The sequence below is a fragment of the Mobula birostris genome, chromosome 8 (genome assembly GCF_030028105.1).
Source record: "Mobula birostris isolate sMobBir1 chromosome 8, sMobBir1.hap1, whole genome shotgun sequence".
Lineage (NCBI taxonomy): Eukaryota > Metazoa > Chordata > Chondrichthyes > Myliobatiformes > Myliobatidae > Mobula > Mobula birostris.
In genome coordinates, this window is record NC_092377.1 from 137,709,677 (window position 1) to 137,781,765 (window position 72,089).

At 44.1% G+C, this 72,089-nt stretch overlaps 1 protein-coding gene across 1 annotated transcript; it reads right to left on the minus strand.

Moving 5' to 3' along the window:
• Window positions 1–826: 826 nt before the first annotated feature.
• Window positions 827–59,928, minus strand: LOC140201776 (SH2 domain-containing protein 6-like). Its single transcript, XM_072266423.1, has 15 exons — window positions 59,903–59,928; window positions 52,058–52,101; window positions 47,151–47,188; window positions 42,606–42,708; window positions 25,838–25,899; window positions 25,710–25,752; window positions 22,055–22,127; window positions 21,734–21,764; window positions 15,503–15,533; window positions 14,909–14,990; window positions 13,723–13,757; window positions 11,738–11,787; window positions 6,610–6,693; window positions 4,864–5,019; window positions 827–1,142 (listed from the first exon to the last, which is right to left on the minus strand). Coding segments are annotated over exons 1-15 (951 nt in total). The 5' UTR covers window positions 59,905–59,928; the 3' UTR covers window positions 827–1,025.
• Window positions 59,929–72,089: the final 12,161 nt, after the last annotated feature.

A 72,089-nucleotide genomic window follows, 5' to 3' on the forward strand; every position in this document is an offset into this window, starting at 1 on the left:
GCTCATGAAGGTGGTTAAAAGCATTCCCTTCCATTAGAGTTCTCAAAGGGGTGTTGGATACTTGAGAAAGAATGATTAGCATGGTATCGGGGAAGGAGAGGGAAAGTAGAACTGCTGTTCTCAGAGCAAATGCAGACCCAGTGGCCGGACTGGCCACCTCTGTTGAGTTCTCAATCGACGTAATCTCTTACTAACTCTTCCTTCAGTTAGTCCTGACGAAAAGTCTCAGCCTGAAATGTCGACTGTACCTCTTCCTAGAGATGCTGCGTTCACCAGCAACTTTGATGTGTGGTGCTTGAATTTCCAGCATCTGCAGAATTCCTCTTGTTTCTGTTGAGTTCTGATCTGTGATTCCAAATGTTCTCTGAGGAGTAATGTCAGAATAAATGGGATAAAGGATATCAATTGGCTGGTCAGTGATGGTGCCAGCTCATTGGGATGGTGGCAATAGAGTATGGGTTGACTGACTTCTATTTGGTTTGCAGATAAAAAGTTATCCCATTGGCTTCAGGTATCCTCTGCCTCACCATATTGTTTATGAGATCATTAATTAATTCCAATCTCACTGTCCTCAGTTCCTAAACATTGCCATTCTCTGCACGCAACAGTCCTACCTCATGCCTACCCCCGGTACCTCTTGCCCTGATAAGCACCCTCCTCAAGAACAATAAGGGCATGACAACTGTCCTTAACATCACCAGGTTATGGGCAGCATGCCAGTTATACTTCCTAGTGGGGTACCTTTGGGCTCTGACAGTCTTGGTTAGCGTTCATTGGTGTAAGGTTCACACGTGAAGAATTGACATGGAATGATGAATGGAGACCTTTTTTTATTTAAAAGAAGAGATTGTTGTACAAAAATATTAATTTGGCTTGTGGAAATTTTTTTCCAAATGGTTATGGGTATCGGCAGTCCCGAGTCTGATGACTGGAAGGCAGACAGACCATTCCTTGTTCCTGAAGGACCCAGATACCAACGTTGACGTGTCGTTTCAGAGCAGGTTGGAACATCTGTTGGTTGACGCTCATGGTCGGACAGAGTAAAGCAATAGGGTGGCATCTTTAGTCTGGTTCTGCTCATTAATCAGGATCAGTGATTTCTGCTGATAATACTCAATCAGTTCTGGAAGGTTGTTAAAGATCTAAAAGCAAAAAAAAAAAGAGTGAGTTAGAATAGGAAAGCTGGTAAGACTTCCTAGGAAAGACCCTGGCCTCGAGATGCAACATCTAAAGCATACCGAGGAGACTCTAACCAGATGGTTTTGCTACTTTCAGAGGTGTCCTCCCTTCGTGACTACTTGTAGAAAGGAGGATTGGGAAGGAGACTGAAACCAAGAGATGAGTGGTGGGAATGACTGAGATGGGGAGAATTTCATCAACAGGGAGCAGGATTGAAGAGGTGAGAAGATCAGGAGAGGGGTGATGGTGCGAGGCAAAAAGAGGCCATGAAGTGTCCTTGGCAGGTAAGGTTAAAGAGGATCCTAAGTTATACATACAGGAGCAAGAGGGTAGCTCGAGAAAGAGTAGATTCCTTAGGGATACAGATCTATGTGTGGAGCCAGACAATGTGGGAGATGTCCTAGATGATTATTTCTCATTTGTATCCACAAGGAGAAAGAAGTAAAGGATAGTGAGTTCAGGGAGAGATGCATTATTAGTCTGGACAATGTCAGTATTAAAAAGATGGAAGTGATATATGTCTTGGAATGTATAAGGGTGGTCGAATCCCCAGAGCCAAGTAAGATTGATCCTAAAGTGGTATGGAAAACAAGGAAGTGGAAAGCTCCAGTCCTGATGAAGACCAGCCATAGGTAAGGCACCAGAAGATGGAGGAGAGTGAATATCGTTGCTTTATTTAAGAAGGGTATAGTTGTAATGCAGTTTGATAAAAGGAGGGCAGGAGATGTCCATATGGACGTTCGTAAGGCTTTAAACATGGTCCTGCTTGGTAGGCTGGTCTAGAATGTTAAAATACATAGATCTAAATTTGGCTTTGCATTAGGAGACATAAAGTGGGAGTGGAGGAAGTCAAAGTTCAAAGTAAATTTATTATCAAAGTCCATATATCACCATATACAATCCTGAGGTTTGTTTGCTTGTGGGCATCCTCAGTAGATCCAAGAACCGTAGCAGAATCAATGAAGGACCACACCCAGCAGAGTGGATAAACAAACAATGTGCAAAAGACAAAACAGTGAAAATACAAAAGGGAAAAAAGAGATAATGATAAATGAATAGGCAATAAATATCAAGAACATGAGATGGCAAGTCCTTGAAAAGGAGTCCATAGGTTGTGGGAACATTTCAATGATGGGGCAAGCAAAGTTGAATGAAATTATTCCCACTGTTTCAAGAACCTAATGGCTGAGGGGTAATAACTGTTCCTGAACCTGGAGGGGTGAGTCCTGAGGCTCCTGTAGAAGAGAGCATGACCTCGGTGGTGGGGGTCCCTGATGATGGATGCTGCTTTCCTGCAACAGCACTCCATGTAGATGTGCTCAATGGTGGGGAGGGCTTTACCCATGACGGACTCAGCTGTATCCACTACTTTTTGTAGGATCTTCCGCTCAAAGGCTTTAGTACTTCTATACCAAGTGGCAATGCAACCAATCAGTATACTCTTCACCACACATATATAGAAGTTTGTCAAAATTTTAGATGTTGTGCCGAATCGTCATTAACTTCTGAAGATCCGAAGACACTGCTGTGCTTTTTCTGTAATTGCACTTACGTTAGGGCCCAGGACAGTTCCCCCGAAACGATAGCAATGAGGAATTTAAAGTTGCTGACCCTCTCCACCTCTGACTGCCGAATGAAGACCTCTGGTTTCATCCTCCTGAAGTTGATAATTATCTCCTTGGTCTCGCTGACATTGAGTGAGAGGTTGTTGTTCTGGCACCATTCCGCCAGATTTTCAATCCCCCTTCTATATGCCGATTTGTCATCACCTTTGATTCAGCCAACGACCGTGGTGTCGTCAGCAAATATAAATATGGCATTGGAGCTCTGCTTAGCCACACAGTGGTAAGTGCAAAGCGAGCAGAGCAGGGAGCTAAACACACTGCCTCGTGGTGCACCAGTGCTGTTGGAGACTGTGGAGATGTCTTTGCCAATCTGAACTGACAGGGTTCTGCAAGTGAGGAAACGGAGGATCCAATTGCACAGGGAGGTATTCAGGCCAATGTCTTGAGCCAGTAGTGTACCACAGGGGTCAGTGCTGTGGTACAACCTTGTTGCTTGTGAATTCAACTTACATGTTAATATAGAAGTTATGATGAGCAAATCTGTAAATTACAGGAAAGTCAGTGATTTATGGCAAGGAAGGCTGTCTAATTCTACAGTGGATGTAGGTCAGAAGGAAAGCTGGGCAGATTTGATGCATTTTGGGAAATTAAGTAGAGGTAGGACATATACAGTGATTGGTAGGACACTAGGGAATCTGGATGAGCAGAAGGAGCTTGTAGTATTAAGTTCATGATTCTGTGAAAGGAACAACACAGGTAGATAGGGTGGTGGTAGGCTGATAGCCGTATTCTGAGGTCAGGACATAGAATATAAATTTGGGACTTCATGTTGCATCTATAGATAATTCCTGTCTAGGCCGCATTGGGACATTGGGCGCGTTACAGGGTGCCACACACTGTAGGAAGGAACGCGACTGTGCAGAGGCGATTCCACCAAGATGCTGCCTGGATATTAGGACTTTAAATATGGGAAGGGACAGGATAGACTGGACTTGCTTTTCCTGGACTGAAGGAAGCTAAAGTCTGATCTGATCATTGTATATAAGATTGTAAGAGGCATAGATAGGGTAGATACTCAGAGTCCATTGGTAGGGGTATCAAAATCAAGCGGGCATAGGGTTAAAATGAGAGGAAGAAGATTTAAATGGGACCTGAGGGATAGGTTTTGTTATACAGAGAGTAGAACGTGCTGCCAGAGGAGGTGGTGGAACCAGATACAATCACTATGTTTGGGATGCATTTAGACATTCACTCAAATAGGGAAGGCAGAGAAAGATGGTCCTAATAGGGGGAAATGGGACTGGTATAGATGAACAAAATGGCTGACATGGACATGCGGACCGAGGGGCCTGTTTCTGTGCTGTACAACTAGACTATATAACTGGAATATCTCGGCACCTGAATGATTCTAGACCACAAGAAAGGCAACAGTCTCCCCAGCATATTTTCCAGTCCATAGCCATGCCTTATTGTTTCATGAAACCAGGCATGCTGATCATTTCAACAGGAATTCTGCAGATGCTGGAAATTCAAGCAACACACATCAAAGTTGCTGGTGAACGCAGCAATCCTGACGAAGGGTCTCGGCCTGAAACATCGACTGCACCTCTTCCTACAGATGCTGCCTGGCCTGCTGCGTTCACCAGCAACTTTGATGTGTGATGCTGATCATTTCAGCCAGTTTGCTAGAACTCAGTTATTGTTTGCAGATTAAAGGTTGCAATGCGCGTTGCCGCTGCAGCAAGGTCACCACGAGAGGGACGGGCAGAATCCATGTTGTAATTCAAGGTCACTTTTCATACTGACGATGAACTCATGGGCAAACCTACAGAGGCGGACATCAAGAGAGTCCCATTACATTGAGCAAAGGCCGGTCGTGGCTAGATCGGTTCATGATATAAAAAGAATGAGCTACCAGTGGAAGAGATAGGTACAATAACAGCATTTTAAAGACACTTAGGTAGATATATGGATAGGAGAGGGAATGGGCCAACCATGGTGAAATGGGACCAACTCAAGCAGACAACCTGAGTTGGCATGGACAATCTGGGCAACCTGGCATACAACTTTCCATGCATATTAAGATGAGGAACAGCCTTGGTGTTCATCTTCTACTCACTTTCTCTCCTGCCTTTGCCTTGCCAAGAATATAGTGACTTCTGAATTCATTAGAGCGAATGGGAATGTTGAAAACTTTTCTCTGGTACAACACTGCCAAAGTGTAGGGTTGGTTTCTGTTCCCCCTTGAACTGGGTCGCACTAGGAATGCACCATCCTTAGGTTTACAAAAAAATATGCGTTATTCATTACAAGATACACTCTTCTTTCATCAGCTGATTTCCACTGACTCAATTCCCTTTTGGTTAAAAAGAGCAAGGATGTAATGCTGAAGCTTTGTAAGGCATTGGTGAGACTGCACTTGGAGTATTGGGAGCAGATCTGGCCCCTTATCTAAGAAAAGGTGAGCTGGCATTGGAGAGAAGGAGGTTTGTGAGAATGTGCTTGGGAATGAAAGGATTAACATACGGGGAGCATTTGATGGATCTGGACCTGCACTTACTGGAGTTTGGAAGAATGGGGGGTGGTAGTGGAATCTCATTGAAACCTATCAAATATTGAATGGCCTAGAAACAGTGGACGTGGAGAGGATGTCACCTATGGTGGGGGAATCTAGGACCAGAGGCTACAGTTTCTTCTAAACTCCAGGATGTCCCTTTAGAACAGAGATGAGGAATTTCTTTAGCCTGAGTGTGGTAAATCTGTGGAATTCATTGCTGCAGATGGCCATGGAGGCCAAGTCATTGGGTATACTGAAGGCAGAGGGTGATTAGTAAGGACATCAAAGGTTATGAGAAGAAGGCAGGAGAATGAGGTTGAGAGGGATAATAAATCAGCCATGATTGGTGGAGAAACTCATTGGCTGAATGAATTAATTCTACTCCTATGTCTTATGGGCTTATGGAAAGTGCAAAAACCCACCAAACTTGAAAGAAGTATGCAAGATGATATGTCAGTACTGGAAAAGTGTACACGTTATGTAGTGGTTGTGAGAAGAAAGGCTATAGTTGCTCCCTCACCATTGTTGGATCTAAATCCTGGAACTCAATACCCAAACAAGAGAAAACCTGCAGATGCTGGAAATCTCAGCAACACACACAGAATGCTGGAGGAACTCAGCAGGCCAGGCAGCATCTATGGAAAAAAGTACAGTCGACGTTTTCGGGCCGAAACGTTGACTGTAATCAATACCCAACAACATTTTTGGAGCAATTTTCCCAATAATGACTGCTGCCTTTTGAGAAGGTGATTCACAGGCCAGTAAATATTGGCATTCCGTATATTGTGAATACATAATAAATATTTTATGGGTATATTGTCCTGAAGGTGATTTCAAGTGCTATTGTGATTCTACTATTCAAACCCCTCTGGTGAAACAAGAGAAAAGACAAAATGGCCTCAGAAGGCATGGTGAAAAGCTGCCAGAGTGTGTGTGTTTCTGCTGTGTTTGCTTGCTAAAGGACCATTGAGCTTAAGGAAGCAGAAGGAAGAATAAAGAGGAATACCAGAAAAATCTGCATGTGCACAACTATATTGCCAAGCAACATTAGGGTCAGAGTCAGTAACAAAATCTGGAGTCAAAGTGAGAAAGTCTGAGAGAAACAAACCAACATGAGAGCCAGTGAAGCCATTTTTTTTACAATACATGTTGAAAGAAGATTGACAGTATTGAAAATCCTGTTGTACAATTCATCAGAGCTCAAAAATATTTCCTGTCTTCACCAAGCGAGCTCAGCCAGCCAAGTGCAATTTTTGGAAGTGGAATGTCTTGAGCAGAAATGGGAGGTGAAGGAAATCTGACACCTACCTTGCCGTTTTCAAACAATGCAGCTTCTGCTGTCTTTCGATCACACTTGCTTGCAAACCAGGGTTTAGCTTGTAAACAGGCATTCTGTGGAGTATGATAAAAAGATATTTTTTTTATTTATTGCATCTGGTGGCGTAGCGGCATCAGCGTCGGACTTCGGGACAAAAGGTCCCAAGTTCGAATCCAGCCGGCTCCCCTACACGCTTTCCATCTGTGCTGGGTTACAGGCTGGTGATCTCTTTGGAAGCTCACCCGGCAGAAGGCAATGCCAAACCTTGCCTCGTACACAGATCCCCACTACGTCAGAGAGAGGCGTGGAGGGAAATTGTCCGCTAACCGGAGAAACTCCGGATGCGACGTGCCTTTCCTTTCCTATTGTATGATATTAGATTTTCTGTATCCACCCGACAAGCACAGTGAAAGAAAAGTAGTCACGGTGCAAGGGAGCGGAAGATCCGCCATCACTTCCTTAATGGCCCTGCTGCATCCTTGCTTTGTGAGGAAGAATTAAATCTAACCATCTTAATGAATCACATGAGCTGCAGTGCACAGCTCCTAACCAATACATGCATCAGGGATTCGGAAGATGGCACTGCTGATGGGGTTACCACTCAATATCTTAAACTGGAAAAGTTCAGATGGAGGGTAGTACTTTGAGGAATTTTGCTTCTAGAACCATGGGAAAGAAGAATGTAGACTATCTAATCACTGACCTGGTCTCTACAATGGTAAGATCTCAATAACTTGAAAGCAGCAGCTTTTTAATCTTACTTACAAGAATTGAATTGACTTCATTTCTTTATTTCTTACATCCTTCACATACATGAGGGGTAAAAATCTTTATGTTACGTCTCCATCTAACTGTGCAACGTGCAATCATAGTAATTCATAATAATTTATAATAAACAGAACAGCCAATGTAATATGAAGTACACTCAAATCAGCGTGAGTTAATCATTCTGATGGCCTGGTGGAAGAAGCTGTCCTGGAATCTATTGGTCCTGGCTTTTATGCTGTGGTATCGTTTCCCAGATGGTAGCAGCTGGAATAGATTGTGGTTGGAGTGACTCGGGTCCCCAATGATCCTACGGGCCCTTTTTTCACACCTGTCCTTGTAAATATCCTGAATCACGGGAAGTTCACAACTACAGATGCGCTGGGCTATCCCCACCACTCTCTGCAGAGTCCTGCGATTTAGGGAGGTACAGTTCCCATACCAGGCAGTGATGCAGCCAGTCAGGATGCTCTCAATTGTACCCCTGTAGAAAGTTCTTAGGATTTGGGGGCCCATACCAAACTTCCTCAGCCTTCTGAAGTGAAAGAGACACTGTTGTGCCTTTTTCACCACACAGCTGGTGTGCACAGACCACGTGAGGTCCTCGGGGATGTGGATGCTAAGGAACTTGAAGCTGTTCACCCTCTCAACCCCAGATCCATTGATGTCAATAGGGGTTAGCCTGTCTCCATTCCTCCTGTAGTCCACAACCAGCTCCTTTGTTTTTGCCACATTGAGGGAGAGGTTGTTTTCTTGGCACCACTGTGTCAGAGAGATGACTTCTTCCCTGTAGGCCACCTCGTTATTGTTTGAGATAAGGCCAATCAATGTAGTGTCATCAGCAAATTTAATTAGCAGGTTAGAGCTTCCCTCTGCTTTGATAGCCTTTGCCCTCCACTCTGTCCTGTCCCACCTGGAAAATGCCAGGCTGATGTTTATAGACCTTCGTAGCCCAGAAATTGGTGGGGAGGCTGTCCTGGCTGGACCTCAACACTTTCCTCTGCAGCTGGATCCTGGACTTCTTAACAGAAAGGCCACAGTCAGTCCATGTGGGCAGCAACGTCTCTAGTCTGTGAGCAGCCTCATCAACAACAATGATGAGTCAGAGTGCAGAGAGGAAGTGGAGCGGCTGGTGGACTGGTGTGAGAAGAACAACCTAAGCCTGTACATGGAGAACACCAAGGAACTTATTTGTGAGCTTCAGGAAAGTGCAGGCAAATCATCCTCCTCTGCATATACACGGCTCCTCCATAGAGAGAGTTGAGTGCACCAAATTCCTGGGAGTTCACATCACAGATGACCTCACCTGGTCCCTTAATATCACCTGCCTAAACAAGAAAGCACAGCAGCACCTCCACTTCCTAATGAAATTGAGGAAGGTGAGGCTCCCTCTACCTCATCTTAACTGCATTTTACTGGAGCACCATTGGGAGCATCCTGAAAAGTTGCATCTCCATCTGGTATGGGAGCAGTTGGGCATCAGACCATTTGTCCCTACAAAGGACCGTGAGAATGGCTGAGGAGATCATACAGACTCTGTACCATCCATCCACCAGGGACATTTATCAGCAGTGCTGCATACACAGGGCTCTTAGTATTATTGAGGATCCATCCACCCATTCACGTTCCTCTTTGACTTTCTATAATCACGATGCATAAAAACAAGAACAGTCAGGGTGGAAACAGTTTCTCCCCACAGGCCATTAGGCGTCTGAACTCCCTGTCGCATTGCATTCAAAGTGTCACTGGTTAATCTGTTCTGTACCTTACAATACTTTATTTAAGCACTTTAGTTTGCTTATTTATGTGTAATCCATCTGTAGATTTTATCCTTACTTTCGTAAGTTATTATGTGTTAAGTGTATTATCTGTACTGTAGTGCTTTACACCCTGCTTTGGAGAAATATTTCATATGATGGTATACATGTACAGTGGCATGCAAAAGTTTGGGTACCCCGGTCAAAATTTCTGTTACTGTGAATAGCTAAGCGAGTAAAAGATGAACTGATTTCCAAAAGGCATACAGTTAAAGATGACACATTTCTTTAATATTTTAAGCAAAAAAATTTTTTTATTTCCATCTTTTACGTTTTCAAAATAACAAAAAAGGAAAAGGGCCCGAAGCAAAAGTTCTATTCAAAAAGTTCAAAGGAATATCTAAACAAGCCTGATGCATTTTGGAAACAAGTCCTGTGGACCGATAAAGTTAAACTAGAACTTTTTGGCCGCAATGAGCAAAGGTATGTTTGGAGAAAAAAGGGTGCAGAATTTCATGAAAAGAACACCTCTCCAACTGTTAAGCACGGGGGTGGATCGATCATGCTTTGGGCTTGTGTTGCAGCCGGTGGCATGAGGAACTGGAAGAATGAATTCAATTAAATACCAGCAAATTCTGGAAGCAAACATCACACCGTCTGTAAAAAAGCCAAAGATGAAAAGAGAATTGCTTCTACAACAGGATAATGAACTTAAACAAAAACTCAAAATCCACAATGGACGACCTCAAGAGATGCAAGCTGAAGGTTTTGCCATGACCCTCACAGTCCCCCAACCTAAACATCATCGAGAATCTGTGGATAGACCTCAAAAGAGCAGTGCATGCAAGACGGCCCAAGAATCTCACAGAACTAGAAGCCTTTTGCAAGGAAGAATGGGCGAAAATCCCCCAAACAAGAATTGAAAGACCCTTAGCTGGCTACAAAAAGCGTTTACAAGCTGTGATACTTGCCAAAGGGGGTGTTACTAAGTACTGACTATGCAGGGTGCCCAAACTTTTGCTTCGGGCCCTTTTCCTTTTTTATTATTTTGAAACTGTAAAAGATGGAAATAAAAAAGTTTTCTTGCTTAAAATATTAAAGAAATGTGTCATCTTTAACTTTACGCCTTTTGGAAATCAGGTCATCTTTTACTCACTTAGTTATTCACAGAAACAGAAATTTTGACCAGGGGTGCCCAAACTTCTGCATGCCACTGTATATAGTTAAATGGAAGTAAACTTGACTTGACTTAATATTTTCAATGACATATTCAGGAAATGTGGTGTGTTCAGGTAAAGAAATGCAATATTCCCAAAGAAATCAAACATTGACTAAATTAGTAAGCTTATCCACAGTGTCTTATTATCTCATGTGCCTGTCCTCTTCCAGGCTTTTCACTCCTCTGGATGTGACTAACCCAATGCTTTCCAGCCACAGTCCCAGCTTCCACTCTATATAAACAAGTTTTTCTGCTGATATTCTAAATCATATCAAGGTATCACCAATTACCCTTGCCATTAGCTCTGTATATTTCTCATCCCTCTGTATATGTCATAGTCATAGTCATAGTCATACTTTATTGATCCCGAGGGAAATTGGCTTTCGTTACAGTTGCACCATAAATAATTAAATAGCAATAAAACCATAAATAATTAAATAGTAATATGCAAATTATGCCATGAAATGTCCAGGACCAGCCTATTGGCTCAGGGTGTCTGACCCTCCAAAGGAGGAGTTGCAAAGTTTGATGGCCACAGGCAGGAATGACTTCCTATGACGCTCTGTGCTGCATCTCGGTGGAATGAGTCTCTGGCTGAATGTACTCCTGTGCCCAACCAGTCCACTATGTAGTGGATGGGAGACATTGTCCAAGATGGCATGCAACTTAGACAGCATCCTCTTTTCAGACACCACCATCAGAGAGTCCAGTTCCATCCCCACAACATCACTGGCCTTACGAATGAGTTTGTTGATTCTGTTGGTGTCTGCTACCCTCAGCCTGCTGTCCCAGCACACAACAGCAAACATGATAGCACTGGCCATGACAGATTCGTAGAATATCCTCAGCATCGTCTGGCAGATGTTAAAGGACCTCAGTCTCCTCAGGAAATAGAGACGGCTCTGACCCTTCTTGTAGACAGCCTCAGTGTCCTTTGACCAGTCCAGTTTATTGTCAATTCGTATCCCCAGGTATTTGTAATCCTCCACCATATTATCCCACTATCTTTCTAAAAACTTTTCTCTCTCTCCCACTTTCTCCCACTCTCTCTCACTCCCTCTTCCTCTCTCCCTCTCTCTCTCCCCCTCTCTTTCCCTCCCTCTCTCTCTCTCTCTCTCTCTCTCTCTCCCTCTCCCTCCCACTCTCCCTCTCTCTCTCCCAGTCTCTCTCCCTCACATTCCCTCACCACCTCCCACTCTCTCTCCCTCTCTTGCCCTCTCCCTCCCTCTCCCACTGTTCCCCCTCTCTCTCCCCTGAACTGCACTGCAGCACACACAAGCCAAAATGTCTCAATTCTTCCTGACAATTTGTGATCAGGGCCTTACAACCGGACCGCAGAGAAGTAAATGACCGGGGGTCCACTGGACCAACACCCACCTCTCCACCAGAACCCTGCGAAGAAGATGCCATGCTGCCACTCGCGTTCCCTGGCAATAGAAGACACAACAGATGAAGAAGTATGACATGACAAATCTGCTGAAGTTTCTGTTCTAGGATGTTCACCACTTTTGACCCTCTATTCTTGTTCATCATTTCTTTATCCTCTATCAACCAGTTAGTGAAGTTAATAACAATTGGAAGAACTATGGAACCATCAAATACATGGTGGTAGCATGACGGTTAACGTGATACTATTACAGCTCGTGGCGTTCCGGAGTTCAAAGTTCAATTTCGTTGACGACAGTATTTTTCCCATTTAAGTTATTTTCCTGTCTGTGTTTGTGGGGGAGAGAGAGAGAAGTGGGGGAGTAAGGAGAGAAGTTTATTTAGAATTATTGCTGAAATTTGAAATAATTATATGGCGTTCTTCCCTGAGAGGTAACCACAGGAGATAGCAAACCTTCAACAAATGAACACATTTTGCAGTGAAATTCAAATAAGTTCCTTTGTCTATTTCTACTTATGTTGATTTGCCATCTTGCTAATTAGCCACCTTTTCTATATAATAGCTGTCACAGCATTACTGATGAAAATCTAACTACCTTCAGGATATATATATATATGTGTGTGTATATATATATATATATATATATATATAAAAGATGTATATGCAATATAAATGAATATTCTGTTTAGATTTATGAATGTTCTGTTTGGATTTGGGCCCATCTCTAAGGTATCTCATTATATAGATGCAAATATCCCAAAATCCAAAAATGTATGAAGTTCAAAACATTTTGCATCCGAGGTACTCAACCTGTAGTATCACTTCCAGTGAGACAGCAGTACGGTCACAGCAGCTTCTCCAGGTCCAACCAAGGGTATAATTGTTTGTCCTTTATGTTTTTTTGTGCAATCACAAGACACTGCTGGGTACTAAGAACATGAGCTACTGCAGTCTACACCAGCAAGCTGCTGGAGAGTGATGAAGCTAGACTTATTCCATACCACATTGTCTCCTGGACTTGGTACATACTGTTGTTGTGCAGAGGCAGTGCGTGGTCCAACAAACACTGCAAGTCATTGTCTTAGGCATTTTTATTGTGATCACAAGACTCTGTTGGACATTGATGATGGAGAGTACTGCGAGTTCGGTTCACCTGTTCATTGGAAAGACCGATGGTGGGGCAGTTGCATTTCCTCGGCTGTGGTACAGACCAGGCCTCCTTGCCGCAGTGGTGTCTGTTGCAGCCGTCCAGGAGAGGAGATGCTTGGACGCAGTGTAGGAGAGAGCAAAGTCCTCTGTGTGCACTGTGGAATCTGTACTGGGTTTGGGGCTGCCCTCCAGTGTTTGTTGGGCACATGGCCAAGTGGTTAAGGCATTCGTCTAGTGATCTGAAGGTCGCTAGTTCGAGCTTCAGCTGTGGCAGCGTGTTTGTGTCCTCGAGCAAGGCACTTAATCACACATTGCTCTAGTGTCTGTGCGAGGAGTGGCGCCCCACACAGACTTCCAATCTGCGCCTTGTAAGGCATGAAAAGCCCGATGCAGGCCTCTCATGGTCTGAGTCGACATTCCCTCCCTCCCCTCCAGCGTTCGCTCAGGGGAAGTCAAGCTGGCTCAGGACAACATTCCATCAACGTCAATCTACAGGCTACGTCACTCAGGGACTTTGGCTGTATTATTACTTTTTTGCGACTGCATGTTTTTCTGCTATTGTAACTATATGTGCTACTTGTGCTGTGTGCTGTTGGCACTGTGTTTTGCACTTTGGCCCCGGAGCAATCCTGTTTCATTTGGCTATACTCATGTGTATGGTTGACTGACAATTAAACTTGAATGTAACAGGCAGAAGGGGCTTTCAGTGTCTGAGTTAAACTCAAGTTTGCTAGTGAGAGGAAAAAGGCAAGTACATCCTTTCACAGCCAGTGCTCATTGTCTGCTCCTACACCTGTTTTTCAGATAGCTATCTAATGTCACTTACCCATGTAGCTTTCCTGCATTCTTGGGAAGGATCCACTGCAAATTAAAGCAGACGGCATTAGGGTTAACTGAGAACAATAAGTGCAGTAAGATGATGCACCACAAAAAAAAAGTGTTGGAACTACCCAGAAATCATGCAACATCTGTGGAAAGAGATGACATTTCAGGTCAAAACCCGTCAACTGCTGAAGTGAGAAAACAAGCCAGTTTTCATTGTGGAGAAGTGAGGTGGGTAGGTACATTAGTTTATTATTGTCATTACAGTAGAAAACTTTGTTTTGCATGACATTCTTACAGGTCATTTCATCACAACTGTGCGTTGAGGTGGTATAAGGGAAAACAGCAACAGTGTCTCCTGTTCTTGAATGACAACACAGTCATGATGTTCTGCAGAAGATGCAGGAATGGACAAGGATTGTCTATATTTGTTTACTGAGATACATTGTGGAATAGGCCCTTCTGACCCCTGAAATTGCCCCGCCCAGCGACCCCTGATTTAATCCTAGCCTAATCAGGGAACAATTTACAATGATCATTTAACGTATCAGCCGGTATGTCTTTGGACTGAAGGAGGAAATCGGAGCACCCAGAGAAAACCCACACAGTTACGGGGAGAGCGTACAAGCTCCTTACAGGCAGTGGCGACAATTGAATCTAGTTCGCTGGTACTGCAAAATGTTGTGCTAGCCACTACTCTGCCCTGCCACTCCTATTCAATCTCTCACAGCAGCAACCTGGGCACAATGGGATAAGAATGCAATGAAAAGCCCCCGTTTCCATCAATAGATCTCCAATAATGCACACCGCTACTTGTCCCCTGATCAATACTATCATAGAGCACTACAGCACAGAAAAGGCCATTCAGCCCATCTAGTGCGTGTCAAATTGCCTAGTCCCATTGACCAGCAGCAGGACTATAGCCTTAGACATCCCTCCCATCCATATACTTATGCAAGCTTCTCTGTAATGTTGGAATCGAACCCACATCCACCACTTAATTCCATCTGGGCATCTGGGCCAAGATACTAGATGAACTGCTAATGACTAATGGATCCATCAACTGGTCTGTAAACCTCCATCAGTCCCCACGTTGCCATGGCTGCTTCAACAACAGGTTTGCTTTCCCAACTAGTGAGATAAATAGAGAACAGATTTCTCCAGAATCAAGCCAGGATGCAGTCACTCACCTCTGAACGAATGGAGTTGGCACAAGTAGACCAAATCTAGTTTGACCCTGTGAAATTCCCATTGTAGGTGTCCTTCGAACTTCTGTATACAAAGAATGTAATGTCTTGTACAGTAAGAGACTTGTATTTATAGGATAGACTTAACAAGATCAGACTTCTCTCTTATACTGTTGAGAGGATCACTGACATGACACTGCACACACAGCTCAACACTCCCATTACAGCAGGGGAAAGGAAAGCGCTTTTTGATTGAACTATTACTTAGGCTTCCCACAGATCTTGAGATTGTCACATTGGAAATTTTTGTTACGCATTGAGTATTGTGCATTTAGATACACAAGCTAGCTTGTGGTATTCCTAGGCACAAAGGTTATGGTAACTGTTATTGTTTGCTAGTGAATATTCTATAATCGTTGAATGAATTTTGGGAGTTAGATGCTTTAAAATTAATTTGATCTACCCTGCACATCTTTAACAGACAGTACTCTGATGACAAGAATTAAAACATATAAAAAGTGTTAGCAATTGATCGGTTGTAGATGGAAAGAATATGGTGTTGTGAGATTGGGAATAAAAGAGAAATGCAATATATACCTTCTGAAGGTAAGGCAAGTTTCCCGGGAATCTGGAAAAAAAAACTTACATTCTAAGTTTTGCTTTTAAAAAGGTAACTATGATTTAATTTAAAAATTATCCCTCCTTTTTTTTGTTTTGCATTTATACTTTATTGTCGCCAAACAATTGATACTAGAACGTACAATCATCACAGCGATATTTGATTTTGCACTTCCCACTCCCTGGATTACAAATCGATAGTAAATATTAAAAATTTAAATTATAAATCATAAATAGAAAATAGAAAAATGGAAAGTAAGGTAGTGCAAAAAAAAACGAGAGGCAGGTCCGGATATTTGGAGGGTACGGCCCAGATCCGGGTCAGGATCCGTTCAGCAGTCTTATCACAGTTGGAAAGAAGCTGTTCCCAAATCTGGCCGTACGAGTCTTCAAGCTCCTGAGCCTTCTCCTGGAGGGAAGAGGGACGAAAAGTGTGTTGGCTGGGTGGTTCCTGTCCTTTTGCATTTAAATCCTTTACTTCCAGCTTCTTTCGGTAAGACTTACAGTTTTTTTTATGTGTAAAAATATTATAGCTCAGGTAGTAGGCAATATACATTCTTTTTATAAATACAGCTCTGTGGTGATAAAAGTTCTTTTCTATATATCGTAAGGTTGGCTTGCAGTTGGGTAGTGAGAGGGTGGGGTGGTAACTAATTTTATACGATTCTACTATGGGTGCTTTTCCTTAACTGTTATGAACTGTACATTTGATATGTTTGCTTTGCGCTGTATAAACCTCTTTTTTTTTACTGTTTTTTGTTGTTGCATTGTAGAAACTTATAAAAAAATTAACTAATTATTTTTAAAAATCTATGTTTGCAGCAAGAAGATTGATTTATTATTATTCACATTAAAAGTACGTACCCCAGCAAACAATAGCAGTGACTACGGTCAGGAGCAATCTTGTTAGTATTGTCCCAACCAGTCTTATCCTGATACGTTGTGATTGAATGGAAAATTCCCAGATTCCTTTCTTGATATGAGTGGAGTCAGGCAAGGCAGCAAATCTATTTCTTCACATTCTTTAGTTAGGTCAGGAATAAAACTACAGCTGTCTGCTACACTTTGTACTAAGACAGTTATGGTCATATATCCCACAGACACTCAGTGTTCAGGGCTCAGAAATGAGGATGAACCATGTATAAGGTAAAGGCACCTGTGGATTCAAGCACCAGGGAACTTAAAGGGAATAAAACTGGAAAGTTGAAATTTTCTCATATGATTTTTAAAAAACTATTTAACACTCTTTTAACACAGGAAGTGTGAAATAGGTAAGTAAGAAAATGTTGCTAGACTTTGGGAAGAATTCAATTGAAAGCAAAAAACCTGCAGATGCTGGAAACCTGAGCAACACACACAAAATGCTGGAGGAACTCAGCAGGCCAGGCAGCATCTAGGAAAAGAGTACAGTCGACATTTCAGGCCAAAACCCTTCGGCAGAGCTCTTTAGAACGTTTTTACACTCAGCTAATCAGGCAACGTCTGTGGAAAGAGGAAGTTTCAGGATGAAAAACCTTTGTTGGAAGTAAGAAAAAGAGGAATTAGTTTGAAGGTACTAGCAGGTGGTAAAGAGCTGATCTTCCCCGGGGAGACCTCCCCTGTGTGCAGTTTTGAACTGCAGACCTAAAGGTGCATATTCAGATTGCCATTCTCAGAAAGGGGAATTGAATAAAATCAGTTTATATTTACAGGAGGTTAGAAGACTGAGAGATAATCTCACAAATTCTGAATCTAGATACCCAAGAGACTGCAGATATCAGAATCTGGAGCAAGAAGTGACCTGCTGGAGGAGCCCAGCAACCTGTCCTGATGCAGGGTTTCGGCCCAAAACACCAACTATTTCTCTCCTCTCACAGACGCTGCTCGACCTGCTGAGTTCCTCCAGCAGATTGGAGGCGCCATGGTAGCTAGCGGTTAGCGCGGCTCGTCGGAGATCGGAGCTCATTTCCGAAGCCGCCTGTAAGGAGAGTGTAAGCCTACGTCCTTCCCATGAACGTGTGGGTTTCCTCCACATGCCCAGTTTCCTCCCACATTCCAGTGACATTCCAGTTGATAGGTCATTGTAAATTGTCCTGTGATTAGTCTAGGGTCAAATAGGTGGGTTGCTGGGCTCGTTTGGCCGGAAAGGCCTGCACTCTAAAATAAAAAGGTATTTTGTTGCTCTGAGAAGGATTGATCGGGTCTGTGCTGAGAGGCTGACTGACTCATGACACTGGAAACCCAGTGGCTGTTTCGGAATAAGGGAACACCCATTAGGACTGAATGAGGAGGATTTCTTTCCAGTCAGAGAGTTGTGAGGCTTTGAAACTTTTGAACTCCCGTGAGAGTGGATTCGCATTCACTGAGTGTATAGGATGTATAAGACATTGAGAGGCGTTGATCGTGTGGATAGCCAGAGGCTTTTTCCCAGGGCTCAAATAGCTAGCGTGAGGGGACATAGTTTTAAGGTGCTTGGAAGTAGGTACAAGGGGGATGTCAGAGGTAAGTTTTGCACACAGAGAGTGGTGGGTGCGTGGAATGCACTGCCAGTGGTGGCGGTGGTGGAAGCAGGTACAATAGGGTCTTTTAAGAGACTCTTAGATAGGGACATGGAGCTTAGAAAAATAGAGGGCTATGCAGCAGGGAAGTTCTAGGCAGTTTCTAGAGTAGGTTATGTGGTCGGTACAACATTGTGGGCCGAAGGGCCTGTAATGTGCCGTAGATGTCTATGTTCTATGGTCTATAAGTGTGTTCGGGGAGAAGTGAAGAAAATGAAGGAGTGAGGACACTGTGGCAGTGGATCAGTCAAGATACGAAATAGAGGAGTATGTTTATGCGGAAGAGTGACATACTCTTGCTTTTATTCTGGTCTTTACCATCTGCAGGCTTGGACTGAATACAGCACACGGCATAGAAATGATATATAGGAATTCTGAAGGAAAAGCAGGGAATGCTGTAGCTACAGAACCAGATCCACTGGATCTAACAGGGAGATGTTGTGAATACTTTGGGAAGACCCTCTATTGTTTTACCTAGTGTATCGTAAGACAATAAGGCCACAAGATATAGGAGCGGATTTAGGCCATTTGGCCATCGAGTCTGCTCCACCATTTCATCATGGCTGATCGATCTTCTATCTCAGCCCCAATCTCCTGCCTTCTCCCCGTATCCCTTCGTGCCTTGACTAAACAAGAATTTATCAACCTCTTTCTTAACTATTTCCAATGACTTCTGATTCACCACTCTCTGGCTAAAGAAGTTCTTCCTCATGGCCATTCTAAAAGGACTCCCCTCTATTCTGAGGCTGTGTCCTCTGGTCTTAGACTCTCCCACCATAGGAAACATCCTCTCCACAACCACTCTTTCAAGACATTTCAACATTTGATAGGTTTCAATGAGGTCACCCCTCGTTCTTCTGAATTCCGGTGAGTACAGGCCCAGAGCCATGAAGTGCTCTTCATATGACAAGCCTTTCAATCCCAGAATCATTTTTGTAAACCTCCTTTGAACCCTCTCAAGTGCCAGCCCGTCCTTTCTTAGATAAGGAGCCGAAATCTGCTCACAATACTCCAAATGAGGCCTCACCAGTGCCTTATAAAGTTTCAACATTACATCCTTGCTTTTATATTCTAGTCTTGTTGAAATGAATGCTAACATTGCATTTGCCTTCCTCACCGCTGATTCAAACTGCAAATTAACCTTTAGGGAATCCTGCACAAGGACTCCCAAGTCCCTTTTCACCTCAGACTTTTGAATTTTCTCTCATTTAGAAAATAATCCAGGCTTTTATTTCTCCTACCTAAATGCATGACCATACACTTCCCAACACTGTATTCCATCTGCCACTTTGTTGCCCATTCTCTGTCTAAGTCCTTCTGCAGCTTCTCTACTTACTCAAAACTACCTGCCCCTCCATTTATCTTTGTATCATCTGCAAATTTGGCCACAAAGCCATCAACTCTGTCATCCAAATCATTGACATATAACTAAAAAGAATCAGCCCCATCAGAGACCCATGTGGAACACCACTAGTCATCGGCAGCCAACCAGAAAAGGCTCCCTTTAATCCCATTCTTTGTCTCCTGCCAATCAGCCACTGCTTTATCCATACTAGAATCTTTCCTGTAATACCATGGTTTCACAATTTGTTAAGCAGCCTCATGTGTGGCACCTTGTCAAAGGCCTTCTGAAAATCCAAGTACACAACAACAACAACAACCTTTGTCTATCCTGCTTGTTATTTCTTGAAAGAATTCCAAAGATTTGTCAGCCAAGATTTTCCCTTAAGGAAACCCATGCAAACTATGGCATATTTTATCATGTGCCCCCAAGTACCCCAAAACCACATCCTTAATAATTAACTCTTACACCTTCCCAACCACTGAGGTCAGACTAACTGGCCTATAATTTCCTTTCTTCTGCCTGTCTCTTTTCTTGAAGAGTGGAGTGACATTTGCAATTTTCCACCCATTACGACCTCTCCAGTATCATTTTCCAGTGGTCTGATATATACTCTTGCCTCTCTTTTACACTTCATATATCTGAAGAAACTTTCAGTATCCTCTTTAATATTATTGGCTCACCTACCTTCATACTCCATCTTTTCCTTGTCTTTATGACTTTTTTAGTTGCCTTCTGTTAGTTTTGAAAAGCTTCACAGTCCTCTGACTTCCCACTAATTTTTGCCCTATTACATGTCTTCTCTGAGGCTGAACCTCTCATCACAGCGCTAAGCAGTATTGCACCCATATTGTACTGTCTCAGTACTTTTATATTTGTGTGCTGTAGCACTTACTTTTTATTCGCAGTTATTTTGTAAATAACATTATTCTTTGCATTTCTGGTCAGATGCTAACTGCATTTCATTGGCTTTGTATCTGCACTCGGCACAATGACAATAAAGTTGAATCTAATCCAATCTAATTTCTCTCACTTTGGCATTGGCTTTGACTTCTCTTGTCAGCCACAGTTGTGTAATCCTGCCTTTAGAATACTTCTTCATCTTTGTACAGTATATATCAAAAGCTTTCTGAATTGCTCCCAGAAATTCCAGCCATTGCTGCTAGTGTTCCTCCCCATTAATTTTGTCCTGTCTCATTCCTCTGTGATTCCCCTTACTCCACCAGCATCAAGTTATCCTCTTTTCCTTTTAGATCTTCTTTGCAGTTTTCCAATTTTTCTAGCTGGTATGGAAGATACAGTATGTGTCATAAATGGCATGTGCATCGTCGTGGACATAACCTGTTCCATCACAGGCACAGACCTTCCCCACTTTTAGCAGCATCTGCAAGAGCTGCTACCTCAAGGAGACAGGTGCTCTCCTCTTGCTTTTACCTTCAGGCTGGAGGTGCCTAATGGTGTGGCCTGAGCCCCACACCACCAGGTTCAGTACCAGCTACATGTGCACAGCCATCGGATTGTTGAACTGACCTGCAAAACCTTAACCTCGCCTCAGCAGTGGAACACTAGGAACCACCTCTTGCACTACTCATCTCTGACTGCTTCCTTTTTTTTTGCAGTCTTTTATTTCTCTCTTGTATAATTCAGTATAATTTATGTATAAAGGGTTGTCTATACCTACACACACGTGATGCTGCTGCAAGCATGTCTTTTATTGTAGTTGTATCTCACCATCCTTATGCACATGGTAATGCTGGACCATTTCCCCAGCAACGGAAAAGAGACTAGAAGCAGCTGAATTATGGTTCTACAGGAGAATGTTAAAAATACCATGGACCACACACACATCAAATGAAGAAGCTCTCAGAAGAGCCCAAGCAGTCCGATCACTCATACCGACAATAAGAGAAAGACAACTCAGATTCCTAGGACACATCATGCGGAAAGATGAACTAGAGAAACTCATACTCTCTGGAAAGATTGAGGGGAGCAAACCTAGGGGAAAACCTTGGCTTATGTACACCAAAAGCATAGCCAGGTGGCTGCACATCGAGGAAATGGAAGTCATGAAAAAAACGAAGGATAGATATATATGGAAAACCATGGTCACCAAAGTCTGCATCAGATATGGTACCTAGACAGACAGAGTAAATTTGACTTGACCTTATCCATCAGCAAGGTAACTGCTGTTTCCAATGTTAACATCAAAATTTCAACAAAAGTCTTAATTCATCACTTAGATGCAACTTTACTCTTGAGGTCATGGGCTGTCGTTACATTTCGCTGTAACCTGAGCTACGTTCTTCATTCAGTTGTTTTTTGCATACTCACTGATTTTCCGACAGGAACGGCAGGAGTTCCCCTGAAAGATAATACAGTTTTATTAATTCACGACCTAATGCTCTAGGAGAAACACAATCCTTGGAAAGCAAAGGGAGAGGGACAGAGGGATACTTCAATCCAATATGATCACAAGAATCCTGAGAAAATGTCCAGGGTCATGCTAAAGAAGAGAGTGCAGGAAGGCATAGGGTGTGGGGGGGGGAGGGAGGGTTGTGGCAAATGTGGTGAGAGAGGACCTCACAGAACTGCCATTGGACAGAGGAGTAAAGGCAGGCATGTCTTGAACCAAAGGAGATTAGCTTCACTTACACTGGAGGTAAAATTCCTCCCCGTGGAGGAGTTGTCAGTGATCTGGGACCATATATAGGTTTACTTCCTTTCCCTGCGAGAAAGAAAGAAGAGCTGAAATGTAGACTATGTGAAGGACAAAACAGAGTTTTTCAGTCAGCACAGACAGGAAGAGTTGTTACTCTGCCACTCACTAATATAGTGCATTGAATTTACCAATCCACCTGATTTTTCTTCCCACTGGTGCTGTACCTTTCTGCTTCCCCAAAACCCTTTAACATTAGAGTTCCAAAGTCTAGGTAGGAGACATTGGTGGAGATTTACCGTAGGGGCTGGGGCCTGCCTTGTCATTCCACTTTAGCCTCCAATATTGGCCACTGCCTTTCTATTTAACCACAGGAGTGGCAGCATCACAATCGAACCCAACTCTCACCAAGAAATAGGTGGACCCAGTGAGCATGGTGGCAGGAAAGACCACTCAAAGATAAGATGAAGGAACATGTGCTTGGAGGCAGAGGATGTGAGCGGGGGTGCTATGTGAGTGCTTTCCATCTGCATTTGCCAAAGAGAAGCACATGTAGGATGGTGAGATCGGTGCTAATATGCTAGAGCTTTTTGAGATAAAGGAGGAGGCAGTGTTGGGTTTCCTAAAGTACCCAGGGCCAGGTTATTGAGAGAGGCAAGAGATGAGGTTGCTGAGGCATTGATCATATCTTCTCTAGTCACAGGCAAAATCCCAGAGGACTAGTGAGCAGCTAATGTTGTTCTGTTGTTCAAGAAAGGGAATAGAGATAATTATAAGATTATTAGGCCATTCGGCCATTGAGTCTGTTCCAACATTCCATCGTGGCTGATTTATTATCCCACTTGGCCGTGTTCTCCTGCCTTCTCCCCTTAACCTTTGACACCCTGATTAATCAAAAACTTACTAACCTCCGCTTTAAGTATACTCAAATCCTGGAAACTATAGACCAGCGAATCTTATGTCAGTGCTGGGGAAGCTACTGGGGAGGGGGGTTTGCGGGGTTAGGATTTATGAATATTTGGAAAGCCATATCCTAATTAGAGGCAGTCAGCATGGCTTTGTGAGGGGCATAGTACCTTGATTGAGTCTTTCAAGGAGGTGATGAACATAATTGATGAAGGTAGAAGTCTGGATGTTATCAACATGTATTTCAAGTGAGGCATTTGTCAAGGTCCTTCATGGTAGGCTCATCCAAAAAGTTAAGGTGCATGTTATCTATATTAACTTGGCTATTTGGATTCAGAATTGGCTTAGCCATTGAAAGTAGAAGGTCGTGGGACTTATTCTGGTTGGAGGTCTGCGACTGGTGTTGTTCCACAGTGATCGGTGCTGGGACCTCTGCTGTTAGATATTAAAATGACCTGGATGAAAATGTAGATAAGCGTGTTGATAAAAATGCAGATGGCACAAACATTGGTGGGGTAGAGTGGAATATAGATGAGCTGCAGATATGAGAGGAGAACTGGCAGATGAAGTTTAAATCTGGCCAAGAATGAGGTGTTGCATTTTGGGTGATCAAATGTAAAAGGGCCAGTACACTGTTAATGGCAGGACCCTTAATGCTGCTGCTGTACAGAGGGACCTTGGAGTTCAGGTCCAGAACTCCCTGTACATGCCTGCACAGGTTGACTGAGTGGTAAAGAAGGCATGCAACATACTCATCTTTATTAGTTGAGGAACTGAGTTCAAGCGTCAGGAAGTTGTGTTGCAGCTTTACAAAACTCTGAATAGGCCACATCTGGAGTACAGGTATTGCATTAAATTCTCGTCACTCCATTAGGAGGATGTGGGGGCGTTGTAAAGGATGTAGGAGCGATTTACCAGGATGCTGCCTGGATAAGATGGTGCTATAAGCGATTGGTTGGACAAACCTCATTTGTTTTCTCAGGAGCTGTGGAGGCTAAAGGAAGACCTGATGAGGTTAATAAGATTATAAAAGGCATAAACAATACAGCCAGTATTGTTTTCTCCAGGGTGAAAATGTCTAACACTAGATAGCATGAACTTAAGTGAGAGGTGTGAGCTCAATGGAGATGTGAGGGGCAAGTCTTTCTGAACAGAGTGGTGGGTGCCTGGAATGCACTGCCAGGGATAGAGGTGGAGGCCAATGTAAAAGAGGCATTTAGGAGTCTCTGAGTAGAATGTGCAGAGAATGGAGGAAACCTGTAGATGCTGGAAATTCAAGCACCACACACAAGAAGTGCTGGTGAACACAGCAGGCCAGGCAGCATCTATAGGAAGAGGTACAGTCGATGTTTCGGGCCAAGACCCTTCGTCCTGAATCTTCCTACAGATGCTGCCTGGCCTGCTGCATTCACCAACATTTTTTGTGTGTATCACAGGGTAAAGGGCCAGTTTTTGCGCTGTGCTGTTCTATGTCCTACAGTGATTAGAAATAGCTTTAATCATTCAGTCCCTGCTCAAATTCCATAGTGGAAAATATGGCACCTGGGAACAATTCTGGATTCAGGAGTCAACAGAAAGTCTAAGAGACAGGACTAGTACAGAGAGGCTCCAAAGCAAGGACGAGAAGACGGGTCTGAGAGTGATAGTTAAGATAAAGCAGAGGGCAGGGCTGAGGCTGCCAGAGGAGGCTTGGAGGAAGCCAGTGGGGACAATGTTAATCAAGGAGGTAGAGGGGCCATTGCATAGAGGAGTCAGAACATGAGCAGATGGGACGGTCGATGGAGTTGGACCTGAGCCTTGGGGTGAGGTCACAGGATGCTGAGAGGCTGGGGAAGTGCCTTACAGGGTTTCAAGGTGATGGAGTGGAGGGGATGGGGAGGCAACAATCTAGAACTTATGTCTCACCTCGCCTGGAGTATGCTACAGTTGGAAAGGGTCATTCTGGCTCACCTGCGATCATCACTCCTGGGGCGACCTAGCCTAGTTTTGCCCTTGATGCTCCAAATGGAAAACTGCATGGGGAATTACATCATTCTATGCATGATCACATCGCTTGTACCACGGGTGTGTCACCCCACAAGTGTCCGATTGTAGTCCCATTTTGCCCCAGCTAAAATCCATTGCAGTCACATTATGAAGTGGAAGTTCTAAGCACTTATTCTAATGTAAATTCACACATGCACATTTTCCTTCCTGTGCTCTTCCCCCACCCCGATTGTCTCCTGTCTGGGGTCAGTCGCACGAACCTCAGAGCCTTAGTCCCAACCGGAAAGCGCTTGGTCCCTTGGGAGATACTGTATGCAACCAACTATTTTTATAGAGTGCATCAATGATTGTTATTCCAATCTTTGACATTAATAAGACGATCAACAGTCAGCAGGATGTGAAATTTCTAATGGAGAACGGGTTGAAAGTGAGAACAGATAAAAAAGAGATGGGTGAATGGCAGGAATATTATGGGAGGGGGAGAGATAGAGAGCGTGGCAGATGCAGGCTTGATTGCAACATTTAAGAGACATTTGGATAGGTACGTGGATGAGAGGGGTATGAAGGGGTCTGGTCCAGGTGCAGGTCAATGGGACTAAGCAGAATAACAGCTGGGAATGGACTAGATGGGCTGAAGGGCCTGTTTCTGTGCTATCATGCTGTATGACTCTAAAGAGGAGACAATTTGAAAGGGTGATGTGACTTGAAGCCCAGTTGTGTAAGAAAACGGCGTGCACAAGTGGAATGAAATGGACTTACCTTCTATGTTGTCAAACTCCAGATACTCAGCACTGTCAGCGTCCTGTGCAAAAGCAGAGCGCACTGTAACCGATAAGCTCAAACGCACCGCTCGGCCATCACGTCAAACTACAGGAAATATTGTGTACCTCTGTGGGAATGGGCATCGGAGGCCGGGTTTGGCTTGGTGGAGGAGGCACTGGTGTGGAACCTTGAAAGACGTCGTTCATCACAGGATCAGAGAACAGAGAATGTTAGATGTACTGGTTGTAATTCCCTGAGCAGGTACTGTACATACTGGGAAAACTAGATACATCCCTCATCCCCGCAGCAAACTCCGGCCTTTGGGCACCACCTTCATCCTTCTCTTTGGCAACAGGCGGATGCTGAACCAGGCTGTCCAGAGACCGTGTGTCATATTTGGCCCCAGGATGAGCTTACCCATGCTTTAACTAAGATACTGTTCTTATTTCAGCAACCTTGCAGAATCTGATTTATTATCACTGACTTAGATGGCGTCCAATTTGTTGTTTTGCTGCACCATAAGAGCAGAATGAGGCCATCTGGTCCATCGAGTCTTCTCCTCCATTCCATCATGGCTGATTTATTTTCCCTCTCAGCCCCTCTCCCCGTAACCTTTGACATCCTGACTAGTCAAGAACCTAAAACCTCCGCTTTAAATATACCCAGCAACTTGGCCTCCACAGCCGTCTGTGGCAATGAAATCCAACCCTCTGGCTAAAGAAATTCCTCCTCACCTCCGCTCAAAGGGGATGTCCCTCTGTTCTGAGGCTGTGTCCTCTGGTCTTAGACTCCCCCACTATAGGAAACATCCTCTCCACGTCCACTCTATCTAGGCCTTTCAATATTCAGTACCTTCCGATGAGATCCTCCCTCATTCTTCTAAACTCCAGTGAATATAGAGCCAGCAAACGCTCCTCACATGTTAACCCTTTCATTCGCATGAACCTCCTCCAGACGCTCTCCAATGCCAGCACATCTTTTCTTAGAAATGGGGCCCAAAGCTGCTCACAGTGCCGCAAGTGCAACCTGACCAAGGCCTTATAAGGCCCCAGCTTTACATCCTTACACCAGGACCGTGTGAAAACATAAAATTGTTAGAAATTAAAGAAATAAATAGTGCAAAAAATAGGAATAACAAGGTAGTGTTCATATGTTTATGAACATTTCACTAATCTGATGGTGGGTGGGAAGAAGCTGTTGTTAGGTCCTGTCCCATCTCAGAATTCGTTCTACCAATGTACCCACCACTTATATCAGACAACACACATCAAAGTTGCTGGTGAACGCAGCAGGCCAGGCAGCATCTCTAGGAAGCGGTGCAGTCGATGTTTCAGGCCGAGACCCTTAGTCCTGACGAAGCATCCTCTTCCTAGAGATGCTGCCTGGCCTGCTGAGTTCACCAGCAACTTTGATGTGTGTTGCTTGAATTTCCAGCATCTGCAGAATTCCTGTTGTTTACTTATATCAGACTACTGGCCTGTAGTTTCCTGCTTGTTTTTCCTACTTTTCTTACCACATTAACCACTCTTCAAAACGTCACCTGTGGCCAGAGATGGAGGAAAAATCTCTGCAAGGGTCTCTGCAATTTTTTCTCTAGCTTCTCACAAGGTCTGAGAATGCACCAGGTCAGGCCAGAATCAGAATCAGGTTTACTATCACCGGCATGTGACATGAAATTTGTTAACTTTGCAGCAGCAGCTCAGTGCAATACATAATATAGCAGAGATTTTAAAAAATAATAAATAAAATAAATAAAGATAATAATAAATAAACAAGTAAATCAATTATGTATATTGAATAGATTTTTAAAAATGTGCAAAAACAGAAATACTGTATATTAAAAAAACAGTGAGATAGTATCCAAAGATTCAATGTCCATTTAGGAAATGGATGGCAAAGGGGAAGAAGCTGTTCCTGAATCGCTGAGTGTGTGCCTTCAGGCTTCTGTACCTCTTACTGATGGTAACAGTGAGAAAAGGGCATGCCCTGGGGCTGTGAGTCCTTAATAATGGACACTGCCTTTCTGAGACATCACTGCCTGAAGATGTCCTGGGTACTTTGGAGGCTAGTACCCAAGATGGAGCTGACTAGATTCACAACCTTCTGCAGCTTCTTTTGGTCCTGTGCAGTAGCCCCTCCATACCAGACAGTGATGCAGTCTGTCAGAATGCTCTCCACAGTACAACTATAGAAGTTTTTGAGTGTATTTGTTGACATGCCAAATCTCTTCGAACTCCTAATGAAGTATAGCTGCTGTCTTGCCTTCTTTATAACTACATAGATATGTTGGGACCAGGTTAGATCCTCAGAGACCTTGACACCCAGGAACTTGAAACTGCTCACTCTCTCCACTTCTGATCCCTCTCTGAGGATTAGTATGCGTTCCTTCATCTTACCCTTCCTGAAGTCCATAATCAGCTCTTTCATCTTACTGACGTTGAGTGCCAGGTTGTTGCTATGGCACCACTCCACTAGTTGGCATATCTCACTCCTGTATGCTCCCTCGTCACCGTCTGAGATTCTACCGACAATGGTTGTATCGTCAGCAAATTTATAGATGGTATTTGAGCTATGCCTAGCCACACAGTCATGTGTATACAGAGAGTAGAGCAGTGGGCTAAGCACACACCCCTGAGATGCACCAGTGTTAATTGTCAACAACGAGGATATGTTATCACCAATCCACACAGATTGTGGTCTTCCGGTTAGGAAGTCGAGGATCCAATTGCAGAGGGAGGTACAGAGGCCCAGGTTCTGCAACTTCTCAATCAGGATTGTGGGAATGATGGTATTAAATGCTGAGCTATAGTCAATGAACAGCATCCTGACGTAGGTGTTTTTGTTGTCCGGGTGGTCTAAAGCTGTCTGGAGAGCCATTGAGATTGTGTCTGCCGTTGATCTATTGTGCCAATAGGCAAATTGCAATGGGTCCAGGTCCTTGCTGAGGCAGGAGTTCAGTCTAGTCACGACCAACCTCTCAAAGAGTTTCATCACTGTTGACGTGAGTGCTACCAGGCGTTAGTCATTAAGTCAGCTCACTTTATTATTCTTAGGTACTGGTATAATTGTTGCCTTTTTGAAGCAAGTGAGAACTTCCACCCATTGTAGTGAGAGGTTGAAAATGTCCTTGAATACTCCTGCTAGTTGGTTGGCACAGCTTTTCAGAGCCTTACCAGGTACTCCATTGGGACCTTCCACCTTGCGAGGGTTCACTCTCTTTAAAGACAGCCTAACGTCAGCCTCTGAGACGGAGATCACAGGGTCATCAGGTGCAGCAGGGATCTTCACAGCTGTAGTTGCTTTCTGTCTTTCAAAGCATGCATAGAAAGCATTGAGCTCATCTGGTAGTGAAGCATCACTGCCATTCATGCTATTGGGTTTTACTTTGTACAGGTAATGTCTTGCAGACCCTGCCAGAGTTACCGTGCATCCAATGTCTCCTCCAACCTCGTTCAAAATTGTCTCTTCACTCTTGAAATAGCCCTCCGCAAATCATACCTAGTTTTCTGATACAGGCTTGGATCGCCAGACTTGAATGCCGCAGATCTAGTCTTCAGCAGACAACATACCTCTTGGTTCCTCCACGGCTTTTGGTTTGGGAATGTACAGTAAGTCTTTGTAGGCACACACTCATCTACACAGGTTTTAATGAAGTCAGTAACAACTACAGCATACTCATCCAGGTTTGAAGATGAATCCCTGAATACAGTTCAGTCCACCGATTCAAAGCAATCCTGTAGGCACTCCTGTGCTTCCCTTGTCCATACCTTCTTGGTCCTCACCGGTGGTGCTGCAGTCTTCAGTCTCTGCCTCTACTCAGGGAGTAGAAGTACAGCCAGGTGATCAGAGCATGGGGATCTATCCACCTTAATGCATTTTAAGCCTCCATTATCTCCTCCCTGCTATTCTGTATGTGGTCCAAGACAACGCCACTCATTTCCTTAACTTCCATCATTTTCTTCACAGTAAAAACTTAAGAAAAACTTTAGAAATCACATAGATTTCCTTTGTTACACATGCATAGACATGCTGGTCTTTAAGGAGATCTAATCTTTCCCTAGATACTTTTATATACCTATCGAATCTCTTGGCATTTTGCTTGCCAACTTCTTCTCATATCTTCTTTTTGTTCTCCTAATTCCTTTCTTTAGTGCATTCCTACATTTCTTGCAGGCAACAGAGATTCACTAGTTCCCAACAGCTTATACACAACAGCTTATGCCTTCCCTCTTTTTCTAAACAAGAGCCTCAATGTCTCTTTAGTCAGCCAGGGTTCCCGAAACCTACCAGCCTTGCCTTCGACCTAATAGGAAGGTGCAGGCCCTGAAATCCTGACATCATACTTTTAAAGTCCTCACACGTGGCAGACTCCTTTTCCTGCAAACAATCTCACCCAATCGACCACACTGCTTGATCCCTCCTAACATCCCCAAAACTTGCTCTGCCCCAGTTCAAGGCCTTAAACAGAGAACCAGTGATACCCTCCTCCATAACTCTTTTAAAACTAATAGGATATGGTCACTAGACCCAAAGTTCTCAATGACAGACACCTCCACTACTTACCCTACCTCATTCCTCAGGAGGTGCTCCAGTGTTGCACCCTCTCTGGTAGGTCCCTCTATATATCGATCAAGGAAGCTTTCTTGGACATATTTTCACTATGGCTAGTCCAGTCAATATTAGGGAAAAAGGTCTGGTGTTTTCCTGACCTACATGACAAATAAACTCTTCTCAGGCTTCCAGCTGGGTACAGGTATCGATTATAACCAACATTTCATAGAAACATAGAAACATAGAAAATAGGTGCAGGAGTAGGCCATTCAGCCCTTCGAGCCTGCACCGCCATTTATTATGATCATGGCTGATCATCCAACTCAGAACTCTTCCCTCCATACCCCCTGATCCCCGTAGCCACAAAGGCCATATCTAACTCCCTCTTAAAAATAGCCAATGAACTGGCCTCAACTGTTTCCTGTGGCAGAGAATTCCACAGATTCACCACTCTCTGTGTGAAGAAGTTTTTCCTAATCTCGGTCCTAAAAGGCTTCCCCTTTATCCTCAAACTGTGACCCCTCGTTCTGGACTTCCCCAACATCGGGAACAATCTTCCTGCATCTAGCCTGTCCAATCCCTTTAGGATTTTATACGTTTCAATCAGATCCCCCCTCAATCTTCTAAATTCCAATGAGTACAAGCCCAGTTCATCCAGTCTTTCTTCATATGAAAGTCCTGCCATCCCAGGAATCAATCTGGTGAACCTTCTTTGTACTCCCTCTATGGCAAGGATGTCTTTCCTCAGATTAGCAGACCAAAACTGCACACAATACTCCAGGTGTTGTCTCACCAAGGCCTTGTACAACTGCAATAGTACCTCCCTGCTCCTGTACTCGAATTCTCTCGCTATAAATGCCAGCATACCATTTGCCTTTTTCACCGCCTGCTGTACCTGCATGCCCACTTTCAATGACTGGTGTATAATGACACCCAGGTCTCGTTGCACCTCCCCTTTTCCTAATCGGCCACCATTCAGATAATAATCTGTTTTCCTATTTTTGCCACCAAAGTGGATAACTTCACATTTATCCACATTAAATTGCATCTGCCATGAATTTGCCCACTCACCCAACCTATCCAAGTCACTCTGCATCCTCTTAGCATCCTCCTCACAGCTAACACTGCCGCCCAGCTTCGTGTCATCCGCAAACTTGGAGATGCTGCATTTAATTCCCTCATCCAAGTCATTAATATATATTGTAAACAACTGGGGTCCCAGCACTGAGCCTTGCGGTACCCCACTAGTCACTGCCTGCCATTCTGAAAAGGTCCCGTTTATTCCCACTCTTTGCTTCCTGTCTGCTAACCAATTCTCTATCCACATCAATACCTTACCCCCAATACTGTGTGCTTTAAGTTTGCACACTAATCTCCTGTGTGGGACCTTGTCAAAAGCCTTTTGAAAATCCAAATATACCACATCCACTGGTTCTCCCCTATCCACTCTACTAGTTACATCCTCAAAAAATTCCATGAGATTCGTCAGACATGATTTTCCTTTCACAAATCCATGCTGACTTTGTCCGATGATTTCACCGCTTTCCAAATGTGCTGTTATCACATCTTTGATAACTGACTCCAGCAGTTTCCCCACCACTGACGTTAGGCTAACCGGTCTATAATTCCCCGGTTTCTCTCTCCCTCCTTTTTTAAAAAGTGGGGTTACATTAGCCTCCCTCCAATCCTCAGGAACTAGTCCAGAATCTAACGAGTTTTGAAAAATTATCACTAATGCATCCACTATTTCTTGGGCTACTTCCTTAAGCAGACCATCTGGCCCTGGGGATTTATTTGCCTTTAATCCCTTCGATTTACCTAACACCACTTCCCTACTAACATGTATTTCCCTCAGTTCCTCCATCTCACTGGACCCTCTGTCCCCTACTATTTCTGGAAGATTATTTATGTCCTCCTTAGTGAAGACAGAACCAAAGTAATTATTCAATTGGTCTGCCATGTCCTTGGTCTCCATAATCAATTCACCTGTTTCTGTCTGTAGGGGACCTACATTTGTCTTTACCAGTCTTTTCCTTTTTACATATCTATAAAAGCTTTTACAGTCAGTTTTTATGTTCCCTGCCAGTTTTCTTTCATAATCTTTTTTCCCCTTCCTAATTAAGCCCTTTGTCCTCCTCTGCTGAACTCTGAATTTCTCCCAGTCCTCAGGTGAGCCACTTTTTCTGGCTAATTTGTATGCTTCTTCTTTGGAATTGATACTATCCCTAATTTCTCTTGTCAGCCACGGGTGCACTACCTTCCTTGATTTATTCTTTTGCCAAACTGGGATGAACAATTGTTGTAGTTCATCCATGCAACCTTTAAATGCTTGCCATTGCATATCCACCGTCAATCCTTTAAGTGTCATTTGCCAGTCTATCTCAGCTAATTCACGTCTCATACCTTCAAAGTTACCCCTCTTTAAGTTCAGAACCTTTGTTTCTGAATTAACTATGTCACTCTCCATCTTAATGAGGAATTCCACCATATTATGGTCACTCTTACCCAAGGGGCCTCTCACGACAAGATTGCTAATTAACCCTTCCTCATTGCTCAAAACCCAGTCTAGAATAGCCTGCTCTCTAGTTGGTTCCTCGACATGTTGGTTCAAAAAACCATCCCGCATACATTCCAAGAAATCCTCTTCCTCAGCACCTTTAACAATTTGGTTCACCCGATCTACATGTAGATTGAAGTCACCCATTATAACTGCTGTTCCTTTATTGCACACATTTCTAATTTCCTGTTTAATACCATCTCCGACCTCACTACTACTGTTAGGTGGCCTGTACACAACTCCCACCAGCGTTTTCTGCCCCTTGGTATTATTGCAAACTCTGCCATCTTCATGAGTTAAAATCTCCCATTAGTACTACCTTATTATGTATATAATCTGCACTTAAGAGAAAGGATTTTGCCTTTTTTACTTGGGATGCTCCCACTTGAAAGGCAAATTCGTTTTTTCCTGCTATCTCTACCATACCTCTATTCAGACACTGCCAGCTTGTATATTTAATACCCAATCTCATCTCCTCTGTCATGTCAGACAAAAGAAGATCAGATAGAATGGAAATTGCTCACAGATCTGAGGTAAATTTTGGCTAATTGGAAGTGTAGACCGGGGAAGTACAAGACTTGACTTTTATTGTGCGAGTAGCAGACCGTGTCCTGATCTTTTGACAACATTCCCAACAGATTTTACGGAAGGGAATGGTTGTACTGGTTACTTTATCATGTTTGATAAAGATGAACTTTTGATTTTCCAATCCATCTCACATGGTCCCTTGCACTTTAGTTGCCTGCCCGCACTGCACTTTTCCCTGCAAGAGTAGCTCTATATTCTGCCTTGTTGTTTTCACCTTTCGTACTCCTGTTTGGAATGATCTGACTGGATGGCATGAAAACAAAGCTCTTCACTGTATCTCAGTACGTGTGACAGTAGTAAACTAACTCCCAATAAAATAACCAAAGTCACCTCCAAAGGATTCCTGCACCTTTCCCGGGACTGCCATCACCCATCTCATTCTGGCCTTCTCCTATAATCAATGGCAAGTTACTCACTATTTCTTGAGTGATCTACCCCTTTGCACCTTCCAGGTGGTCATGCGTCAGCAACTTTTGCCTAGATTTATCAATAAGTACTTTAAAAGACCTGTCCAACATGGGGATTGGTGCCTACATCACGCACTCAGGTAGCCTTACCATTGAGTTTATTGTTCTCAACCTGCAAAAGGAAGATACAAAAACTCGAAGCTTACAGGAACTAATGTATCATCAGCTGAGATACAGTTGGAGTACAGGAAGACACAGGTAGGTGAGAGGAGGGGAGAAGATGGGCCATAAGTTTGGAGTTTGCAGAAGTGTAGTGAGAGAAGCATTGTGAAAGGAGAGCAGAGGATTTTGCACTCAATAAGTTCTTGGTGAAAAGTGTGTGAATTGTTCTCAAATGTTTCCCTCATACAGTAAGGTGGTCTCTTGGCCTCAGAGTGTGACTTGTTAGGATCTGTACTCTATTGTCTAGTTATTGCACAGTACTTCATTGCACAAATATTGCACTGTACTTTCTCTGTAGTTGTTGCACTTCCCTCTGCAGTCTGTGGTGGTAATTGCCATGTAATATTTCAGTGCACTGAAATATGAACAGTATACGAGACAAGCTTTTCACATGAGACCATAATAGACCAACACCAATTCCAATTCCATGGTCATTGTTGTGTTTGGTAGGGGTTATAGTGTGAGCAACAGAATACTGAATTTCGGTCAATATCTTGCCTGCTGAATGCCCTTGGATTCTTCAGCTACATTCTTTCTCTCATTCTCCTTTTTCTCCCTCTATCCCTCTGACTATACCCCTTGTCCATCCTCTGGGTTTCCCCCCTCCCCCTTTTCCTTCTCCCTGGGCCTCCTGTCCCATGATCCTCTCATATTCCCTTTGCCAATCACCTGTCCAGCTCTTGGCTCCATCCCTCCCCCTCCTGTCTTCTTCTATCATTTTGGATCTCCCCCTCCCCCTCCCACTTTCAAATCTCTTATTAGCTCTTCCTTCAGTTAGTCCTGATGAAGGGTCTCAGCCTGAAACGTCGACTGTACCTCTTCCTAAAGATGCTGCCTGGCCTGCTGCGTTCACCAGCAATTTTGATGTGTGTTGCCTGGATCCTGATTGTTCCTTGTGTTTTGTACCACCAAACAAAAAGACTGGACTAGTGATGCAAACTCGTGTGTGTGTGTGTGTGTGTGTGTGTGTGTGTGTGTGTGTGTGTGTGTGTGTGTGTGTGTGTGTGTGTGTGTACGTGCGCCTGTGGCTGTTTATAACTATGTACATGTGTGTGTGTGTGTGTGTGTGTGTGTGTGTGTGTGTGTGTGTGTGTGTGTTGGGGAGTCATGTGTCTGTGTTTCTGTGTTGGGAGCTGTGTGTGTGTGTTGGGGAGTCATGTGTCATGTCTGTGTGTTTCTGTGTTGGGGGCTGTGTGTGTGTCTTTTGGGGGGTTGTGTGGGAGGGGTTGGTCACAGCTGGGCTCCAGCATCCTGTACCCCAATCCCATTGTCTCATCAAGTTCCCGATGACCATGCTTCTTCGCTGACACGCCTGTGAGTTGTCCAGCGACAATTTATCACATTAAAGACACAATAATATTATCACAGTCCTGTGTTAGTCATTCTCAGATAGAGCACTCGTTCGGGATGCTGTGTCTGTCCTCACCCCCCATTGGTACAGAAACAGGATAAGAGCCAGCTGCTGGGGTTGCTGCCAATTGGTATTCAGTGACTTGGAGTGTGTGTGTGCACGGAATGGGAGAGAACCAGCTCAGGCGTCATTGTGCCGTTTAGCCTGGGGGCAGGCACAGCACGGAGGATGTGATAAAAGAGAGCTAGCTACTGGCGGGCATGGGACTAATCACCAAGAGCCTTTGGGACTACTAAAACCAGCAAGAGTGCGTGAAGAAAGTCCAGTGCCAAATGAACTCTCCCGTTTGTTTACGTTCCTTCCATTGACACTTAACTGACTGTAGATTCTGCACTGCGGCATTCTGTACAATCTGCACAGCGGAAATAACTTTACTGAATATTTTCCTGCTTCTGTGACCCTAGTGAGTAAGAGCAATGTACAAGTTACCGAGTGATGGGACTGGGGGTTGGGGGGGGGGGGCGTAGTTTGATAGTCAGCAGGTATGCACACTTTGCAATACAATTCAATTACACCCGTACAAGGTAAGTTAGCTTTCTCTGCCAGAGAGGTTCTCAGGTTAATGACGCTTTGACAACATCCATACAGGGAAAGGACGGAGTACGTTGGGCATGTGTGTCTGGAATGTACGAGGGAACGTTTGCCAAGCAAGGTGAAGACGATCCTGCTATTAACTACGAGGGGATAGGTGGGAAGAAGGTCCTTGAGGATGGGCCAGTTCCCACTGCTGTTGACAAAATGACCAAGTCCCTTACAGGCAGTGGTGGGAATTGAACCGGGGTCACCGGTCCTGAAAAGCATTGTGCTAACCACTACGCTACTGTGCCACTGTCCCCACTGCAGAATTTGTTATGCTTAAGGTTTATGAAGGAAGTTTTTTTTACGCCAAGACTGAGTGATGCCTGAAATCCACCTCCAGGAGATGCAGATACAACACAGTGCCGTTACTCAGACATATGAACCGATGGAACAGAAGGATATAGGCCATGTGCAGGCAGATTTACACTTCAAGTTGGCAAATAGATCAGGGCTAAGCACTTGGGCCCATGAACTTTTGATGCCAGTCCATAAGACCATAAGATATAGGAGCCATTCGGCCCATCGAGTCTGCTCCGCCATTTCACCACGGCTGATCCATTTTCCCTCTCAGCCCCAATCTCATGCCTTTGCCCCGTATCCCTTCATGCCCTGACCAATCGAGCACCTACCAATCTCTGTCTTAAACACACCCAAGGACTTGACCTTCATCTGTGCCAACAAATTCTACAGATTCACCACTCTCTGGTTAAAGAGAGTCCCTCTTCATCTCCGTTCTAAAAGGACACCCCTCTATTCTCAGGCTGTGTCCTCTGGTCTTAGGTTCCCCCGCCATCAAATCAAAAAGCACGTTTTGTAATTCCGTGTTGATAAAATAAAATGGAAGCATGCGGATAATCGTCCATGCACTGACCCTGCCATGTACGGTGACCCTCTGGTCAGCAAACGCCGAGTTACTGAGCTCTCGGGAATCCAAAGTGTCCAGAAAAGCAAAGTCATGTTTTGAATTATCTTAAGCACCTTCGGGAGATTCATTTGTAGTTCAGTCATGGGTTTGGGCAATGGTGGCGTGCTCAAGACTGGTCTTTGTGAAACAAGACTTATTTCACTCAGTCAGAGATCACTTTGTTACCCACTTTGGACTAACTGAAGTGATTTTCCAGAATGTGACGTGGGATGAAATGAATTAATCTCAGCTTTGCCAGAGGCATGATGTCCCAAAAATAAACGTTCGAATTATTTTGAAAGAACACCAGCTGTTACTTGACCATATCACCCAGCATAATTTTATCTTTACCCTGCTATCTTGCAGGTGTCACTGAACAGTGATAAGGAACTGAAACCTTTGTTGATTTTCTCTGGCTCCTGCCTTGGTTGACATCAGATGTGCTCAATGTTGGCAGCAGGAAGGGCAAGTACCTCCATTTCTGATCTCGTGGTTCACTAACCTTTGTCAATTAAGCTACGGGTGAGTTGTTTATTTTGATATAAATATGATAGTACACGTGGGAAACAGATGCAGTTTGGTTAATCTTTACCTGGGGTGAGATTTAAATTTGAATCATTAACCAGTGTGATTTGTGCTAAGCACCGTTAACTGTTCGCAAACGTTTTGCAGACCATTTCTCTGCACACTTATCGATAACAAGCAATAAAACTCAAGGCGCCCACTATAGATAGCAACTGGAACTTGCTGAACTATAGACGATTACAAAACAGAAATGGGGATTTTATGACAGTTTTCACAAGACCCATCTCCGGAATATAGTCCATAGCAGCTGGTACTTTTTCTTTAAGAGCTCAGTCTTCCTCGGGGATGTGGGTATCACATGAAAGATCGCCATTTATTGCCTCAGATGGTGGTGCTGTGAGCCGCTCCTTAATCCACTGCAGTCCTGGAGAAGATTCCCACAGAAGCTGCCAAGGGGAAGGTTGGGGTTGGTGCCTGGATTTAGACTGATCTACCCCAAGTGAGGACTGGATTTCAAATGATGTACCCCAAGTGAGGACTGGAGAGAAATCTGTAGGTGCAAAGTTTTTTCTTGCACCAGATGTCCTTGACTTTGTCTGTGGAAAATCTCATGGCTTGTCGGGGTGCTGTTAGCGTAGCCCACCTGAGTTACCGTATTTGAATGTCAGCAGGACCAAGGAATCGACTGTGGCCTTCAGGAAGGGGAAGTTTGAAGAAAACACGCCACTCCTCGTTGAAGGGCCTCATTGGAAAGGGTGAGCAGCTTCTAATTCCTGGGTGTCAGCACCTCAGAGACCCAGTCCTGGGCCCAGGATATTGGCGTTACCACGAAGAAGGCATGCCAGCAGCTATACATCATTCGGAACGCAAGAGATTCTGCAAGTGTTGGAAATCTAGAGCAACACACACAAAATGCTGGAACTCAGCAGGTCAGGCAGCATTGATGGAGGGCAATAAACAGTCGATGTTTCTGGCGGAGACCCTTCATCAAGAATTGGTCATTAGTACACTCAGAGGCCACTTTTTTAGGTACACCTATATACCTGCTGGTTAATGCAAATACTGTATCTAATCAGCCAATCATGTGGCAGCAACTCAATGTGTAAAAGCTTGCTGACATGGCCAAGAGGTTCAGTTGTTATTCAGAGCAAACATCAGAACGGGGAAGAAATGTGATCTAAGTGATTTTGACTGTGGAATAATTGTTGGTGCCAGACGGTGGGGGCGGGTGGAGGGGGGGGAGGTTGACTATCTCAGAAACTGCTGATCTCCTGGGATTTTCATACACAACAGTCTCTACAGTTTACAGAGAATGGTGCAAAGAAACAAAAAACATCCAGTGAGCAGCAGCTCTTTGGGCAAAAGCACCTTCTTTTTGTTTTAATACTTTATTTTCAAGATTTTCAAAAACCAATGAAATCAACAAGAAAGTACCAGCTCTGACATGTATAAAAATGAAATAAGCAAAAAAAAAAGAAAGCGACATAACATTAGAGGGATGCCTATTGTACAAAGTGCTCAAAAATACTAAACATTAAATCTCAAATGAGGGCCATGAGAAATCAGCTGGGGGGAAACTGCTCATCCGCCCCCGGCCTCGTCCGGGTAGGCAAGAAATGGATCCCAGATAGCCGAAAATGCTTCAATTGAATTGGTTCTCAAGAACCTAAGTTTCTCCATCTGTATGACTGAGATCATATCAGCCATCCATCTCCGAAAGGAAGGGGGAGGCAAAAGCACCTTCTTAATGAGAAAAGTCAGAGGAGAATGACCAGACCAGTTCAAGGTGACAGTAATTCAAGTAACCACCTGTTACAACAGTGGTGTGCAGAAGAGCATCCCTGAACGCACAACACATCGAACTGTGAAGTGGTTGGGCCACAGCAACAGAAAACCATGAAACATACATGCAGTAGCCACTTTATTAGGTACGGGAGGTTGAGGAGATTTGGTACGTCACCAAAGGCTCCAGCAAGTCTCTACAGATATACTGTGGTGAACATTCGCACGGGTTGCTTCACTGCCTGGTGGAGAGGCTTCACTGCACACAATGAAAGAGGCTGCAGATGGTTCCGGACTTAGCCAGCTCCATCACAGGTACAACCCTCCCCACCGCCGAGGACATCTTCAAAAGGCTGAGCCATAACAAGATGACATTCATCATTAAGGACTCTCGCCACCCAGAAAATGCCCTCTTATCAGTACTATCATCAGGGAGGAGGCACAGAAGCCCGAAGACCCAAACTCAATGTTATAGGAACAACTTCTTCCCTCTGCCATCAAATGTATGAGCAGTCCATGAACCTATGAACACTACTACCTCAATATTTCTCTTTTGCACTAGGAATTTTTCTTATTGTAACTTGTAGAAATTTTTTATACCTTGTAATGTACCGGTGCCACAAAATAACAAATTTCACAGCATACATCAGTATTAATAACCAGATTGCGAATCAGTAAGTGGTACACCTTGCAATCACAACATTGCCTGTGGTGGAAGCAATGGATATTTTGGTACCAGTTCAGTGGGCAGCTTTGTCCTCGACTGTGGCACAAGAGGGCTGCGGGTGCTGCGGGCGAGCTGGAGCAAAAAATAAACTGCAGGAAGAGCACAGCGGGTCAGGCTGCATCTGTGGAGGCAGAATGGTAGTCGATGATTCGGGCCGGCACTGGTAGTGCCGACACAGCCAGTACACAGAGGTGAGGCAGGTAGAGTGAGGCAGGGTCTGGCAGGTGATAGGTGGAACCAGATGAGGAGGGGTGTTGGGCAGGTTGACTCCAGTGGGGGACGGGAAGGCGAGTCGAGGGATAAAGGCTGGACAGTGAGAAGTGGAGCCACAAGAGACTGCAGATGCCAGAACCTGGTAAGTAAGATTCAGGATTGCTTAAAGTGATTTCCAGTACACAAGTGTAAAGGAGAATGAAATAATTTTTACTCCCAATCTAATGCAGCACAAAAAAATGCAATAAGAGAAAGAACAAAATAATAATAAAGAAACATAATTAATATTAATACATAAGGTAACTTATATACATAGATTGATTGTGTGTCCATAAAGTGACACTAGGTTCTATAGTCTCTGTTTATCAGGTGACTCTGACAGGAAATGATAAAGTGGTGGTGGTGGGGGTGTGGATGGGTGGGTTAGTGGGTGGAGGTGTTGATCAGCCTTACTGCCTGGGCAGAGTAGCTGTTTCTGAGTCTGGTGGTCCTGTTGTGGGTGCTACCTAGCCTCCTGCTTGATGGGAGTGGGACAAACAGTCCATGAGCAGGGAGGGTGAGATACTCAGTGATGTTACTGGCCCTTTTCCCGTACCTTTCTGTTTATATGTCCTTGAAGGCAGGTAGGCTAGCGAAGGACGATGATTATTGGTACCAACTGCCCACTGCGTGTTATTTCAACTCCTGTCCCCATTCCCACAATGATCTGTCCGTCCCCAGGCCTCTCCACACTCCTGTTCCCATTCCCACACTGATCTATCTGTCCCCAGGCCTCTCCACACTCCTGTTCCCATTCCCACACTGATCTCTCTGTCCCCAGGCCTCTCCACACTCCTGTTCCCATTCCACACTGATCTATCTGTCTCCAGGCCTCTCCACACTCCTGTTCCCATTCCCACACTGATCTATCTGTCCCCAGGCCTCTTCACATTCCTGTTCCCATTCCCACACTGATCTATCTGTCCTCCAGTCTGTCCACACTCCTGTTCCCATTCCCACACTGATCTATCTGTCCCCAGTCCTCTCCACATTCCTGTTCCCATTCCCACACTGATCTATCTGTCCTCCAGCCTGTCCACACTCCTGTTCCCATTCCCACACTGATCTATCTGTCCCCAGTCCTCTCCACATTCCTGTTCCCATTCCCACACTGATCTATCTGTCCTCCAGCCTGTCCACACTCCTGTTCCCATTCCCACACTGATCTATCTGTCCCCAGTCCTCTCCACACTCCTGTTCCCATTCCCACACTGATCTATCTGTCCCCAGTCCTCTCCACACTCCTGTTCCCATTCCCACACTGATCTAGCTGTCTTCCAGCCTCTCCACATTTCCTGTTCCCATTCCCACACTGACCTGTCTGTCCTCAGGCCTCTCTACAATCCTGTTCCCATTCCCACACTGACCTGTCTGTCCCCAGGCCTCTCTACAATTCTGTTCCCATTCCCATTCCCACACTGATCTATCTGTCCCCAGGCCTCTCCACACTCCTGTTCCCATTCCCACACTGACCTGTCTGTCCCCAGGCCTCTCCACTGCTTGAGTGAGGCTAAGCACAACTAGAGAGACAGCACCTCATTATTTGCCTAGTTAGTCCATAACCCAGTCGTACGAAAATTGAATTTGCCGATTACAGGGGACCAATGCCCCTTGTGATTCTTTCACCCTTCTTCTGGTCCACACAGTTTCTATATCCACCCCATCTCTTTCTCCAGCCACCATTACCCAGTCTGGTCCCCCTCCACCACTGGTTCCATTGGCCCATCATTGCCCCATTTCACCTGGTTTCACTTATCACATTCCACATCTGCAGTCCCTTCCACTGACCATCTTCCAGACTCTGCCTCTATCCCCCCACCACCCAGCTCCCTCTGCCCCCATTTTTCTCTCACCTCTCTCCACCTATCACCCATCAGCTGCTCCCAGCCCCATCCCTCCATCTTCCCAACCTGGCTCCACAGGCCCATTGTCTCTCTCCTCACATATATCTGCCAGCTCCTACTTCACATCCCCCTCTCCTCTCTCTACGGGCTAACCCCCAATTCCCTCTTTGTCCCGATGTGGTGAGGGGTCTCAAGTTGAAATGTCGCCCATCCTTCTGCCTCCATAGATGCTGCCTGACCCACTGAGTTGTCGGGGATGGTGTTTACCTTCCGAAGAAGTGTTGAGGCTGTAAGTGGAGAGTATTCCAAACAACTCCTGATTGGTGTTCTGTAGGTTATTTTAACGGCAAGAACCAGGTATTTGGATTGAGTGGGATGTTAACATTTTTAAGCCTAATTGACCGTGTTTCAGACTTAAGATTCATCACATTACTTCCAAATTTCTTGACCAGAATTTCTCGCAACACCTTAGAAATTTTACCCCCGTAAGGAAAGGAGCAATTGAAATACTAATGCTTAAACATTGAAAGATTCAAGTCCTTACCTACATAAACATTATTACCAATAGGTTTGATTGTCACTGGACTTATCTTGGGCCTTTCAGTTGGAGGCGGCTCATAGGTATCTCCGTCCTCAGATCCGTAAGTCTGAAATGAAGTACAACAGGATCCCTGTTAAGTTTTCTCCCCATCATCTTATCACAACTGCAGTCCTTGAACGTTTACCACTCAGAAAAGCCAAAGGCTTCTCAGTTTGGCATCTCATCAGAAAGGCAGGCAGTCCCAACAGTGCAGCATTCCCTCGGCAGTACACAGAGTACCAGCCAAGATCTGAACCGCCCCTTCATCTGCAGTGGAATTGGCATTGGAGCAGTTCTTGTCAGGTCACCTGGAAGCTAGGTGACATAGAAACATCACGGCTTCTATTTTATAAACTGTTAATCAGCAAAAAGCTTGATAAGATATTTTATTACACCCTCTCAGAAATCCCATTATGATAGTAACCCCCTTGTTTGCTAGAGAAATTGTGGAAATCAAAATGCAAACCATTATCATATTTTCTGGGAATGCCCCGTTATCAAAGACTGTTGGAGTGGGATACAAGACATTTTTTAATGTGAAATTCCCTTTGAGAGTAAGACCATATATTTTGGGTATATACCTCAAGAATGGCTGAAAAAAGATAAATATTTAACGAATCTACTGCTGGTGGCTGGTAAAAAGACCCTTACCAGGAAATGGTTATCACAGGAGAGCCCAACTTTAAATGTATGGATGGAAATTACAATGGACATTTACAAAATGGAGAAGATAACAGCATCTGTTAATCATAAGTTGGAACAATTTTATTCATGCTGGAAAAAATGGTTTAACTACATAACACCTCATAGGCCTGATCTTATTCTCACAAGTCAATGAACATGTTGTAAAACAAGATCACTCTCTACTCTGTACATAGCTTTCTTCTTTCGATTGTTCTTTCTTTCCTCTCCCTTCTATAAGTGCATACAGTACTTCAGATAAATATTATGTGGAGATTTGTGACAAATATGATTATATGATATAGATGTACAGTATCTGAAATACATCTTATGGAAATGTTTGTTTGATGATGAAATTCAATAAAAAATAAATTACAAAAAAAAGCTACTTCTACATATCCATTACAACTTATCTTCTCTAATTGGCAAATCTAAATCCATTTCTGCCTCAACATTTTTATTCTTCTACCCTTTTGCACTTTAGCCAAAGTAAGCTGGGAAACACTTATGATCAACAGGAGCTCAGCAGGCTAGGCAGAATCAATGGGAAAGAGTAAAGAGACAACGTTTTGGGCTGAGACCCTTCTCCAGTCCTGATGGAGGGTCTCAGCCTGAAACGTCGACTGTTTATCCTCTGTAGATGCTGCCTGGCCTGCTGAGTTCCTCCAGCACTTTGTGTGTGTGGCTTGGATTGCCAACAACACTCACAACACGCTGGAGGAATTCAGCAGGTCGGGCAGTATCCATGGAAAAAGATCAGTCGACGTTTCGGGCCAGAACCCTTCGTCCTGACAAAGGGTTCCGGCCCGAAACGTCGACCGATCTTTTTCCACGGATGCTGCCCAACCTGCTGAGTTCCTCCAGCATGTTGTGAGTGTTGCTTTGACCCCAGCATCTGCAGATTATCTTGTGTTTTGGATTGCCAGCATCTGCAGATTTTCTTGTCTTTGTGCTACCATCAACAGGAAGTAAATACAATTTTATTACAAACTATTTTGGCTCACGACTGTTCCCAAAATTGAGGTCAAACAGATAAAGGTGACTTAATCTTAAACACCACGCTGCCATTTGAAGGGCAATGAATATAATCTCAGAGCCAGCCAATAGAAAGATCGTTATGGATGAGAACCCAGTGCCGTTGGCATATTTCAGAAGGTCAAAATTTTACCCATATTTCTCCCTTCAGAAAATTTGCTGTTTCGAGTATTTTTGGTTTTCTAAAATCTATAGAACTTTGTTTTTTTTGAGTCTTTACTTTGCCTCTGCTAACAGTGGAAAGAAACTTGCTTTAGCAGACAGCATTCCCTGTCCTGTCGGAGGTAAGGCTCTGCATTTGTGGCAGTGCAGTTATTCACACTCAGTGGCCACTTTATTAGCACCACCTGTCCACCTGCTCGTTAATGCAAATGTCTAATCAGCCAATCATGTGGCAGCAACTCAATGTATTAAAGCATGCAGACTTGGTCAAGAGGTTCAGTTGTCATTCAGACCAACCATCAGGATGGGGTGGAAATGTGATCTAAGTGATTTTGCCCATGGAATGATTCTTGGTGCCAGATGGGGTGATTTGAGTATCTCAGAAACTGCTGATTTCCTGGGATTATCATGCACACGTTTACAGAGAATGGCACGATAACTCAAAAAAAAACCAAATGAGCAAAAATTCCCCGTTAATGCAAGAGGTCAAAGGAGAATGGCCAAACTGGTTCAATCTGACAGTAACTCAAGAATCCATGCATTACAACAGGGTGGACAGAAAATCATCCATGAGTGCCCAACATATTGAACATTGACCTGGACAGGCTACAGCAGCAGAAGGCCATGAACATACAGGAGGTACCCAATAAAGTGGGCACTATGTGTAGATAGCATTGTCTCAACTGCATGAGTGGGTGCTGCTGAGAATTTTCTTATTCTCTGTATCCGCCCAGCGTCTTTATGTAGTCTGTCATGCAACCGCAGCAGCACACTGGATAACTTCTATTTGTCTTATCCCTTCCTTCTACTGCAAAGAATTTATAAACAGATTCAAATTTTTGTCATGCAAATGAAGCATGAGAAAGAGACTGATATTTAGCAGTGACTGGTATGCTGGGCTATTCCACAATGTCCACTACTTACTGCACCAACAGACAGGCCCAATGGGCCTTTCACAGTCAATAAAATACCTTCAGCAGTTTAGGCAGGCTGAACAGAATGGTCTAAAGCTCTAAAAACAAAATCCTGTGGGTTTATGCAAACTGAGGAGGGGTGAGAGGGGATCCAGAATGGGAAATGGAAAATGAGTGAAGTTGGAGGGGGAGGAAATTGCCAGAAGTTAGCAAAATTGGTGTTCTTGCCTCCCAGTTGGAGGCTACCCAAACAGAATATGAGGTGATGCTCCTCCAGCCTGATTTGGCTCATTGTGGCAGTAGTGGAGGCCATGGACTGACATGTTGGAATGGGGTTGGAAGTTGAGTTGAAACGTGTAGCCACAAGGATATCCTGCACGTTGCAACGATGGAGCAAAGGTGTTTGGCAAAGCGCGACACCAATCCGCGTCAAGTCTCACCAGTGGAGAGGAGGCCGAGCTTAATGATATCTTTCCTAGAACAAAAGCTGTACACAGTACACCAGATGCTGCCTCACCAACGTTCTGATCCGTTGCAATAGAACCTTCCAATAATGGGGGCAAACACAGAACTTCTGCTAAAGAGAGCGCAGTTGAGGAATTTGAGTGAGGAATGGACCGAAATAGGCTAATGGGAATTCATAACAAAATGCTTGGTGCATTAGGAAGCCTTCCAGGAAATCTGGTTTGATTATCAAGGAATGCAATGGAGTCCAATTTTATTACAAATTATTTTGGCTCACGACTGTTCCCAAAATTGAGGTGAAGAAGATGAAGGTGAGTGAATCTTAAGCACTGTACTGCCATTTGAAGAGCAATGAATATATTATCATAGCCAGCCAGTGGTAAGACCATTATGAATGGGAACCCAGTACCATTGGCACATTCCAGAAAGTTAAACTCAGCACAGGGCTCTGGCTGGTGCTTGGACATCATGCTTTCTGTATGAAAGTGGTGACCAGTTCTGTGCACTGTTGTAATGTTTGACACCTGCTGAAAAATCCATTCCAAATTCATGCATGATTAGCTTGCTAAAATATGAATTATATCTGCAAAGGCTGTCACAGTAATTCAGAAATTATTCCTTCTTCTGCAGCCCTCTATTTCTTCCGCCTAACGCCTTCCAACTTCTCACTTCATTTCCCCCTCTTCACCCACCCACTTTCCCCCTCACCTGGTCTCACCTATTGCCTGCCAGATATCCTCTTTCCCCTCCCCCCCCCGCCTCCTTATTCTGGCTACTGCCCCCTTCCTTTCCAGTCCTGATGAAGGGTCTCAGCCCTAAACTTTGGCTGTTTATTCTCCTCTCTAGATGCTGCCTGACGTGCTGAGTTTCTCCAGCATTTTGTGTGTTTTGCTCTGGATTTCCAGCATTTGCAGAATCTGTTGTTTTCAGGAATAGGTCCCCCAACCCTGATATTCTCACAGGATGACAGTGTTTGTGCTCTCACCCCTGTTATTCCAATATCTGTTGGGTTAAAGCATATCAAAAACATTAAATGTCTTGAAGCTGTGTAGGCACAGTGTAAATTTTTTTTCTTTCTCTGATGATAAAAAGTTACATAAAGTTGGTTGGTGGATTGGGTAGAGGGAAGTTTTGGAACTTGACACAAAAGGAAGCAATGAAATAATTATAACAGATTCCTTTTGATAAAGTATAGTTTTGCATTTTTCAAGGAACTATAAACATAAGCATATACTTAAAACAAAATACTTACCAACTCATTGTCAGACAAAGTTCTTTCCACTTGTTGGTCTATTATCAAAATGCAATATGTTAAAAATTAAAGTAAAAATGAAAAAGAGCTGAGAATTGACAGTAAGCCATTCAACAGCAGCATTTATATTACTGAGAAACTGGTTCCATCCATGAGAATTTCAATATTGATAACATACAGCGGTAGATCAGATTAAAAGCCCCAAGATGTTGCCTTTGAAAGGTCCAATCTCTTTGTCATTCTTTGCACAAATCTGTCGTAACAATTTACATTTGATTCCGTCTGTCAATTTATATAAGTATTGTTAGATTAGGGTGTATGATTTTAATTCTACAAGCACTTACCTTGCAGTTTAGCTTTCCTATGCTTGCTTATAATTTTTATATAATCACCATATAATTGTTCAGTGAATGTTATAGTAATTGTACTACAGTATAACTGTTCATAGCTGTATTTTCTCAAAGCCACTCAGATTTTCTGCAGCAGGTGTCACACTACTTAATAGGCTACTTAATGGGTTAATTGTTATCACTGGAATGTTGCTTCTTCTGAAGAGGGGATGACCACTACCCCTTTGTCTTTTCTTTGTTCTTGCAACACTTAATAGAACAGCCATAACCGCCAAGTTTTAGGCCTCACTCTCGACTTCCGAAGAAACTCCGGGTCAGTGTCACCAGATCCAAGAGTATGTTGCTGACTAGTAATCCGCACTAGCGATCCAACAATGCAAGAACAAATCCCTGTACAATGGCTGGGGAGTTTAAATTTCTTTAATTAAATAATTTGGAATAACAAGCATGATGTTAGGGATGTTAAGCTATCCTGATGACTGTCATAGTAACCTGTCTAGTTCATTAATGTTTATTGTGGGAGGAAGTGTGCTCTGTTCTCCCTGTTCAGTCTAAGTCCAATGAGTCTAACTAAATTGCCCTCTTTTAAGGGTAATTAAGGTTCCATAAAAGGATTTTTAAAATGCACCAGTGTGTCAGCCATGAGTAACAATTGGTTTGGCCAAAAAGGGAACCCTCAATGAGGGGATCCCTCACATCTCATCACCAATCATTGAGCCCCCTTCTCCAGTACAATGCAGGGGGAAACTCTATGACAGGGGTCCCACCCTTTGGTTATGCCATGAACTTAACCGAGGGATCCATGGACCCTTGCTCTAGGGTGTGAGTCTCACCAGTTCAATGAAAAATTGCAGTTGTGGAGGAACTGTTGCAAGGTGCCACAGGGTAAGAAGGAAAAATACTTCATTTTAAGAGCACCAGCAAAGAAATGCAGCCTCATCAGAAGATCATCAAAGCACAGGAGGGGAGGCCATGGAGTTCCTGCCTCCTTTGCTGCTGAACAAGGGGAGCACCATGTGAATTCCTGACACAGGATGGTCACTGTCTGCTGTACGGTACAGTACGGTCATGGCAAAGCCTCAGCAGGCTGCCCAGGTCTCTCACCTCTACCTTCGTGGAAATTCAGCAGAATCACGGAATGTTACACTCACCCCAATGCCACTGGGCTGTCTCTGTATAAATACACTATTTTCCAGCCTGTTCTTTCCCCATGGTACAACGAATTTTCCAAAGCACTGAACCAATTTGTTTCCAAAAGTCCTGCTGTGTCACATTTCACCATCCTTGGGGGGGGCAGGGGGGGCGGCGTTGCATTCCTGGTTCTAACCTCCCTTTGCGTTTCCACACTTCACCTCAGATTCTTGTCTGCCATGTTTCTTTAAATCTGCAGCCTCTGAACACCAGCTTTGGGGTTTCATTTCCTTATTAACGACAGAACTGTCACAGAGTTCAACCCTTGATACATGGAGGAAACAACCATTTTAGCACGGAGATTCAGTTTCTCGCGGGCATACTCACTAAATCCACAAAAGAATAATGACCATAATAGACTCAATGAGAGGACAGCCAACTTGGGCGTTCAACCAGTGTGCAAATACAAAAATAAATAAACAAACAAACAAACAAGCAATAAGTACTGAGAACATGAGATGAAGGGTCCTTGAAAGTAAGTCCATAGGTTATGGGAGCAGTCCAGCGATGGGGCAAGTGAAGTTATCTCGTTCACTCAGGTGTGAATTTCTTAATTTACTTCAATGAACATCATTCTGGTCCTGGAACCTGAAATATCCTTCAAGGATCAGGTATTTTTGCCATATATGTGTACACATATCAGGAGTTTGCTGTGGTGTGCTGGTGTGTTGTTGCAACATAAACAACAACATTGAACAGTTATAAAGAACAAAGAATTATATAAAATAAAGTTAGAAATACGGATTATATGGAAATATGCATTATAGAAAGTGGCTTAAAGTATTTACAGAGCAGTGCAGTGACTGAGGTAATAGATAGAGGGTGTAGGAGGGGCTAATGAGAATAGTTGATCAAATTAACTGCTTGGGGGAAGAAACTTCTCAGATGACTTGACATTTTTGCTTTAATAACCTGTAGCACTTTCCAGAAGGGAGCTTTTGGAAAAGGCAGCTTTCCAGTTTGCAGAACAGGAAGAATCTAGACAGGCTAAATAGGCAAAGAGGCTTCCTTCATTCTTGTGAGCACATTCTTCTATGTGTGGGCTTTATTGTCTGTCTTCCGGTTTAAGATGGCACTACCAAAGGCAAGCAACAGCTCACCGGTAGTTCGAAAGTCAAGGAATTTGACTTAAAATATTATTAGTAACACCTTTTCTGAAGTAAATTGTGGCAAATTATCTCTGCAAACAATGAAGAGGCGAGCGAAGGCGAAGCTGATTGGAGGGATGAGCCGTGCGGGTGCTTTGCAAAGTCGAACAGGTTCGGGAAGGGGTCACAGATGGAGTTGGAGTGAGCGGTTTGGAGAGGTGGAGGAGTTTCGATGATCGTCCAACTAAGCCAGGTGCAAGGTTGGATTGCTCTAGGCACCAAGCTGATTTGGAGGAGTCAAGAACGGCTTCAGGTTGGGTGGCGGGGTCTAGGCGCAGAGCATATTGCCGCAGTGGGACCCCAATCCTGTTGCAAAGCACAATCCACTGTTTGGACAATTTAAATGCCAGCCCAGATAGACTGGAAAGGCAGGATGTCGGAACCAGAGACGAGGGTGGGGCTGTTTTCGCACTGATGCTGTGAGACTGCCCCGGCCGCTGTGCTTCACGTCTGCGAGCTTCGCGGCGATTTGCCCCGCTAATATGATGAACTGAGACTGAGGCTTTGGGCCTACTCTGGGCTGCTCCAGGGATTTGGATGTAAGGACCCAATTTGGTTCGGAATGCTGTTGTCTGCTTCAATTCTCTACGTGATTTGTGTTATTTCTCTTCCTCTGTTCATTGGGTGTTGGTCTGTTTTTTAAATTGGGTTCTTTCAGGTTTCTTGCTTTGTGGCTGCCTGTAAGCAGACAAATCTCAAGGTTGTATAATATATACACACTTTGACAATAAATGTACTTTGAGAATTTGAATCTTTAGTTGCCCCTGAGCTCACAAGGCAGTTTGAGACAATCACAAGAATGCATTGTCAAGTCACATATACGCCAGCCCAGGTATTGACAGCAGATTTCCTTCCCAGAGGGATTTTCAACAACAGTCTAGTAGGGATTACCATTACCAATGTTGGCCTTTTGTGTTAGATATTCTAAATTATATTTAAATTGCCTATTGGCTTTAGTGAGACTTGAAATCATGTCTCTGGATCAATGGACTGGATTACCAGTTGCATGTCCAGAAATTTAGCTTCAGAAGAGCTGCCTGGGGTTAATAAGACCCAACCACTGAAAACTGGATAGTCAATGGTAATTTGCAGAAGGCCTTTCTACATCCCTGTAGTTAGCCTGACTACAATGTTCCCCAATCATGGTCTTCAAAGTTCAAAGTAAATTTATTATCAAAGTACATATACGCCACCCTGAGATTCATTTTCTTGCAGGCATACTCAATAAATCCAATAACCATAATAGAATCAATGAAACACCCCACCAACAGGGCCAACAACCAGTGTGAAAAAAGAAACAACAAACTGTGTAAGTACAAAAAGGAAGAAAATAATGATGATAATAATAATAGGAAATAACCAATAAATATTGAGAACATGAGATGGAAAATCCTTGAAAGTGAGTCCAAGGCTGTGGGAACAGTTCAGCGATGGGGCAAGTGATGTTGAGTGAAGTTATCCCCTCTGGTTCTAAAGCCTGATGGTTGAGAGGTGATAGCTGTTCCTGAACCTGGTGATGTGAGTCCTGAGGCTCCTGGACCTTCTTCCTGATGGCAGCAGCTAGAAAAGAGCATCATTTGGGAGGTTGTGCCCCTGGTGATGGATGCTGCTTTCCTGCAACAGTGCTTCATGTAGATGTGCTCAGTGCTGGAGAGGGCTCTACCCGTGATGGACTGGGCTATATTCACTACTTTTTGTAGGATTTTCCATTCAAGGGCATTGGTGTTTCTGTGCCAGACTGTGATGCAGCCGGTCAATATACTCTCCACCACACACCTATAAAAGTTGGTCAAAGTTTTAGATGTCATGACAAATCTTTGCAAGCTCCTAAGGAAGTAGAGACACTGCTCTGCTTTCTTCGTAATTGCACTGGCATGCTGGGCCCCGGACTGGTCCTCTGAAATGATAATACTGTCGAATTTAAAGTCACTGACCCCCTCCACCTCTGATCCTCCAATAAGAACAGGCTCATTGACCTCTGGTATCCCCCTCCTAAAGTCAGTCAGCCTCTTGGTCTTGCTGACATTGAGTAAGAGGGTGTTGTGACACCACTCAGCCGATTTTCGATCTCCCTCCTATACGCTGATTCATCAACACCTTTGATTTGGCCAGCGACATTGGTGTCGTCAGTAAATATGGCATTGAAGCTGTGCTTAGCCTCATAGTCATAAGTACAAAGCCATTAACTGTAGTAAAGTTAATTTCTCAGTTTACTTACTGGGTCTTTTGGGTCGAGCAGGCAATGGAGGAGCAATACCAGACCTGTGGGACATAGCAGAACATTGGTTTTAGTATTGGTATTAGTTTATTGTTGACACAGGTACCAAGACCCAGCAAAAAAGCTTCTCTTGCATTCCGTTCACACAGATCATAAACTATGCACTGAGGTAGAATGCAGAGCAAAGTGTAACAGCTACAGAGAAAGTGCAGAAACAATAAGGTGCAAGAACATAACGAGGTATATTGTGAGGTCAAGAGTCCACTTTTTCATTCAAGAGGTCCATTCAATTGTCTGATAACAGCAGGATGGAAGCTGCCCTTGAACCTGGTGGGTCTTGTCAAAGTATAACGTTCTTTAGAGAATTAACGGCAAAGATGGTGGAGTAACCGGAGAGTCTACCTGCTTGGGTTCAGCAAATTATTTCTTTATGGGCCCCAGAAGACTGTGTGCCTTCATGTACCTGCAGAGGGAAGTGTGTCATTCACCTTACATTTATCAAACTGTGCCAGTGAGTTCTGACAAAGAGTCTCCAACCTGTTGGCTCCTCTTCCCACAGATGTGGCCAGACCAGCTGAAGATTTACAGCACTCTCTTCTGTACACTAATTTTTGCCTGATGTACACTGCACACAATACTTCCCCATAGGGAGTTCAGTAAGAGCAGTTACATACACGTTATGCAGGAGGCCCTACGTTGTCCGAGGTTGACCACGGATGTTGCATCCTATCTGTCTGCATAAGCTAGAACAGTACGATATGGAGAGCAAACTGCTGACCATGTACAGGCTCCCTCTCTGCCCTCTGCATGCAGCTGATGAATCCAAAGAAACGATGAAGACCGATACAGCTTGTCTGTCAGTGTTGAACTCAATGTTGGACTGTCTTAGGGACTCCAGTTCTGGATTTTTGAATGCGTGACTGAGGAGTTGGTGCAGGGAGCAGGGTTTTAGATTTTTAGAACATTGGGATCTCTTCTGGGGAAGGTGGGACCTGTACAGATTGGATGGGTTGCACCTGAACTCGAGGGGGAGCAATATCCTTGCAGGTAGGTTTGCTAGCATGGTTCGGGAGGGTTTAAACTAATTTGCGAGAGGGATGGGACCCAGAGCAATAGAGCAGTGAAAGAAGTACATGGAGTAAAGCCAGATCTAACATACAGAGAGGCTTTGAGGAAAGAGAAGCAGAATAAACAGTGTGAAGACAGTAAGGTAGAAGGGCTGAAATGTGTGTACCTCAATGCAAGAAGCATCAGGAGCAAAGGTGATGAACTGAGAGCTTGGATACAAACATGGAATTATGATGTAGTGGCCATTACAGAGACTTGACTGGCACCAGGGCAGGAATGGATTCTCAATATTCCTGGATTCAGTGCTTTAAAAGGGATAGAGAGGGCGGAAAAAGGGGAGGAGGGGTGGCATTACTAGTCAGGGATACTATTACAGCTACAGAAAGGGTGGGTAATGTAGCAGGATCCTCTTTTGAGTCAATATAGGTGGAAGTCAGGAAGAGGAAGGGAGCAGTTACTCTACTGGGGGTATTCTATAGGCCCCCTGGTAGCAGCAGAGATACCGAGGAGCAGATTGGGAGGCAGATTTTGGAAAGGTGCAAAAATAACAGGGTTGTTATCATGGGTGACTTTAACTTCCCTAATATTGATTGGCACCTGATTAGTTCCAAGGGTTTAGATGGGGCAGAGTTTGTTAAGTGTGTCCAGGAAGGATTCCTGTCACAGTATGTGAACAGGCTGACTAGGGGGAATGCCATACTAGATCCAGTTCTAGGTAATGAACCGGGTCAGGTCACAGATCTCTCAGTGGGTGAGCATCTGGGGGACAGTGACCACCGCTCCCTGGCCTTTAGCATTATAATGGAAAAGGATAGAATCAGAGAGGACAGGAAAATTTTTAATTGGGGAAAGGCAAATTATGAGGCTATAAGGCTAGAACTTGCAGGTGTGAATTGGGATGATGTTTTTGCAGGGAAGTGTACTATGGACGTGTGGTCAATGTTTAGAGATCTCTTGCGGGATGTTAGGGATAAATTTGTCCCAATGAGGAAGATAAAGAATGGTAGGGTGAAGGAACCATGGGTGACAAGTGAGGTGGAAAATCTAGTCAGGTGGAAGATGGCAGCATAAATGAGATTTAGGAAGCAAGGATCAGATGGCTCTATTGAGGAATATAGGGAAGCAAGAAGGGAGCTTAAGAAGGGACTGAGAAGAGCAAGAAGGGAGCATGAGAAGGCCTTGGCCAGTAGGGTAAAGGAAAACCCCAAGGCATTCTTCAATTATGTGAAGAAAAAAAGGATGACAGGAGTGAAGGTAGGACTGATTGGAGATAAAGGTGGGAAGATGTGCCTGGAGGCTGTGGAAGTGAGCGAGGTCCTCAATGAATACTTCTCTTCGGTATTCACCAATGAGAGGGAACTTGATGATGGTGAGGACAATATGAGTGAGGTTGATGTTCTGGAGCATGTTGATATTAAGGGAGAGGAGGAGTTAGAGTTGTTAAAATACATTAGGACAGATAAGTCCCCGGGGCCTGACGGAATATTCCCCAGGCTGCTCCACGAGGCAAGAGAAGAGATTGCTGAGCCTCTGGCTAGGATCTTCATGTCCTCGTTGTCCACGGGAATGGTACCGGAGGATTGGAGGGAGGTGAATGTTGTCCCCTTGTTCAAAAAAGGTAGTAGGGATAATCTGGGTAATTATAGACCAGTGAGCCTTATGTCTGTGGTGGGAAAGCTGTAGGAAAAGATTCTTAGAGATAGGATCTATAGGCATTTAGAGAATCATGGTCTGATCAGGGACAGTCAGCATGGCTTTGTGAAGGGCAGATCGTGTCTAACAAGCCTGATAGAGTTCTTTGAGGAGGTGACCAGGCATATAGATGAGGGTAGTGCAGTGGATGTGATCTATATGGATTTTAGTAAGACATTTGACAAGGTTCCACACGGTAGGCTTATTCAGAAAGTTAGAAGGCATGGGATCCAGGGAGGTTTGGCCAGGTGGATTCAGAATTGGCTTGCCTGCAGAAGGCAGAGGGTCGTGGTGGAGGGAATACATTCAGATTGGAGGATTGTGACTAGTGGTGTCCCACAAGGATCTGTTCTGGGATCTCTACTTCTCGTGATTTTTATTAACGACCTGGATGTGGGGGTAGAAGGGTGGGTTGGCAAGTTTGCAGACGACACAAAAGTTGGTGGTGTTGTAGATAGTGCAGAGGATTGTCAAAGATTGCAGAGAGACATTGATAGGATGCAGGAGTGGGCTGAGAAGTGGCAGATGGAGTTCAACCCGGAGAAGTGTGAGGCGGTACACTTTGGAAGGACAAACTGCAAGGCAGAGTACAAAGTAAATGGCAGGATACTTGGTAGTGTGGAGGAGCAGAGGGATCTCGGGGTACATGTCCACAGATCCCTGAAAGTTGCCTCACAGGTGGCTAGGGTAGTTAAGAAAGCTTATGGGGTGTTAGCTTTCATAAGTCGAGGGATAGAGTTTAAGAGTCGCGATGTAATGATGCAGCTCTATAAAACTCTGGTTAGGCCACACTTGGAGTACTGTGTCCAGTTCTGGTCACCTCACTATAGGAAGGATGTGGAAACATTGGAAAGGGTACGGAGGAGATTTACCAGGATGCTGCCTGGTTTAGAAAGTATGCATTATGATCAGAGATTAAGGGAGCTAGGGCTTTACTCTTTGGAGAGAAGGAGGATGAGAGGAGACATGATAGAGGTGTACAAGATAATAAGAGGAATAGATGGAGTGGATAGTCAGCGCCTCTTCCCCAGGGCACCACTGCTCAATACAAGAGGACATGGCTTTAAGGTAAGGGGTGGGAAGTTCAAGGGGGATATTAGAGGAAGGTTTTTTACTCAGAGAGTCGTTGGTGTGTGGAATGCACTGCCTGAATCAGTGGTGGAGGCAGATACACTAGTGAAGTTTAAGAGACTACTAGACAGGTATATGGAGGAATTTAAGGTGGGGGCTTATATGGGAGGCAGGGTTTGAGGGTCGGCACAACATTGTGGGCCGAAGGGCCTGTATTGTGCTGTACTATTCTATATCTATGTCTAGGTCTATTTTTCCCTTGGGATTCACTCCCGAAGCTTTCCCCATGAGTGGGTGTAGCCACAAGGCAGTGGAGGTTTAAGATCAGAGTTTTCCTTCTCCTAGATGAGCTGTCAGCTATGACTGACAAGCCCCACCTGCCCGAAGCAACTGGTTTTAAGGCACCAGTAACCCGCCTTTGCCCCTTCTCCTGTCAGTAGAAACAGTTCTGCCGGGCTTAGTAGATAAGCCAAACATGAAGGCCAGGAACTGGACTTAGTTGTCAGAGGGTATTTGAGGCGCACGCCATTGCGAGCATTTAATAGATTATGGGAGCGTATCTCCACTACCCTCTCCCCCAGCTACAACAGCCATATCAGCCTTAAGGGACATACACACAGAACATAGATAAATAAGGACAGGAGTTGGCCTAATGGGCTTTTGAGTCACCAGATTCAAGCTCAAAGTTCAAAGTAAGATTTATTATCAGAGTACAAACATGTCATCACATACACCCTGAGATTCATCTTCCTACAGGCTTACTTAGCAAGACTATAGAACAGTAACTATAAACAGGATGAATGAGCAAAAAACTGTACAAATGCCAATATAAATAAATAGCAATAAATAACGAGAGCGTGAAATAAAGAATCCTTAAAGTGAGACCACTGGTTGTGGGAACACTGTTATCCTCTTTTATTCAAGAGCCTGATGGTTGAGGGGTAGTAATTGTCCTTGAACCTGGTGGTGCGAGTCCTGAGGCTCCTGTACCTTCTACCTGATGGCAGCAGCGAGAAGAGAGCATGGCCTGCGTGGTGAGGATCTCTGGTGATGGGTGCTGCCTTTCTACGGCAATGTTTTGTGTAGATGTGCTCAATGGTTGGGAGTGCTTCACCCTGACAACAAGCTGTTCCTCGATTTCAGTACAGTATTCCTGCTCTTCCTGCATGCTCTTTTAGTGTATTTTGTGCCTGGAACTAAGTCTACTCCATCTTAAATACAGGCTAAAGAACTGGCCTCCATAGCTCTCTGTGGTAGAAAATCCCTAGTTCACCTTCCTCTTCTCATTTCAGCATTAAGTGTCTTCCCTCATATCCTGTGAGTGTGACCCTGGTTCTTGACTTGCCTGCTGGGAGAAAGATCCTCGGTTGTGTGTGTGTGTGTGTCTATATATATATACTATGTCTGATTGATTGGCCAATACTCATCAACCAACCAGACATAGTAATACTAGAGAAGGAACAGAAGAAAGCAATAGTAATAGACGTGGCAATCCCAAATTACAGTAACATCAGGGAGAAAGAATATGAGAAGCTGGAGAAATACCAGAGCTTGAAAGAGCAGATAGAAAGGATGTGAATTTAAGCAGTAGGATTAACAAGCTTGCAAAAATAAGTGGTGGGGTGGTGTGGTTAGTGAGGAATGTTGTCTGAGACTACTGCGGGATGCACTGTAGATCAGATAGAAAGTTGGGCATAGAAGTGGCAGGTGGAGTTTAATCCTGACAAAACCAGGGGGATGGATTTTGGCATGTTAATTTGGAGTAGGACTGGTACAGTAAACGGTATGGTGCTGAAAAATGTTGGTGAACAGAGCCAGCTGGGAGTCAAGTCACAGGAATCTTGGTCTGCATGGGCCAGTGGGGCTGAAGGGCCTTTTTCTGTGCTGCATGACTCTATGATTCTATGACTTGATATCTATAAGTTCCCGGAGGTGGAAAGGACAGGGTGGTGGAGAAGCCTTATGGAATCCTTGCCTTCATTGGGTGGGGCATAGAGCAGAAGACATTATGTTGCCACTTTACAAAATACTGCATTTGAACAATTGTGTGTGGTCCTGTTCACCACACTAGGGGAAGTATCTGATTGTACTGGAGAGAGTGCAGAGGAGATTCACCAGGACATAGCCTGCAGAGAAAGGACTTGTTTTTCCCGGAGGAAAGGAGAAGGAAGGGTAACCTGACAGAAGTGTACAAGATTATGGGAGCTATAGGTAGAGTAGATGGTAAAAATAATTTTTCCCACGGTAGGGGTATAGAAAAGAAGGAGGCACAGGTTTAAGGTGAGAGGAAGGATTTTTAAAGGGAATCTAAGGGGTAGGTTTTTGTAAAAACATAGAGTAGCTGATACCTGGAACGTGCTACCATAGGAAGTGGTACAATCAAATACAATCATTATGCATTTAAGTCGCTCCCCACGGGAGTCCGCGTCAGGCCAGAGGTCAGGAGGTCACGTCGCGGTGGATGAAGACCCCACAGAAGGACTGAGTTCAAGCTGTCGCTCTCCTCGATGCTGACGGAGGGTGTTTTCAAAATTCTGAGACATATGTGATTATCGGTGTGAATGTAGTTTATATTGATCCCCTTCAGTTTTTTGGTGTTTTCTATCTTGTTGCCCATTGGCGGGAGGGAGATATGTTATTTTTTTTTTGAGTGAGGGAGGGATTGGGTGTTTGATGTTATTGTTGTTGTTTTTTTGTGTATGTGGGAGAGATTTGGGAGTTGCAGGTTTGATGGTTTACCTGCCTCGTCCGGACGGGCAATATGTTACCTTTTGTGCGAGGGAGGAGTTGGTGGGGTTGGGGTTTGAGGGTTTTGTTTCTTTTTTCTTTTTCATGTGGGAGTGGGGTTAATGTCCTTTCTTTCAACGACCGTCATGGTTTTCCTGTATCTTATCTGGAGAAGACGAATCTCAGAGTTGTATTCTCTGCATACATAGTTTGATAATAAAATGAACATTTGAATTAGGGAGACTCTTGAATTGGCAAGGGGATACAGTCCTAATGTAGGCAAATGGGATTAGTGTAGATGGATCAAGATGGAAAAAGATCAGAATATCTCCAGTCAGCCATAGGACATACCGTATATCTGAGCTGTGTGACTCCATGACTCAGTGTCTACGATTAGCTTGAGGAAGAAGCTAAAATATTGTAATTAACTTTTCAAAAAAGTGGCCTAGAAACTAATTTGCCATAAAAGGTATGCTATGTTTTGTAATAGAAACACAATTTCTGAGCCCCTTCATGAAATATACTGTGACATTTTGCACACCCTACAGAGTAGGTATCTTTTCCAGTTTGGAAGTATTTCTAGTTCCATATACAGTCTTTCAAATTATTTATCTGGGGGAGTGATGGTTCACATGCTACAAATAAGTAATTTTAACTTAGAACATTATTAAAATGTTAAGCAGAGGCAGAAAGCCTGCTGGAAGACCTGGACAAAGAGGGAGAGTGGAAAAGAAGTGGCCAATGGAAGACAGCACAGGGATGTCGGGGGGTGGGGGGTGGGGAGGGGTTAGGCACTTTGGTAACACCAATAAAGGAGTAGGGTATTTTTTAAACGGGGAGGGAATTCAGATATCAGAAGTGCAAAGGGACTTGGGAACTCCCACAATGTTAAATTGGAGATTGAGACAGTGGTAAGGAAGGCAAGTGTAATATTAGCATTAATTTCAAGAGGACCATCCAAAATATGCAAAGAAGCAGTACATGTATAGAGTTCAGTTCTAGCAAGAAAACTTCAAAAATAAGTTGCTCACTCCATTTCACTGATTTCTGGGCTTTCTGTTACAGGGGTCACAATAGTACAAGGAGTTATTAGTAGCAGCTACTAGGTTCCTGGCTTTAACTGCATGCGAACTCCAGCAATTGCTGCTGGTTTCATTCTGTGATATTGCTCTCTGTCAACCCTATATCTATAATACAACTGTAAAATCTAAACCTCCATTCCCTTCCTCCAGGAACCTCTTCACACATAGGCTAACGTTTTGCAAAACTTCGTAACAGTATACTCACATTATTTCCAGACTCCAAGGGCTTTGGGAGGATTCTAAAAAGGAAATAAAAATAAGTATTGTTCATTAAGTAAATGATAAAGGGGATAAAGTCTCTGAGCCAAACTCTGGCCGCATTTCATTCACAATAAAACTGAGAAAATGCCCTTAGAACAAATATAAAACATAAATACCATCCCCCCCCCCCCCCACACACACACACACAAATAAGTCTGTTCACCAAATTCGGAAGGATGAAGAAACCCATATCATACATAGAACAAAGTGTAAATTAATTCATGCATGGCTTAACTTTATTGGACATGTTTTTTTTCTCAGATGTATGTTAAATGTGGTGCTTGGGAGCTAAAAATTTTGAAGGTAGGTAAGTCACGTGGACCAGATGTTCTACACCCCAGGGTTCTGAAAGAGGTCACTGAAGAGATCATGGAGGCATTAGTAATGATCTTTCAAGAATCACTAGATTCTGGAATGGTTTCTGAGGACTGGCAAATTGCAAATGTCACTCCTCTCTTTGAGAAAGGAGGGAGGCAAAAGAAAGGAAACTATTGGCCAGTTAGCCTGACTTCAGTGCTGGAGGGATGTTGGAGTCTATTATTAAGAATATCAAAAGGATGGTATTAAATTAAAACATTCCCAGGGTAGTTTACCCTGCTCACTTTATGTTTGAAAGTTTTGAGCACTTGGGCCAGCCTTTTGCACAAAACTTACAGAAGTTTTCTGTTCATGTAAGGTTTTGGCCACAGGTCCAGTTGACTTTAGTGCTTTAGTAACTGGAATATTGATATTAACGCTATGTAAATGCATTTATACTCTGAACCAAATGAGTTCTTCATATAATTATCTATATATTTTTTTAATTTCTTGGATTACTTGGAGGCACATGATAAAATGGATCAAAGTCAGCATGGTTTTCTCAAGGGGAAATCTTGCCTGACAAATCTACTGGAATTCCTTGAGGAAATATAAGGCAGGATAGACAATGGAGAGTCAGTGGATGTTGTTTATTTGGATTTTCAGAGGCCTTTGACAAGGTGTTGCATGTGAAACTGCTTAACAAAATAAGAGCCCATGGAATTACAAGAGGTACCAGAATGGATAGAAGATTGGCTGACTGGCAGGAGGCAAAGAGTGGGAATAAAGGAGGCATTTTCTCATTGGCGGCTGGTGACCAGTGGTGTGCTGCAGGGATCGCTGCTAAGACCACTTCACGTTATATGTCAATGATTTGAATGAAAGAATCGATGGCTTTGTAGCCAAGTTTGCAGACGATACAATGAAAGGTGGAAGGGAAAATAGTGTTGAGATTGCAAGGTATCTGCAGAAGGACTTAGACAGATTGGGCAAAGTAGTGGTAGATGGAATATAATGCAGGGAAGTGCATGGTCATGTACTTTGGCACAACAAATAAAGATGTGCACTATTTTATAAATAGGGAGAAAAATCAAAAATCAGTGGTGCAGAGGAACTTGGGAGTCCTTGTGCAGGATTCCCTAAAGGTTAACCTGCAGGTTGAGATGATGGTAAGGAAGGCAAATCAAATGTTAGCATTCATTTCAAGAGGACTAGAATACAAAAGCAAGGATTTAATGCTGAGTCTTTATAAGTCAGTACTGAGACCTCACTTGAAGAATTGTGAGCAGTTTTTGGCCCCGTATGTCAGAAAGGATGTGTTGTCATTGGAGAGAGTCCAGAGGAGGTTCATGGGGATGATTCTGGGAATGAAGGGGTTAACATATGAGGAGCATTTACCATCAGTGGAATTTGGATGCATGTGTGGGGATCTCATTGAAACCTACTGAATGGTGATAGGACTAGTAGGGTGGATGTGGAGAGGATGTTTCTGATGGCGGGGGTATTCAGAACTGGAGGGCAGAGCCTCAAAATTGAGGGGCAACCCTTTACAACAGGTAAGGAGGAATTTTTTTAGCCAGAGAATAGTGGATCTGTGGAATGCTCTGCCACAGACTGCAGTGGAGGCCAAGTTCGTATGTATATTTAAGGTGGAAGTTGATTGCTTCCTGATCGGTCAGGGCATCAAAGGATATGGCGAGAAGGCAGGTGTATGGGGTTGAGTGGGATCTGGGATCAGCCATGATGGAATGGCAGAGCAGACTCGATGGGCTGAGTGGCCTAATTCTGCTCCTATGTCTTATGGCCCAATGGTAAAACACAGCTTCAGAATTGAGAGTCATTCATTTAGAGCAGAGATGAGGAAAGATTTCTGCAGCCAGGGGGCGGTGACTCTGTGGAATTACTTGTCACAGACGGCTGTGCAGGCCACATCATGCTCAAGGCAGAAATTGATAGGTTCTTGATTAATCAAGACATCAAAGGTTATAGGGAGAGTGCAGGAGAAAGGGGTTGAGACTGATAGTAAATCAGCCATGATGGAATGGTGAAGCAGACTCAATGGGCCGAGTGGCCTGATTCGGCTTCTGGGTCCTTATGGTCTTAAATGCAATTATTATGCACTTGGATAAAAATGCCATTGCTGAGCAACTTATAATGAAGTGATTTCTCCATTCATACCCAAACCAGTTGAAAATGAACTCCCAGCTTTATACCACTCTCCAACATCTACCCCGTAACCCTGTAGGCCACTGCCATTCAGGTGGACATCCAAGATGTGAAGGGAGCATCTGCATCTTCCACCCTTTCAGGTAATGAGTTGCATTACCATAGTCAGAAACAAAGTCCTCATCTCTCCTTAAACCGCTCACCAATTACTTTACAAACGCCTTGGGTCCTAAGCATTTGAACCATTGCTATGATGTATTCTCATTCAGATTTCCCGAGTTATTCGCCAAAAGTGGTTAGAAATTGTTTGGGATAGTTGGAAGGACTGAACTGATGGCACTGGCCAAGATTGCAAATGATACATAGATGGGGGGGCGAGAGGTATTGCAGCCGCAAGGGGTCTTCAGAAAGACCTGGACAGGTTGATAGAGTGGGAGAGTGTGTAAAGAAGTGGCAGATGGACTACAGCTTAGGGATATGTGTTTGGTAGTAAAAATAAAGGTGTAGGCTATTTTTAAACGTGGCAAGAATCGGGATATCAGAAGTGAAAAGGAACTTGGAATCCTAGCTCAAAATTCCCTCAAGGTTAACTTGCAAGTTGAGATAGTTGTAAAGAAGGCAAATACAATATTAGCATTAATTTCAAGAGGACTAGAATATCAAAGCAAGGAAGTACCTCTGAGAATTTATAAGGTGCTCATCAGACCACATTTGGAATATTAGGAGCATTTTTGGGACCCGCATCTCCAGGGGGTTCACAAGAATGATCCCCTCACATACAGTAGCAGGAACATTTGATGTCTCTGGGCTTGTACTCAGTGGAGGTCAGAAGGATGTGGGGGGATGAAAGGATAAAGTGGAAAGGATTCCTCCATTGGTAGGAGTGCCTAGGATCCAGGAGGTCAGCTTCAGAATGAAGGGGCTTGCCTTTAACTGAGATGAGGAGGAATTTCTTCAGTCAGACAGCGGCAAATCTGCAGAATTCGTTGCCACAAAGGACAACAGAGACCTAGTCATTGGGTGTCTTGAATGCAGAGGATGATAGGTTCCTGATTGGCAAAGGGGTTAAGGTTTATCGAGAGAAGGCAGAAGAATGGGCTTGAAAAAAGCTGCCATGATTGAACGGCAGGGCAGACTCAATGGGCGAAATGGTCTAATTCTGTTCCTATATCTCTTGATCTTATGATATTGTTGTCCATCCCAAGTTACCATATGTTACCATATACTACACTAAAATTCATTTTCTTATAGGCACCTATAATAAAATCAAGAAATACAATAGATCTTATGAAAAACTATGTACCAAAGACTGACAAACAACCAACATGCAAAAGAAGACAAATTGTGCAAAAAAAAATAGATAATACTGAGAACATGAGTTGTAGAGTCCTTGCAAGTGAGTCTGTAGGTTATGGAACAGTTTGGAGTTGAGTTGAGTGAGGTTATCCACCCTGTTTCTGGAGCCTGATGGTTGAAGGTTAGTAAATGTTCCCGAACCTGGTAGGCTTCTGTACCTCTGATAGCAAGAAGAGAGAATGGCCTGGATGGAAGGGTCTTTGACGATGGATGCTGCTTTCTTCTGGCAGTAGTCCTTGTAGATGTGGGAGGGTTTTGCCTGTGACGGATTGCACTGTACCTACCACTTACTGTAGGCTTCTCCATTCCTGGTCTTTGGTGTTTCCATACTAGGTTGTGATGCAACCAGTCAAGGTAATCTCTACTGTGTATCTACAGAAGTTTTGTCAAGGTCTTAAATGACATGTCGGATCTGTGCAAACTTCTAAGAAAAGTAGAGGTGCTGTCATGCCTTCTTGGTGCTAATTCCAGGACAGATCCTCTGATATGACCCTCTCCACCTCCAATCCCTTAATGAGGACCAGCTTCTTCCTTCTGTAGTCAATAATCAGCTCGATGAATTTTCTGATGTTCTTTGACAGGTTGTGGTTGTGGCACCATTCAACTAGATTTTCAGTGTCCCTCCAATCTCCCAATTCATCATCACTTTTGATTCAGCCTACAGCAGCGTTGTCATCAGAAACCTTATATACAGGATTGGAGCAGTACTTAGCCACACAATCATAAGTGTGAAGTAAGTAGAGCAGGGAGCTAAGCACACAACCTTGTGGTCACCTATGGTGATTGTGGAGGAGATGTTATTGACAATCTGAACTGACTGGGGTCTGCAAGTGAGTAAATCAAGGATCCAATTGCACAAGCAGGTATTGAGACCAAGTTCTTTGAGCTTAGTGATGAGTTTCGAAGGGGATGATGGTGTTGATTACAGAACTCCAGTCAACGGAGAGCCCCCTCATATATACATCTTCACCGTCCTGAAATGGAAAGTCTTTGATAACAAACCACATAAGGAGGTGTTGGAACGGGTGATGAAAGATTTGGACAAGAAGTTAAATTTTAAGGAACCTTTTTAAGGAGAGATTGGTGGTGGAGTGGCAGAAAGGAATAAAGAAATTTCAGAGCTGAGGCTTTGACAGCGAAAGACACGGGCAGTGATGTTGTGGGAATCCGTGGGACAGAAAATAGGGCAGGAATTTCCATAGGGTTAGGCCAATGCTGATTACAGAGAAAAATTCAAATTTCAAAACATCACAAGCTACATAGCTTATTCACAGTAATATGCTTCAGCACAATTTAATTTGCTTATATATGAATACTGATCATATCATCACACTGGCCTGTCAGGTAATTCTGGAAAACGATCTGCCAAACCTTAGAGAAAAGGTGGCAGGAACAAATTAAATAGTGAATCTTTGCCTCATTTTCTGATCGTCCAATATGACACCTACCTAGCTACCTGTGCTATACAACTGTGCTGAACATATAAAGTCAAAGTTCAAAGTAGAATTTATTATCAGAGTACATACAACCCTGAGATTCTCTTCCTGCGGGCATACTTAGCAAATCTATAGAACAGTAACTGTAAACAACAACAACAGGAATTCTGCAGATGCTGGAAATTCAAGCAACACACATCAAAGTTGCTGGTGAATGCAGCAGGCCAGGCAGCATCTCTAGGAAGAGGTGCAGTCGACGTTTCAGGCCGAGACCCCTGAAACGTCAACTGCACCTCTTCCTAGAACAGTAACTGTAAACATCAAGAACTATAAACTGTAAACCAGCAGATAGTAAATAACAAGCATGAAGCAACAAGATGAAAGGGTCCTCAAATGATATAGAATGTAGAACAGTACAGTACAGAAATTGTACTGTTGCTTGGTCCTCCAACACTTCGTGTGTGTTGCTCGGTCTGCTGAGTTCCTCCAGCATTTTGCGTGTGTTGCTTGGATTTCCGGCATCTGCAGATTTTCTCTTCTTTGTGATTGGACTACTACCCTGCGAAGTCTCTTCCAGGGATGCCTACCCTGAAGAAGTTTCGTCCTTCCCTCCCCCCCACCTTCCTACTCTGAGCTTGATAGTTTCTTAATTGGACACAACAAAGGTCATGAGAGCAGGTCAGGGAGTGGGGCTGAGGATCAGCCGTGATTGAATGGTGGAGCAGCCTCGGGGGGCCAGATGAGCTGACTCTGTTCCTATGTCTCATGGTCTTTATCTGTGCCTAGAGAGGACATGAAAATCTTGGTCAAGATCTCATCTCTCACCTCTCTCAATAAACTGGGGTATATTATCATCACCCCAGACTCAGTCCATTTTAAAGTTCTTCAAGAGAACCAACTACCTCTTTTTATATCTCAAAATGCCATAGCATATTAACATACTCCACATTATTCTTCATGTCCGTCTCCTTGGTAAACAATAATGTAAAGCATATATGCCACACCTCCAACTACATATTCCTCCATTTATCCTTAAGTGGTCCTGCCCTCTCCCCAGTTATCCTCTTGCTCTTGATGTAGGTATAGAATACCTTGAGATTCTCTTTAATCCTACTTGTCAAGTATTTTTCATGGCCTCTCCTGGCTTTCCTAATTCTCTCTTGAATTCTCTTCTGGCTTCTTGATAACCCTCGAGGATTAATCTTCTGTTTAATTTTAGCTTCCTAAACTTTACACACCTTCCCTTTTTCTTGTTGACTCAATTCATCAGCTCTCTTGAATCCAAGGTTCCCTTACTTGCCAACCTTTTTCTTTCTTCTAACTGGAATATATTCACTCCCCCCCCCCTTAGAAGTTTTCATATTTTATTGTTTTACGACCTTGAGTTACAGTGGATTTAATTTGGCTTTTATTGACACTGATCAACAGAAAAAGACTCTTTTGTGTCAAAGTGAAAACAGATCTCTACAGAGTGATCTAAATTAATTACAAATATAAAACACAAAATAATTTATTGCAGGAGTATCCACGCCCTTTCAGTCAGTATTTAGTAGATGTACCTTTGCCAGCAATTACAGCCTTGAGTCTGTATGGATTGATCTCTGTTAGCTTTGCACATCTAGACACTGCAACTTTTCCCCATTCTTCTTTACAAAACTGCTCAAGATCTATCAGATTGTATGGGGATCGTGAGTGAACAGCCCTTTTGAAGTCCAGCAACAAATTCTCAACTGGATTGAGGTCTGGACTCTGACTTGGCCACTCTAGGATATTAGCTTTGTTGTTTTTAAGCTATTTGTGTGTAATTTTATGTTTATGCTTGGGGTAATTTTCTTGGTGGAAAACAAATCTTCTCCCAAGTCACAGTTCTCTTACAGACTGTATCAGGTTTTCTTTCAGGATTTCCTTGTATTTTGCTGCATTCATTTTACTCTCTACCTTCACAAGCCTTCCAGGGCCTGCTGCAGTGAAGCATCCCCACAGCATGATGCAGCCACCACCATGCTTCACAGTAGGGATGGTGTATTTTTGATGATGTGTGGTGTTTGGCTTATGTGAAACATATCATTTAGTCTGATGGCCAAAAAGCTCAAATTTCTTTCCATCACACCAGAGAATCTTGTTCCAGCTACCTTCAGAGTCTCCCACATGCCTTCTGGTAAACTCTAGCCGAGATTTTATGAGAGTTTTTTTCAACAGTGGCTTTCTCTTTGTCACTCTGCCGTAAAGCTGCAACTGGTGAAGTACCCGGGCAACAGTTGTATAGGCAGTCTCTCCCATCTCAGCCACTGACGTTTGTAGCTCCTCCAGAGTTGTCATATGGCTCTCTGTGGCCTCCCTCACTAGTCCCCTTCTTGCACAGTCACTCAGTTTTTGAGGACAGCCTGCTCTCGGCAGATTTCCAGCTGTGTCATATTCTTTCTGTTTGTTGATGATTGACTTAACTGTAGTCAGTGACTTGGAAATTTACTTGCATCCATCTCCTGACTTGTGCTTTTCAGTAACCTTTCGTCGAGTTGCTTGGAGTGTTCTTCTGACTTCATGGTGTAGTTTTTGCCAGGATGCTGACTCACCAGCAGCTGGACCTTCCAGATACAGGTGTATTTTTACTACAATCAATTGATACACCTTGACTGGACACTAGTGATCACCATTTAACTAATTATGTGACTTCTAAAACCAATTGGCTGCACCAGTGATAATTTGGTGTGTCACATTAAGTAGAAGTCCCCTATGACAACAACCCTAGTGTTTTTACAGCTCTTCTTAATCTGCCTGCATGTCTGTTCCTCAATGTCCTGGTAGCCATTGGGGTGTGATAGCACCCTTCCCTTTTTTTTTTGAGTTCTGCCCATAAAGACCCAGTCAATGGATGAGTCAACATTACATCCTATTTGAGTCCAGCTGTTAAACTGTCCCTAATTAATAGTGCAACCCCCCTCCCCATCCCTCTTACCCCCTCTCTATCACTGATAAAACATCAAAACCCTGGAACGTTAAGCATCCAGTCCTGACCCTCTCTCAACCAAGTTCCTGAAATGGCTACAACATCATAGTTGCATGTACAGTACTGATCCTGCTCTACATTCGCCAACTTTGCCCTTACTTGTCTTTGCATTCAAATAACCACGCTTCAACCCACCTGTCCCATTGCCTTACCCCTGCCTGTTCTTCCTTACAGACTTGCTGGCTGTGGCATCTACCTTCCTCCAATTTCCCTGGTTCCCATTTTACCCCACTCCCAGCCCCTGTAAAGCTGAACACCTTACAACTGTTACCTCTTTGCTTCTCCGATCAGTTCTTACTTACTAACACAAGAAAATCCGCAGGATGCTGGAAACCCAAAGCAACCCACGCAGCATGCTGGAGGAACTCAGCAGGCCAGGCAGCATCTATGGAAAAGAATAAACAGTCAACGTTTCCGGCCAACACCCTTTTTTATTTGCTGTTCATTTTTCTTCTTCTTCAGTCGTTCCTTGGGATTGAGGATGACCTAATTCCAGTTGGGTACTGTAGGTTTTCAGGAGGCTGATGAGGCTGTTGTGGGAACCATCGATTTGTCCACTGTCAGGGCAAGTGGTGAGTAGCTTGTGAGGTGGTCTGCCATGCCTCCATTACAGAGTGCCTCTGTGTCCTCCCAACACGTGCTTTGGCACTCCCAATGCCACCCAACAGTTTTGGATTAGAAACTCAGCAGGGACACTGCATTCCTTCGAGGAAGCATTGAGGGCATTCTTGGCTTTTCCCAATAATTTCAGACCACGAAGAGTGTCTGTTTCGGGAGTTTGGTGACAGGCAGTTGAACGCATGGTCTGTCCAGCTTAGCTAGCTGAGAGTAACGGGATCGTAGTGCTGGCGATGTCAGCATAGAGACTTTATTCCACGTAACCTTCCAGAAAATTTGGAGGACTTTGAGAAGACAGCACATTTTTCTTACCCTGTACCTTGATGCGCCTGCTGCGGGTAGTCTGACTCTCTGAAGTGCGAACAGTATGTAAGAAGGCAGGGGTTTGGACCCCACCTCTCTTGAGCCACTTCTGAGGTTCGGTGACGCTTGGAGCGGAGCGTTGGCCTGGAAGCCCGGAGAAGAGGCACAAGCCCGCGATCCGTTTCTCGTTGATCTCGCTGATTAAAGCATTGAGCAAGATTGAACTCAACGAGGGCGAGAGCGCAAGGTCAAGCGGGAGTTCTGCGCCATCTGCCTGCATTTAACCGGTCTCCCTCTCCCTCTCACTGGCTGCTTCCGGAGTCTTGGGTCCCGGGCAAGGTTTGACTGGAGCGGTTTGTGGATTGGGCTTATTTTAGTGGTCTCTACCCTTCATGTTACATGTGGTTCTGGTTACTCCTTTTTTAATTGCTCTTTTGCATGATTTTGATCAGAGCATAACTTGCTCTACGGCCTGCAGTCAATGAACAGCCCAGCGCTATATTGAAAGGAGCTGAACTAAACTGAATATTCCCAGACTGTTTCAAGGACTCTGCAGTTTGATGTTTTATGTCCTGTGCGTTATTCGCTTTTTTTTTGCCGCTTGTTTGATTTAGGTTTTTTTTGCGTGTTGTGTGTTTGATGTTTGAACGGGTTCCATGGTGTTCCTTTGTTTTGTGGCTGTCTGCAGGAAGACAAATATCAGAGTCTTTGGCTCGAGAGTCTTCGGCGAGGAGGCTGAGAGAGGAGACTATGCCACAGTTGAAGTGGTGAAGAGATGACCACTAGGGTGATTCAGTGTGCTGCGTGCATGATGTGGGAGGTCAGGGACACAGATAGTGCCTCTGGCTCCTACAACTGTGGAAAATGTGCCCAGATTCAGCTTCTGAAGGACCGTGTTGCAGCACTGGAGAGGCAACTGGATGACCTTAGGTTCATCTGGGAAAACGAGAGTTTTCTGGACAGGACCTACAGTGAGGTCGTTACACCGAGGATACCGGAAGAGAGAAGGGGGGCGATGATGAGGAAGGGATGGATGCTTGAAGTACAGGAGACCCCGGGAGATGTGCCTCTCGTAAACAGGTTCACCCTCTTGGAAGCTGTCGGGACAGAAGATGATGCCAGCCTGAGAGGCGGTCAGGTCTGCGAGTCAACAATTGGTGCTGAAGCAAAGCCAAGGAGACAGACATCAGGTAGAGCCGTGGTAGTAGGGGACTCCATAGTGAGAGGTACTGACAGGGGTTTCTGTGGCAACAGGCAAGATTTAAGGATGGTGTGTTGCCTTCCTGGTGCCGGGATCCAGGATGTCACGGACTGATTGCAGGGAATCCTCAAGAGTGAAGGTGAACATCCGGAAGTGGTGGTGCATGTCGGCACAAATGATGTGGGGAAGAAGAGGAAAGACATTCTACAGCGTGACTTCAGAGAACTCGGAAGAAGGCTGAAAAGCAGGACTTCCAGGGTGGTTATCTCCGGTTTGCTTCCAGTTCCCCGTGCTGGAGTGGGCAAGAACAGGGAGATAATGGATCTGAATGTGTGACTGAGGAACTGGTGCAGGAAGCAAGGATTTACGTTCTTGTACCACTGGGGTATGTTTCAGGGTGAGGATGAATTGTACAAAAGGGATGGGTTGCAGCTTAATAAGTGGGGCACCAGCATTCTGGCAGGCAGGTTTGCCTCTGTTTAAACTAAGTAATGGGGGGGAGGGGACGAACTGGAAATATAAAGATGGAGATAAGGGGAAAGTGAGAATAAGAAAAGTTAAGAAAGACAACAGAATCAATGGAGCAGAAAGCTCAAGAAGGGATCGTACAGTATGGCCAAGTGAAATAGGAATTGATATGGGAGGTGAGGAGAGTAATGAATTAAAAGTATTGTATACGAATGCACGGAGTATAAAAAATAAAGTGGATGAGTTTGAGGCACAGTTGGAAATTGGTAAGTATGATGTTGCGGGAATAACAGAGACATGGCTTCAAGTGGACAGGGCCTGGGAAAGGAATATCCAAGGGTATACGTCCTATCGAAAGGACAGACTGATGGGCAGAGGGGGTGGGGTGGCTCTGTTGGTGAGGAATGATATTCAGTCCCTTGCGAGGGGGGACATAGAATCAGGAGACGTAGAGTCAGTATGGATAGAACTGAGAAATTCTAAGGGTAGAAAGACCCTAATGGGAGTTATCTACAGGCCCCCAAACAGTAGTCTGGATGTAGGGTGTAAGTTGAATCAAGAGTTAAAATTGGCATGTCGCAAAGGTAATGCTACAGTTGTTATGGGGGATTTCAACATGCAGGTAGACTGGAAGAATCAGGTTGGTGCTGGACCCCAAGAAAGGGAGTTTGTGGAGTCCCTCCGAGATGGATTCTTAGAACAGCTTGTACTGGAGCCTACCAGAGAGAACACAATTCTAGATTTGGTGTTGTGCAATGAACCGGATTTGATCAGGGACCTCAAGGTAAAGGAGCAATTAGGAGGTAGTGACCATAATATGATAAGTTTTAATCTACAATTTGAGAGGGAGAAGGGAAACTCGGAAGTGTCAGTATTACAGTTGAACAAAGGGAACTATGGTGCTATGAGGGAGGAGCTGGCCAAAGTTCAATGGAACAATACCCTAGCAGGGATGACAGTGGAATAGCAATGGCAAGTGTTTCTGGGAATAATGCGGAAGGTGCAGGATCAGTTCATTCCAAAGAGGAAGAAAGATCCTAAGGGGAGTAAGGGGAGGCCGTGGCTGACAACGGAAGTAATGGACAGTGTGACGAAAGACCAAGTTATCAGAAGATTGATGCAAATAAGAGAGATAAGGGAGAAGCGATCAAAATGTTAATGAGAGACGAGAGAGATTAACGAAAAGAGACACAGTTCCGAGTATTGACAGACCGGTTGCTTTGAACCTGAACTGTTTGAAGCTGATGGACAGGCGATATCCCAGCAGGGGGATAAAAGG

Coding starts and splice junctions, on each gene's coding strand:
- LOC140201776 (XM_072266423.1), bottom strand. Junction 47,189..52,057: donor TGCTCGACCCAAAAGACCCA/GTAAGTAAACTG, acceptor TTTTGATAATAG/ACCAACAAGTGGAAAGAACT. Junction 21,765..22,054: donor GGAGGAATTTTACCTCCAGT/GTAAGTGAAGCT, acceptor ATTATCTTTCAG/GGGAACTCCTGCCGTTCCTG.